General features: G+C 47.3%; 1 protein-coding gene across 2 annotated transcripts; it reads right to left on the reverse strand.

The window, feature by feature from the left end:
- Nucleotides 1-1236: 1236 nt before the first annotated feature.
- Nucleotides 1237-56720, reverse strand: IMPA2 (inositol monophosphatase 2). 2 transcript variants are annotated; one of them, XM_012470063.3, is made up of 8 exons: nucleotides 56464-56720; nucleotides 41329-41462; nucleotides 25720-25824; nucleotides 23494-23539; nucleotides 21489-21597; nucleotides 4943-5051; nucleotides 4097-4248; nucleotides 1237-1775 (listed from the first exon to the last, which is right to left on the reverse strand). In XM_012470063.3, exons 1-8 carry the CDS (start codon nucleotides 56557-56559, stop codon nucleotides 1660-1662), a joined length of 867 nt encoding a protein of 288 aa, XP_012325486.2. In that variant the 5' UTR covers nucleotides 56560-56720; the 3' UTR covers nucleotides 1237-1659. The 2 variants fall into 2 exon arrangements, with proteins under 2 accessions (XP_012325486.2, XP_012325487.2); XM_012470064.3 differs by lacking the exon at nucleotides 56464-56720 and adding an exon at nucleotides 53018-53278.
- Between the last annotated feature and the right edge of the window lie 15069 nt (nucleotides 56721-71789).

Consider the following 71789-nt stretch of genomic DNA (forward strand, 5'->3'; position numbering starts at 1 on the left):
TTATTGAAAAGCCCTACTAAACAAAATCAGTTCAGACAAAGCAGTAAGATGGCAAATCAAGCTCTCTCCAGAGATGAAAGAAAAGCCAGTCTCAAAGATGACTGTTACTAACGCCGTTGCTGGAAAGACAAGGGCATGTGGCCAGACCCAGGAGAGGCTCCACTTCTTCAAAGAGAGAACAATTCCAAACATGGCAGGACACAGCTTTCACCCCACAGTGAACCTCTGGAAATATGTGTTTTTTTTTTTTAGTTAGTTAATCTTTTTCTTTTTGAGACAGAGTCTCCCGTCACCCAGGCTGGAGTGCAGCAGTCTGATCTCAGCTGACTGCAACCTCCACCTCCTGGGTTCAAGTGATTCTCGGGCCTCAGCCTCCCAACCAGCTGGAATTAGAGGCACGTGCCATCATATGCCGCTAATTTTTATATTTTTAGTAGAGCTAGGGTTTCATCATGTCATCCAGCCTGGTCTCAAACTCCTGGCCTCAAGTGATCCACCTGCCTCAGCCTCCCAAAGTGCTGGGATAATAGGCGTGGGCCACCGCAACTGGCCAAGGCTTTTTCAACTCTTAAACTTCAGGAAAGATACCTGGCCAACCAGATAATATCCTCATTAGAATTATTCTTACATATGATTCTGCCTCCTAAAGAGAAAATAAGGCCCAGTTTCTCCTCTTTAAACTGATCACAGATTGGTCAACCATGGTGATTCAATCTCAGCACTTTGGAAGGCTGAGGTGAGAGAATCACTTGAGCCCAGGAGTTTGAGACCAGCCTGGGCAACATGGTGAGACCACATCTCCACCGAGAAATTTTTTTAAATTAGCCTGGCATGGTGGTGAGTGCCTGTGGTTCCAACTCAGGAGGCTGAGGCAGGAGGATCACTTAAGTCCTGAGGTCAAGGCTACAGTGAGCTGTGATCACACCACTACACTCCAGGCTGGGAGACAGAGCAAGACACCAACTCAAACAAAAAACAAAAAAACTGATCACAGAAGCAACAGCTTTCAAAGATTAGTTTACTTTTGTCTGTCCTGTGTCTTGGGTTCTGAGCATCACATCATAATTACTGGAGTTGCCTTCAGGGTGCTCATCAGAGGCAGTAGTTGGCACACAGTAGGCTTTGGGTTTCATTCGCAGAGCTTCCTGAGATCAGAGATCCACAGCAGTGGATGAGGGCCACAGTGTTGTTTGGGAAGCAGACGACACACTTATAGAGGAAACAGATACACAGAGGGCCATTATTTTTGATTTATTGCATTCTGAAGTACCCCGGGGGGAAGGGCCTGAGAACAGTCTGCTTTATCAGCAGTTCTAAAGCCTTATTACCTGAGATTTATATTCTGAGGGGGAAAAATCAAGATTGGATTATCAATACATATTTCCAGGAGATTTGCGTTTTGGCCCTGATAGAAGAACGCATACTAACCTGAAAAAGGCTACATGAGATTAAAGAAAGAAACAGCTAAACACCAAAAATCCTGGTGAGAGAGACATGGATTTAAAAGGCCAGCCACTCACTGTAGCGTGACAGCTCCCTCTGGGGTAGCCAGGAGCAGAGCATGAGCCACAGGCATGGAGCGTGGGCCATTAGGGCCACCTCCCCAGGAGCCCACAGCAGCCTAGGGAGGCCTTCGGAGCAGCTTTGCCTCTGCTGTGGTTACTTCTCATCGTCCCGCCCATAGTTAATCGTCTGTAAGGCCTGAGCTATGAGCATCGCCATCTCCCGGGTGCTGGCAGCAACAACTCTGCAAGCCATGAGGTCGAGGGGTCCACCTGGGGACAGAGAAGGAGAGAGCCAGTCACCTGGGTTACCAGAGAGGGCTGAACAATGTGGTATAACAACTTACCCACGTGCACACAGCACAGGAAACGGCACATGGAACTATGCCCAAGCCCCAACTCAGGTGGTCTAGGAGTGAATCTGACAAAGAATAGAGGGATGGAGCCTCTCCCGCCCCACCCCAGCGTGAAGGCAGTCAAGGGCTGCACAGTACAGAGTGCAGCTCTGAAGCTGCCACTGCCTTAGAGGTGGAGAACATAAAGTCCTAAGAAATGCAAGTGATGGGCTAGACCCGAACAGGGGAGCTACCCTTCTCAAGCTTGACTATGCAGAGGTGTCAGCCAGGGCTTGTGAAACAAAGGCTCTGCCTCAACAGGTCTGGGTGGGGCCAAAGCTGCCTGCCCACAGGTTCCTGGGGGTGCACCGCTGCTGTGGGGCCCACACACTAAGCACCTGGGGCAAGACAATAAAGCCCTGCATCTTCCTGGGGATATGAAACAGGTCTGACTGCATGGATAGAGACCCTCTTTCACATACATGAGCCTTCAGGTGCTCTAGTAGTAAAATCCAGAGTGATGGGACCTTTAAAATGTGGAATGGGGCTGTGGGTGCAGTGGCTCATGCCTGTAATCCCAGCACTGTGGGAGGCTAAGGTGCACGAATCATGAAGTCAGGAGTTCGAGACCGGTCTGGCTAACATGGTGAAACCCCTTCTCTACTAAAAACACAAAAAATTAGCTGGGCAGTGGTGGCATGTTCCTGTAATCCCAGCTACTCAGGAGGCAGAGGCAGAAGAATCGCTTGAACCTGGGAGGCAGAGGTTGCAGCGAGCTGAGATCGCACCACTGCACTCCAGCCTGGGCGACAGAGCGAGACTCTGTCTCAAAAACATACATACATACATACATACATATATACATACATACGTACATACATACATATATGTGGAATGGACCTGCCTAGTCGTCCTGCTGATGGCTGATACCTCTTCATTTTTATACCCTACTGATAGCTCAGTCAAGCCCTTCGAAAGGACAAACAGGAAACAAGTAGAAATCAAATTACAAAAGATCTGCCATCCGTGCCCAATAGATAAAAGTGAGCCACAGTGTTTCTGCTAAAAGCTGGGAGAGAATGGGATCTGATGGATTCACCTGGCTTATCTGCTGGAAACTACGTGGATGTAGCAGGCAGCACAGAGTTAGGGGCTCACTTACGCTCCCAGGAGCTCAGTCACTGGGCCTCAAGTGACCCTGAAGCAGGAGGAACAGTCATCTTCCAGAATCATTCTGCAAAACCCTACTGGACACTCATGCCCTGTGCTGATGCTGACCCAACACCAAGCTATGGGGCCTTGTGGAAGAAGCTAACCTCAGAAATTTGGGGACCGTGATACCTGCTCTGCCCACCTCACTGGATTCTTGTGGGAGCCCTTAGAAAACTGGTACCCAAACTCCATGGCTCAGGCCTGTAACCCCAACACTTTGGGAAGCCGAGACAGGCGGATCACCTGAGGTCAGGAGTTTGAGACCAGCCTGGCCAACATGGTGAAACCCCATCTCTACTAAAAATACAAAATTTAGCCGGGCATGGTGGCATGTGCCTGTAATCCCAGCTACTCGGGAGGCTGAGGCAGGAGAATCACTTGAACCCGGGAGGTGGAGGTTGCAGTGAGCCGAAATTGTGCCACTGCACTCCAGCCTGGGTGACTGACAGAGTGAGACTGTCTCAAAAAAAAAAGAAAACTGTCAGTGGTGTGTAAATGGGAAGTGGCAGTGCTGCTGCCATCTGGTCAAGATATCCTGATTCAACGGTGGAAAAGGATGGCAGGAAAGAGGTCAGCCTGGTGCAGGCCTCTGCTATCATGGCACCCTCGCATGCTCTCAACAACAGAAACTGTGGCCGGGCATCGTGGCTCATGCCTGTAATCCCAGCACTTTGGGAGGTCGAAGCAGGTGGATCATGAGGTCAGGAGTTTGAGACCAGCCTGGCCAACATGGTGAACCCTCGTCTTTACCAAAAATACAAAAATTAGCCAGGTGTGGTGGTGCACACCTGTAATCCCAGCTACTTAGGAGGCTGAGGCAGGAGAACTGCTTGAACTGGGGAGGCGGACAGTTTCAGTGAGCCGAGATCACACCACTGTACTCTAGCCTGTGCGACAGCAAGACTCTGTCTCAAAAAAAAAACCCGAAAAACCAAAAACTCTGGGGAAGGTGGGAAATTTAGTAAGTTGGGACCTCAGGAAGTGCCCCACCCATAGTGTCTCTCTGTCTAGTTTCTGCTGCTGCATCCCTAGGACAGGATAGCTCACCCGAAGTGTCTATCACGATGCCACCTGCTTCTCTGATGATGACTGTGGCAGCCGCCAGGTCCCAGCAGTGCAGGCCAAACTGGTAATAGGCATCCGCAGCCCCTGAGGCCAGGTGGCAGAGGGCCAATGTGGAGCTTCCGATCACTCGGACCCTGGGGAGAGGGAGGAGAGGACAGATGCAGGCGGGAGTAGAGCTTTTGCTGTGGTTTGCAAGCTGACTTCAGCCATGTACCCCGGCTGAGCATGTTTCCCTAGTGAAAAATGAGGCATAGCTCTGCCACCAAAGCTCTGGAGGCAGAATGTAGGGCCTGGAGCCGCCGACCAACAGGACTCTGCCAGACACAAATGTTCTGTGCCGTGATAGCTCCCAGCCAACCTGGCTACTGAGCACCTGAGATGCAGCAACCAGAGAACTGAATCCTTCCTCTACTGAACATGACATTAAGTGTCAGTGGCCTCACACGGCTAGAGGTCACAGCACAGCCCTACTGGGAAGGTGAGCGACAAAGAGGATTCACTGGGCTTTGATAAACCTGTCTGATGCCAGGTCCACTTGGGAAGGACTTTAAGTACTCACACCATTCACTGGTTGAGCTGCATGAGGTCAGTTCCATGGATTCTGATCAAGAGGGACACAGGTGCCCACCCATCTCCAGAGCCCTGGCTATTTAGGAGCATCTACTGCAGGCAGGTGCCTCACGGGGCTTGCCTGAGCCTGGTGTTCATGTGCCCCTCCCACTTCTTCCACACCAGGCTTCCTCCTCAAATCCCACAGGAGTTTTAGCAAGCCCACATTCCGTTCTTCCTCCTCTGGCTGCAGGGTGTTCCCTGAACTGAACATCATACCCATGTGCCTTGGCGTGCAGTAGCCGCTCCATGTTACTCAGGAACAGCTTCAGGGTTGCAGGGTCACGCTTGGGGCCAATTTCTGTCAGAACCAAGGCCTTTGAGAGATCTGTAAAAAAAAAAAAATTTCCTATCACCAGAAAAATCAAGTCTTGGTTCTAACTAAGGAGTACAGACTTCAAATGTGAGCCTTTCTTTCTCATAGTAAGTAAGGATCATGTTTCGAGTGGTTCATGCTGAATGCTTTTCTGATAGCTATGTTGAAAAGGAAGGATGGGCCCGGTGCAGTAGATCATGCCTGTAATCCTAGCACTTTGGGAGGCTAAAGAAGGAGGATCACCTGAGGCCATGAGTTCCAGACCAGCCTGAGCAAGATGGTGAGACTCCATCTCTACCAAAAAAATTAAAAATAGCTAGGCATGGTGGCACACACCTGTAGTTGCAGCTAATGAGGAGGCTGAGGTGGGAGGATTGCTTGAGCCCAGTAGTTCCAGGCTGCTGTGAGTCATGATTGCACCACTGCATTCCAACCTGGCAGGGACAGAGCATGGCCCTGTTTCTTAAAAAAAAAAAAAAAAAAAAAAAAGGAACAAAAAAATCACCATCATTCAATCAAAAAGAAGAACAAAATGACTCCAAACTGGGAATACTCAATGTTCAGAGGGGAAAAATATCTCATCAACCATCTAGCTGCTGCGATCACTAAGATGGAAATATCATTTTCTTGGAGAAACAACTTTTAAATAATGCTGCTTTGGAAAGGGAGGCTGCAGGAATGAGCTCTCAGGATGCAGGGGGGCTGACGCCTGGAATTCATGGCCCGCCATTTATGTAACAGTGGGCGAGGCTGCCAGGGCCGGCAAGCCTGACTCAGGGCGGGACGTGACTGGGATTCTGCTCCTGTCCCTGACTCACTGCTGGGGATCCGAGCAGTTTGTGCTGGCTGTGCCACACACCCAAACACAGCTAAACCCCGGTCATGTCCCATCAGGCCTCAATGCTCAGGCAGGACATAGACAAACCAGGTGTGCTCAAGGACAAAAAAAAAAGTCACTCTTCAAGTCAGGAGTAAACAGCTTCTATCACATTACTACACTAATGGGCCCAGTTCTGTGTCACCACTTCCAAATCCTCCTCTCACCCAGGAAGTCTCTCAGCCAGAATCCAAGTCCAAGTGCCCCTTTTCTTCTGTGGGAGCTCTCATTTTACACCTTAAAAATACTTCTGCGAAACACCTGGCTCCACACCAAACCAACCTGCCCTCAGGAGGTCCAGATCAATCATTGCTAGCCACGCCCAGCACTGAAGCTGAGTTATGACGCACTCCTGGCCTGGGAATGGGCAACAGGCCCTCCACTGATACCACCTGAGCCCTACAGCTGCCACCCACAGCTCGGACAAGGGGCGGCTGCTCCAGGTGCTCCCTAATCCATGCAGGATCTGCAGACAGGCTCCAGCTAACCCCTCCATCCCTTATCCTCCAAACCCCACCCTCACCTGGCCACAGAGATGGTGTTTTTTCTAGAGGGTAAAAAAAGGCTTCTATTGAAGAAAAAGATATTAGCAGGCCAAGGCTGAGTGGGCACTCAATAAACAGTTACTGAATGAATGAGTGTGTTCCTTCAAATGCCAGCACTCAAGAAGGTAGGATTAGAGTCTTTGTTTTGGTTTGGTTCATTAAATTACTAAGATTTTAGTTTATGGGAGAAATGTTTGAGCCAGTAGAATTTTGTTGGCTAATCTAAAAATCTAAATAGTATATACAATACTGATTTTGGGCAAACTAATACTGAAATACAAATATTTTAGTTAAAAAATGCTCTTTTGGGCCGGCCAAACAAAAGGTGGCTCACACCTGTAATCCCAGCACTTTGGGAGGCTGAGGCGGGCGGATCACCTGAAGTCAAGAGTTCAAGACCAGACTGACCAACGTAGAGAAACCCCATCTCTACTAAAAATACAAAATTAGCCAGGCGTGGTGGCGCACACCTGTAATCCTAGCTACTCGAGAGGCTGTGGCAGGAGAATCACTTGAACCTGGGAGACAGAGGATGCAGTGAGCCAAGATCACACCACTGCACTCCAGCCTGGATGACAGAGGGAGACTTTGTCTCAAAACAACAACAATAATGAGACACTTCTACACATCTGTTAGAATGGACAAACTACACTAACTATAACAAGCGCTGCCAAGGATGCGGACCAACAGGAACTCTCATCCATGGCTGGTGGAATGCAAAACTTTAGTGGATAACTTGGCAGTTTCTTACAAATCTAAACATACTCTTACGTACCGCCCAGCAATCGTGCTCCTTGTTCACCCAAGGAGTGGAAAACTTACATTTTCACATAAAAACTTTCACACCAGTGTTGAGAGCAGGTTTATTCATAGCTGCCAACACTTAGAAGCAACCAGGAGTCCTTTAGTAGGTGAATAAACAAACTGTGGTACATCCAGGCAACAGAATATTGTCCAGCACTTAAAGGAAATGAGCTACCAAGGCATGAGAAGATACGGAGGAACTTTAAATGCATATTGCTGGGTGAAAGAGCCCAATCTGAAAAGCTACACACCATATGATTCCAACTCCATGACATTCTGAAAAAGTCAAAACTATGGAAACAGTAAAAAGATGAGTGGCTACCAGGGGCTGGGGGGAGGGATGAATAGGTGGAGCATGGAGGCTTTTTAGGGCAGCAAAACTATTCCATATGATACCGTAATGGTGGATTCATTACAACACCAACAGTGAAGCCTAATGCAAACTATGAACTTTGGGTGATAATAACGTGTCTGATTTTAACAAATGCACCATTCTGCAGGGGATATTGATGGATGGGGAGGCTGTACATGTGTGGGGACAGGAGGTGTATGGGAACTCTCTCTCTGCACCTTCTGCTCAATTTTGCTGAAAACCTAAAAAACAGAGAAAGAGGGAGGAAGGGCAGGGAGAGAGGGAAGAAGGAGGAAGAGGGCAAAGAGGGGGAGAAGAGGAAGGGAGGAAAATGAAAGGGAAGGAGAAAAGAAAAAAATGGGATGGCTTGCATGTTACTTTAGACAGGAAATCAAGGAAGAATGAACTGTCCCAGAGGAGGCCACAGGGGACAAGAAAGTGCAGTGGCAATGATATCCTGTCTAATCCTGCCCTATTTATAATTTACTCATCTAACTTCAAATCTTACACATGTGCATACATGTACGCAAACACAGTGCTTTCTTTCTTTCTTTTTTTTTTTAAGACAGAGTATCACTCCATCACCCAGTCTGGAGTGCAATGGCGCCATCTCAGCTCGCTGCAACCTCTGCCTCCCAGGTTCAAGCAATTCTCCTCTCTCAGCCTCCCAAGTAGCTAGGATTACAGGCACCCACCACCATGCCTGGCTGACTTTTGTATTTTTAGTAGACACAGGATTTCACCATACTGGTCAGGCTGGCCTCAAACACCTGACCTCAGATGATCAACCCACCTTGCACAGTGATTCTTAAAAACAGTTTTATAGGTTATTCTGTTGCTTGCTCTTTCAATATAAAAACATCTCATATACATCTTTTGCCATCAGTCCCTTACTCTTAACAGCTGCACTCTATTCCATCCAGTGCAACAGCTGCAATTTATGTCAAGATTTCCCTGAAGATGAACATTTTCCATTTTTATTGTAAACAATGCAGTCATAAATATATTTTCTATAGAGTTATAAACAGTCATATTGATTTTTTTTCAAGAGAGATTAACACAGTGGGATTTCTCAGTCAAAGGGTGTGTATATTTTAGGTTTTGATATAATTTTCCAAATTGCTCTTTGGGGAAGCTGAATCAATTGCATATACGCCCCCGTCAACCCCACTGGGCTCTGAGGGATCCTGTGCTACTTCCAAATCCCTAACAGGCAGGCTCACTCTGGAGATACACTCTACAAGTGATTTTCTCTGAGCAGTAAAATCAAGACAGTGAAATCCTAACACACAGGGCATTTCCTGGCACCAGTGTTAATGACCCTGGGAAGAGATGAAGGAAGACACTGAAGATTTCCCCCCTGGAACTAGGAGCTGAGCAGTCAATTTCCACTGGGAGATAAGCACCTCACCCGTCTCCCCACACCTGAGGGCAGAGATGAGCACAGAGTGGGCGAGCAGAAGAAAGTCCCCTGGTGCCAGCCTAGACAGGCAGGCACTCCCCATGCCAGGGCTGGTGCAGGAAGGGCAGGGATCTTCCAACCAAGTGCCCTGGGGTATTTCACAAAGGGAAGTTAATTCGTGTGTAGGAAACAGAAATTTTTCACTTGTTCACACGGTGACCAGGCCCTCAGTCTTCCCGACAGGCCTGTGTGAGCACTTCCCAACCTCCGTGCCACCGCCCCTGTGCAATGGATGAGGAACCCAAGCTTGGAGAAGTGACATGAGCTGCTCAGGCCACGGAGCTCTTACATGGTGGGGCCAGACTTGTCTGTTGATTTTGTTAAGGCAGGAGTTTATTCCATACTTTTCCAGTTTGTGAAAAGCTTGCTCTGAATTCAGCACCTTCCTCTTCTGGCCTCCCTGAATTAATTCCTTCTCATTGTTGCCAACATAACGTTTTCCCAAATGAAATCAAGAACAGAGTATAAGCTGGGTGTAGTGGCTCATGCCTCTAATCCCAGCACTTTAGGAGGCCAAAGGAGGCGTTTCATTTAAGGCCAGGAGTACAAGACCAGCCTGGACAACATAGGGAAACCCCGTCACTACTAAAAATACACACATACACACACACAATTAGCCAGGCGTGGTGGCACACATTTGTAATCCAAGCTACTGGAGAGGCTAAAGCACAAGAATTGCTTGAACCCGGAAGGCGGAGGTTGCAGTGAGCCAAGATCATGCCACTGCACTCCAGCCTGGGCAACTGAGCCTGAACGTCACACACACACACAAAAAACAGTATAAAAAGAACAGAATGTAAAGGAGGTCTGAATGTTGCCCTCTAAAGGCAAAATGCTTTCTGCCATTTTATTTTGCCCCAGATAAGGGGGAAAAAACTTACGACAACCCCTACTTAATTCTGTCTTATATTATGATGATTTCTGACTAGTTACCCACAATTACTATGATTTTTGTATTGTATTACCCTTTGTCCTATATTTACTATATTTTAGGTATTAAACACTAATATATATCTTTTTAATTTCAAATATTCTGTGATTTCATGTGTGGCAGGGAACAGGGAGTTACTGCTTAATAGAGTTCTTTGTAGCAACAAACATTTGGGAAATATATAGTGCTGAGGATTATATAACATTGTGACTATAACTAATGTTATTGAATTAGGTATGCTTAAGAATAATTAGAATGGAAAATTGTATTTACATACATTTTACTACAATAAAACTATCCAGTAGATTTTGAAATAGGGCATCTCTGTATATTCTTTCAATAAATGGACTTTAGAATGAAAATGAATAGTTGGTGACTTCCGACCATTTGGAAACCACTGCTCTGGTTGGGCAATGCTAAGTTAAAATACCAGGGTGTCAGAGAATATGCTGTCTTAAAAGAAACTTTACAACTGAAATGATGAGGGAAGTCATTTGTGTACACTGCAATATGTACTCATGAGCTGGGCATGGTGGCTCATGCCTGTAATCCCAGCAATCTGGGAGGCTGAGGTACGCCAATCACTTTGAGGTCAGGACTTCAAGACCAGCCTGGTCAACGTGGCAAAATCCTATCTCCACCAAAAATACAAAAATTCACCAGGCCTGGTGGTGTGTGCCTGTAGTTCCAGCTACTCAGGAGGCTAAGTCTGGAGAATCACTTGAGCCCAGGAAGTAGAGGTTGCAGTGAGCCGAGATCAGCCACTGCACTCCAGTGTGGGTGACAGTGAGACTCCAACTCAAAAAAAAAAAAAAAACAGAAAGAAAAAATAAAGAAATATGTACTCGGAGTAAGAGGCAGCTGTGCTTTAACTAGAAAACATGCCTGTGGGCACAAGCTGGTTTTGTTGGATATATAACTTCTGTGACTACACTTTCATCAGTGTGCTGTTTTGGAGTTTTTTTTTGAGACAGAGTCTGGCTCTGTTTTATTTTCCTAGGAGTAGCTGTTAATGGACCATTCATCTGAAAGAATCAGGACATGTCTATAGATATATGCATTGGTAGCCTGAGCACACTAGCTCACACCTATAATCCCAGCACTTTGGGAGGCTGAGGCAGGAGGTTTATTTGAGACCAGAAGTTTGAGACCAGCCTGGGCCACATAGCAAGACCCCTATCTGCACAAAAAATTTAAAAATTAGCTGGGTGTGGTGGTGCATGCCTGTAGTTCCAGCTACTCCAAGGGCTAAGGTGGGAGGATTGCTTAAGCCCAGGAGTTCAAGGTAACAGGAGCTATGATTGCGTCACTGCACTCCAGCCTGGGCAACAGAGCCAGACTCTGTCTCAAAAAAACCCTCCTGGCCTCCCATAGTGCTGGGATTACAGGTGTGAGCCACTGTGTTCAGCCTACTAGTGCATGTATCTATAGACATGCCCTGATTCTTACAGACATACAGACCATAAAGAGCTACTCCTCGGAAAATAAAATTTAGCTTCATTTAACTTAAAAACATATGTACTAGACAGAACAATACTGCCAGGGGCTCAGGAGAAGGGCGTGGGAGAAGCTGCTTCCTGGCTGCAGTGTTCACTGTGGATGATGGAGATGTTCTGGAGCACGATGGAGGCACAGCACTGGGAAGGTGCTGAATGCCACTGACTTGTTTGCTTTACAATGGCTAATTTTAGGTTGATTTTGATCTCAATAAGTTATTTTATTTAAACCCAAGTAATTTTAATGGAAAAAGTACTTTTTAGAAGCCTGAAAAAGACAGAATTGGAAATCTATGTAATGGCCCATAGTTTTTAAACCTCTCCAAATTCCCTGATAAAACAGAGCAACTCGGAGAACAAAAAATGCAACCATAGACGTTGTCTACCAAAAAAAAAACGTATCTGCGAGGTCTATCCACACTCCCAATACAAGCGGACAGGGCAACCCTGCAGCAGCTACAGGTGCACAGGGCACCAGAACCTGTGTGGGAAGAAGGGGGAAGCACAGGAAGACAGGAGAGCCTCACAAGCCACCCCAGCAGCCCCTCAGGGGCACTGCCTTGGGGACTGTGCTTGCAGGAGTCCTGGGTCCCTGGTGCGGGTGGGGAAGCTGAGAGGGAGGAGCCGCTGCCTTGTGGTCGCTCCCAATTGACTCCTCAGGGCTTGTCCTCTCAGGACAGGACCCAGCACTGAATAGAAACTCGTGGAGTGAATTCCAAGGCCACCAGACAGGAAGAACAGGGCAGAAGAAGGTAAGGTCCAGATAACCGCAAAGAAGAGAAAAAGAGCCAAAAATCTAAAGACAAGGCCAATTTTTTTAGTACTTCACAAAAACACTGAAGAGGGAGCTCTAGAACCATGAAAACTACAAACGCTGTCTAGAGCCAACCCACCCCTGCTCTCCAAGCCCCCAAAGCCCAGGAATCCAATGTCAAGTAACAACTAAAAAGAATTATGGTTGAATCCTACACACAATTATCCTAAGAAAAAAAGAGTAAGGAGCAGAGTAACATGTCTGAGTCAATAAAAGAATTTTGCCAAAAAAGATCTGACCACGAAATAGGAGTAATAAAGAGTATCAGGAAATAACAGTGTAATCCAAATTAGAGGTCATGGAACTTAGGAAAAACTACATAATGGAAAAATTTCAGAAGACAAACTAAAAGGTACGGTGAATAAACACACAGATTATGCTTTGCAAGAAATTGAGCGTGAAAGGAGGAAACTTTTAAATAAGAAAATTGGTGCTAAAGATAAAAAGGAAAAGGCCAGGTGAGGTGGCTCACGCCTGTAATCTCAGCACTTTGGGAGGCTGAGGTGGGCAGATCATTTGAGGTCAGGATTTCGAGATCAGCCTGACCAACATGGTGAAACCCCATCTCTACTAAAAATACAAAAAAATTAGCTGGGTGTGGTGGCCCACACCTGTAATCCCAGCTACTTGGGAGGCTGAGGCAGGAGAATTGCTTGAACCTGGGAAGTGGAGGTTACAGTGGGCCCAGATTGCACCACTGCATTGCAGCCTGGGCGACAGAGTGAGACTCCATCTCAAAAAAATAAAATTAAAAATAAATAAAAACGATACAAGAGGAAATGATACTGAAGGCCCAATATATATTCAAGTCCCAAAAGACAAAAAGCAAAGAAACACAATTTGGAAATAAAAAAATATTAAAAACTGTAATAAAACAATACTCTTCTAGGCTGGGCGAAGTGGCTTACGCCTGTAATCCCAGCACTCTGGGAGACTGAGGCGGGTGGATCACCTGAAGTCAGAAGATTGAGACCATCCTGGCCAAGATGGTGAAACCCCATCTCTACTAAAAATACAAAAATTAGGGTCAGGTGCAGTGGCTCACACCTGTAATCTCAGCACTTTGGGAGCCCAAGGAGGGCGGATCACCTGAGGTCGAGAGTTGAAGACCAACCTGACCAACATAAAGAAACTCCATCTCTACTAAAAATACAAAATTAGCCAGGCGTGATTACACATGCCTGTAGTTCCAGCTACTTAGGAGGCTGAGGCAAGAGAATCGCTTGAACCCGGGAGGTGGAGGTTGCAGTGAGCCAAGATCGTTCCATTGCACTCCAGCCTGGACAACAAAAGCGAAACTCTGTCTCAAAAATAGATAAATAAATTAGCCAGGTGTGGTGGCAGGTGCCTGTAATTCCAGCGACTGAGGAGGCTGACGTAGGAGAATTGCTTGAACCTGGGAGGTAGAGGTTGCAGTGAGCTGAGACTGTACCATTGCACTCCAGCCTGGGCGACAAGAGCAAGACCCCGTCTCAAAAAAGAAAAGAAAACTCTTCTAAAATTTAAAAAAAGGCCTGTTGTGGTGGCTCACACCTGTAATCCCAGCACTTTGGGTGGTCAAGGTGGGTGGATCACCTGAGGTCAGGAGTTCAAGACCAGCCTGGAAAACATGGTGAAATCCTGTCTCCACTAAAAGTACAAAAATTAGCCGGGCATGTTGGTGCATGCCTGCAATCCCAGCTACTTGGGAGGCTGAGGCAGGAAACTGTTTGAACCTGGGAGGTGGAGGTTGCAGTAAACCAAGATCATACCCCTGCACTCCAGCCTGGGCAACAGAGTGAGACTCTGTCTCAAAAAAAAAAGATTTTGGGAAAACCTATCTACCACTGTAAGCCTGACAACTTTCCGACACTTCAAGAGCTCTCCTGAGGAGTGGTGATATTAATATGACATTTTTAGTATTTTATTAAAAACTACATCAACATTTAGAAGAGCTGAAAGTCTCAGTGAAATCATTTCCCAAATGACCAATGCATAATGTTATAACATCAACAATGGACAAAAAGATCCATTCAAAGTACAAGACAGCCCAGTGGATTTCAGTGTAACAGTACCAACAAATCCACTGCTACGTCATTAGATTTCACACTGCAACTAACCTTCAAGACATCACTACTTGTTGAGTATTGGTTTGATATCAAATAATAATGCCCTCAATTATCTGAAAAGAGATTTAAAATATTTCTCCTTTTTCCAACTATGTATCTGTGTGATGTTAGATAGTTTTTAAGATATCAAAAACAGGCTGGGTGTGGTAGCTCACGCCTGTAATCCCAGCACTTTCAGAGGCTGAGGTGGGAGGATGGCTTGAAGCCAGAAATTCGAGACCAGCCTGGGAAATCTTTTTTTTTTTTCTGGAGATGGAGTTTCGCTCTTGTTACCCAGGCTGGAGTGCAATGGTGCGATCTCAGCTCACCACAACCTCCGCCTCCTGGGTTCAGGCAATTCCCCTGCCTCAGCCTCCTGAGTAGCTAGGATTACAGGCACGCGCCACTATGCCCAGCTAATTTTTCGTATTTTTAGTAGAGACGGGGTTTCACCATGTTGGCCAGGATGGTCTCGATCATGAGATCCACCCGCCTCGGCCTCCCAAAGTGCTGGGATTACAGGCGTGAGCCACCGCGCCCGATGGGAAATCTTTTAAATTTTAATCTTTTGTAGAGACCCTGTCTCTACAAAGTTATTTTTTAAATTAGCCAGGCGTGGTGGTGAGCACCTGTAGTGCTAGCTATTTGGGAGCCTGAGGTGGGAGGATCATTTGGGCCCTGGAGTTGGAGGCTGCAGTGGATCACACCACTGTACTCCACTGTGGTCAACAGAGCAAGACTGTCTCTTTAAAAAAATTAAAAAATGAAGACTTCAAAACAACTTATTACAACAGAGTTGAATACTGAAGCAGATATGAGAATCTAGTTGTCTTACATCAAGCCAGACATAAAGAAATTTGGAAAAAATGTAAAACTATCCCATTGGCATCACTAAAGTTATTTTTATTTTGGAAAATATGATTATTTCCCATAAACATATATTATTCATGTTAGAATCTAATGATTTTTCATCTTAAAATGAATAAATAAATATTTTAAAGGCCTTTTGGCAGGGCGTGGTGGCGCTCGCCTGTAGTCCCAGCTACTCGGGAGGCTAAGGCAGGAGAATCGCTTGAACCTGGGAGGTGGAAGTTGCAGTGAGCCAAAATCACGACACTACACTCCAGCCTGGACGACAGTGAGACTCTGTCTCAAAAAAAAAAAAAAAAAAGAAAGAGAAATAAATAAATATTTTAAAGGCCTTCAGTAATTTTTTCAGGAGTATGAATGGGTTGGTCCTAAGATCAAAAAGCTTTAAAAATGCTATACTAGAAAATGTACTTCATGCCACCAGAATGACTGGAGAAGTATCAGCACGCAAGACAGTGGTGGTGGTAAATGTGTACCTACCTGTGGAACCAAGACTGAATGACGGCTTTGAAGTGCTGCACGCAATGGTTGGGTGCTTTCCCAGTGAGTATGCAGTGCAACCATCCAGAGGTAGACAGATGATGGGGAGAGGACACCATCCATAGAACAAGCTTGTCAACTGTTACTGAGAGTAAAGGTTATCTTTTTAAGAGACGGGGTTGAGGCCGGGCAAGGTGGCTTATGCCTGTAATCCCAGCACTTTTGGAGGCCAAGGCGGGTGGATCACCTGAGGTCAGGAGTTCGAGACCAGCCTGGCCAATATGGTGAAACCACATCACTACTAAAAATACAAAAATTAGCCAGGCACAGAGGCAAGTGCCTGTAATCCCAGCTACTTAGGAGGCTGAGGCAGGAGAGTCAATTCAACCCAGGAGGTGGAGGTTGCAGTTAGCAAGATCATGCCACTGTACTCCAGCCTGGGTGACAGAGCGAGACTCTGTCTCAAAAAAATAATAATAATAAAACAAAAGAAAAAAAAAGAGATGGGGTCTCACTCTTGTCGCCCTGGCTGTTGTTCAGTGATGCAGTCACGGCTCACCATAGCCTCAACCTCTCAGGCTCAGGTGATCCTCCCACCTCAGCCTCCCAAGTAGCTGGGACTACAGGCCCATGCCACCATGCCTGGCTAAATTTTATATTTTTAGTAGAGAGATGGGATTTTGCCATGTTGGCCAGGCTGCTCTCAAACTCTTGGGCTCAAGCAATCTGCCTGCCTTGGCCTCCCAAAGTGCTAGGATTACACCCAGCCAACCATCTCAACTTCTTGAGTAGCTGGGACTACAGGTGTGTGTCACCATATCCAGTTAATTTTTAAATTATCTGTAGAGATACAATCCTGCTATGTTGCTCAAGCTGGTGTTTTAACGCCTGGACTGAAGCCATCCTCCTCCCTCAGCCTCCCAAAGCACTGAGATTATCGGTACAAGCCACCGTGCATGGCCGGGATATCATTTTGTAAACATATACTGGAGTATAGTAAGAAGTGAGGGAAGAGGAGTTACAAGATAAATTAAGTGACCCATAAAGGAGGGAATTAGGTATATTCTCTAAAAATTTTGATACAAAAGAAATTATTAGAACAAAAATACAGACTTTTCTAAATATTAAAATTATACTCAAAGAACAAAAGCAAGTAAGATAACTGCTTATTTAAAAACACACCTAAAGTAAACAATGGCCAGTTAAACCTTTTTTTTTGGAGACAGAGTCTTGTTCCATTGCCAGGATGGAGTGCAGTGGCACGATCTCAGCTCACTGCAACCTCCGCCTCTCGGGTTCAAGCAATTCTCCTGCCTCAGCCTCCCGAGTAGCTGGGACTACAGGCACATGCCATCATGCCCAGCTAATTTTTGTATTTTTAATAGAGACACGGTTTCACCATGTTGGCCAGGATGGTCTTGATCTCTTGACCTCGTGATCCACCCGCCTTGGCCTCCCAAAGTGCTGGGATCACAGGTGTGAGCCACCGCGCCCTGAAACCATTACATTTTTAAATGGTTATCTACAGGAGGAGGAAGAGGCTGAGGGGACAGAAACAGAGGCTAAACACCTTGGAATAGATTTTGTTTTATAGATTTGACTTTGAAACACTGTACTTTTTTAAAACATAATTGTCAAACAAGATCAAAATTTCAAAAACTAACCCCTTTAAATTATAAACAAAGTGCAACAAATGTATCTAAATGATTATCCTCGTTGGTGGCATAACTAGAGGGAGCAGAGAGGACCCACTTAATTGAACTTTGCAGTGACCTGACAAGACATCCCACTGGGAGGTGCACTAAGGACAAAATGATAAAGGAAAGCAAAGTGAAGAAAAAAAAAATTAAAAAAAAAAACAAAACTAACAATTGCTGATGGAGGGCTAGTATTGTTATTCTGAAACGGATCTGCGTGTATTGTGGGAATAAAGCAAACAAGTTAACTGCGATTATTACTAATTGGTTCATCCCTGGTGTCACTGTGAGTCAGGGTTTTTGGCATGGGGGAAAGGAAACATAAGAGTTAAGCAGAAAAGCTTGTGGTCATGCATCTGAGTTAAAAACATCCACATAACTCATGAGTTCTATATTAAAAACATGGCCAGGTTCAGTGGCTCATGCCTGTAACCCCAGCAGTTTGGGAGGCTGAGGCAAAAGGACCACTTGAGGTCAGGAGTTTGTGACCAGCCTGGCCAACATCGTGAAGCCCTGTCTCTACTAAAAAATTCAAAAAAAAAGTAGCCAGGCATGGTGAAGTGTGCCTGTAGTCCCAGCTACTCAGGAGTCTGAGGCAGGAGAACTGCTTTAACCTGGGAGGTGGAAGTTGCAATGAGCCAAGACTGCACCACTACACTCTAGCCTGGGTAACAGAGAGAGACCCTGTCTCAAAAAACAAAAACAAACAAAAAAGCCAGGTGCGGTGGCTCACGCCTGTAATCCCAGCACTTTGGGAGGCTAAGGCAGGCAGATCACAAGGTCAGGAGATTGAGACTATCCTGGCCAACATGGTGAAACCCTGTCTCTACTAAAATAGAAAAAATTAGCCAGTCGTGGTGGTGCACGCTGTAGTCCCAGCTACTCAGGAGGCTGAGGCAGCGGAATTGCTTGAATCCTGGGAGGTGGAGGTTGCAGTGAGCTGAGATCATGCCACTGCAATGATCTCACCTGAGATCAGGCCTCCAGCCTGGCAACAGAGCAAGACTCCGTCTCAAATAAAAAAAAAAAAAAACTTCCTAGCACTGTCCAGTGAAAAGGCAACAAAGACTGACCCAGGAGCAGAAGTCCCCCAGAATGCAGACTGTGACCTTAGGAGGCCACTTTCCATAAAAATGAGACAATTGGAAATTTGAACACTGATGGGAATATTTGATGATTTTAGGGATGAATTTGGTGTAGAATGATATTGATGTTGTGGTGGTTTGTACAAGAGCAGTCTGTGTTTTTGGAGACACGCTGAAGTACTGGCTAGGAAGTCACCCGATGCCTGCAATTGGCTTCAGGGAGCTGGGGATGGCGGGAGCTGGTGGACAAGCACAAAGCAAGCGTGCCGCCGTGTGAGCGGTCATGGGCCTTCACTGTGCTTTTTCTGTCTACTTTCTGTATGTATGAAATTTCGCATGGTAGAATTTGAAGAAGCAGCTAATAAAATTCTTGCCTTCTTCTAATCCTTTACCTCTATCCAGTGTTGTTTTTTAACTTGAGTTGAAGACATTCCAGGAAGGCATAATAGGAATAAGAAAGGGAAGCCAAAGGAAGCAGAGAGAGATTAGTGGTGGTTGTTTTAATGACTGTGTCCTCCAGAAACAAGTCCTAATTTTAACAATGGGGCATGACTTGATTGGTCTAGTGCGAAGATTCAAGCTTCTTCTTTGATAATGGCTCTCATTTTAGGATACTGTGCCCTAGGCACTGTGCTAGGTGCTTTATATGCATAACTTATTTAATCCTCTCGTTTATTCTTATCATCATCATCATCCCCATTTTAAATATGAGGACTGAGGTTTGTCGAGGTTAAGGCACTTGCTTGAGTTCCAGTCGCCTTAGAAAGTGGCAGAATCCACTAGGCATGGTGGCTCACGCCTGTAATCCCAGCACTTTGGGAGGCTGAGGTAGGTGAATCACTTGAAGTCAAGAGCTCGACACTAGCCTGGCCAACATGGTGAAACCCCATCTCTACTAAAAATACAAAATTAGCTGGGTATGGTGGTGCATGCCTGTAATCCCAGTTACTCAGGAGGCTGAGGCAGGAGAATCACTTGAACCTAGAAGGTGGAGTTTGCAGTGAACCAAGATTGTGCCAATGCACTCCAGCCTGGGAGACAGGGCGAGATTCCATCTCGAAAAAAAAAAAAGTAGCAGAATCAGGATCTGAAATCGGGTCTGTGTGGTGCCAACAAGAGATGGTGCTGCTGAAGAGCATGCACTATTACCTCCAGAAGTCCAGCTACCCACAGGAAAGAAACTGACTGTGGTGGAAAACAACACACTGTACTTTATTCATCAGAATTTTTCTAAAGTCACAAATGAGATTTAGAAAATGAGTGCTTCATGTTCCCTTCATTCTATGGAATTACCAGGCCTACTGTGAGCCCGATAAAGGGGCACCAGACAAAGCCCTTTCCCTTGTGGAGTTGGTGCTTGAGCTAGCAGCCTATAAGCCGGGAGGACACAGTTGCAGGCTGACTGAGCTACAAGGGCGGCTGGCCAGGACGCCGAGTGTGTGTGAATAGAGTTCAGTGTTATAATCCAGAGAAATATAGAGCAAAGTTCACCCAAGCATGCTTAATAGCATGCTTCCTCACCACCAGTTACACAATGAGGCTGGAGTAAGCACCTCCTGGCATGCACGGCTGTAATTAAAGCTACTTTTTACACGGCCAAACAAAACACTTTGGAAAGGGAAGGTGGGGCGGGGCCAGAGGCCATTCCGAGACCTCTCTGGGTTCAGAAGCTCCTACTCGTGAGTCCAGGTGCTGGCTGCCCCTCAGAGGCCCCCATAACTTCTCCCTTCCCCTGCTCTGGGCTCTCCCAGCCACTGCGCAGCCACCTCCTCTCCTCTGCATAGTCCCACCCAACGTGTCCCTCACACAGTGGCGGGCCCTCTCCTGACACCTCATCCATCCTGGCCCACGCACGGGCTCACAGCAGCAGAGATGAGCCGCGGCCCCAGCTCCTCTGACAGCCTTGGAGGCCATCTGGGAACCCAGGCGTCAGCCAGGGAGGAAAGGAGTAGGAATAAATAGAAACAACGAAGAAAGGTTGCCAGGAAAGGAATTTCTAAAATAGAGGCTGGAAGTGGGTCAAGAGAGGAGGCACACAGGAGGCTGATGGGGGAGCAGAAGGAAGAGTGTGACCAGCAGGGAATGAGATGTGGGGCGCTACATGATGTCCATGCCAGAAACATGCAAGGCAGTAACAGGCAGCAATGCACTTCCGCCTGTTCCAACCCAAACACATGGGTATTAAGGAGCTTTCCAGTCTCCCATGCAGCTGCTGCTAGGCTGAACCTCCTCTCTTGTTTGTCTGCTGTCCTTCTGTTCCCTACAGTACCTGTCTCACAATGCGGTAAAATAGCACCAGCTTCATCCATGTTGGAGAAAGGCCAAAAAGAATCGGTGAAGACCTAAACTGGCCCATTCAGGACAGGCGGTTCCAGGCAATATGCAGGAAACGGGAGCCCTCTCTCAGAGCCACTGGATGACCCTGAGATTCTGGGCTAAGGAAAGCAGGGCAGGCCGTAGCTGCAGAGGGGCTAAGGTACCTCTACACCACTCGATTCCCAGGATGGCTCTTCTCACAGAAGCTGAAGCCAGTCACTGTTGTGCACACTCAGGGAATACGGACTGCACCTAGGCGGCAGCGCCTAGCAATGTCGGGACCACTGAGGTGTACCTGGGTGCTCTGAGGGGGACAGTGCACTCTGACTGCGCCTGCCCTTGGGCTGCTTGCCCAGTCGCACTACGACCAAATCCTGACTGAGACTGGAGTGCTCTTAGCCTGAAAGATGAGGGATGTGAGTGCAAAGCAGAATGAGGCCATGTAAAGCTCCTGGCCACATGAACAAAAACACTGAGATACAGAACTGGCTGCTCATCAGGGACACGAGGTCCCTAAAGAGAGATGGCACCATCAGCAGGGGACCTCCACCACTGTCCCACATCTTGGTGGCTTTGGCATTCTCCTTTCACACTTCTTCAGAAATGAACTGAGACGAGCCTCGTGAAGCCCACCTGTCTCCCCGGAGACCCGGAGCCGCTGGCCGTTGCAGAAGGCGCCCCGGCCCCGCCGGCCTGTGTACAGCCGCTCCTCTGTGCAGTGGTAAATCACTCCGAATTCAAGCTGTGGGTGGCAGAGGCAGGACAGAAAACAAAGGCGGTTCACTCATTTGATGTGGGAAAAAACATCGTAATTCAAAGATGAAGACTATGCTAGGTGTTAGGGTAGCACATGACAATGTGACAGAAATTACTTTTCCAAAAGGAACTGAGATAAAGCAGCGTCTACATTTAATATGAGACCTGGGCATAAAAGTAAGCCTGTTTGCTAAATAAGTACATTTTAAACTTTATTCAGACTAGTAAAACTTTAAAAATTAACATCATAATCAAGCGTTAGTAACCAGAAGTTATTGAAAAAGGTTAACTTTTTAGAAAGGCCCCTTTTGTTGCTGAAAAAAAAGGTTACTTGTGACTCTAATCAAGCCCCATAAGAAATCCTCAAAATTGCTGATGTGTGAAGAATGGAGAATGCATCTGCAAAGCCAGTGCTATTCCAGAAGCCCAAGGTCAGCCCCAGAGAAGGAGAGGCGGCGCCGCAGGTTCAGGACTGGCCCGTGAGCAGGCAGTGCACTGAACGGCGGCCCACTGGCCCGTATCAGGGGACAAAGTGTCAGACCACTGCCTCCCAGGACAAAGCAAGGAAAGGAAGAGGTCAACGTAGAAAAGGACAGGAGCCCACAGCCGCATGCCTCTGTGACCTTTCCTCTACTGACTTGTCATCACTCAGGGTTAACAAGGGCAAGCATGCTTGCTTAACAAGTTAGTCAAGTGTTCACCTCTCTGGAAAATGAAAAATAACACCCCAGCCAAATGCCTTAGGAAAGGCTTGGCTGGCCCTGGGGTGAGCACCACCACACTGAAGTGGATGCCCCAAGCTAGAAAAAGGGTTTATTTCTGGGGGTTGGGGTGGGTCATTCAGTCAACACTTATTCAGAGCCTGCAGCTGTCTGGCAGTATTTCCTCATCCTTCCCCTTCCAGTACCCTGGCTTTAAAGGGATCCTCACGACCAGGTCAGTCCTACAACTGGGCTAGTTTCTGAGGCCTGTGAAGGGCTCCCAGACCACAGAGGAATGTCCCAGTCCCCACTCCCATGGGGAGGAGCCCACCAGTAGAAGCCAGGACCTCCTGTGTTCAGTCTATACTGGGCAACACAGTATTATCTGACAGAAAAAAAAGTCAATCACTGCATCCTTGCAAATTTCACTATTACAGTTCTTACTTATCTTCAGCTTAAGTACTTTGAGATACTTTAGTACTTAAGTACTTCTCTCAGCTCCCCTGCCAGGGAGTCTGTGCTGAGACTGAGGGGAAACTGTACAAATGCTGCTCTGAAGGAGGGCTGCTTTTCAGAAACATGGAGCACTATTTAAATAAAACTGTTTTAATTACAAAGAAATTAAGGCTCTTCTCAGTGCTGCTGCTTGAATTGCTTAATACTGTTGAAACCTCAGCCCCATGCCTTCCATGCAGGTCGCACAACACTGTGTAGTTCAGAAGGCCTATGGGAACCCTGAAAAAGCTGCGTTCTCATGCTAATAACTGGAGGAAGATAAGAAAGAATGATTAGAATATTGGGATTGAGGACGTTCTCCAAAAATAAGTGCTCCTTTTAGTTTGGGAGCAGATCACACGCTCTAGGGGTCAGCTGGAGATGCACTTGGACAGTTCACTCAGGACTTCCGCTTCCACAGCAATGTCACAAAAAGACCCCGGGGGAACACGAGGCCAGCCCTCCACGGGGGACGAGGGTCAGCCACGGAGCCCCACCCTGCACACCCCAAAGCCAGTCTGCCCTTGTTTATTTTCTCAGATTTGAAACCCACAGGCTTGGATTTGCCAGTCATGATTAAGGCACAGGAAAAACTGCAAACCCAGCGCACAGAGGCTGAAGCCAGAAAGGAAGGATGGCCAGAGGGAGTCCAGGGAGGGGCCCTGGGGACCAGGCCGCACCCGCACCTCTTGTCGAACAGCAAATCCAATGCTGACCGCCACTGTCGGGAATCTGCAAAGGAAGATAGAAAGGTTTACTCTCTGGAGGAAGAGCAGCAGCTCTCGGGAGCCTGTGTGCTGTGCGGCTCCTCCCAGGCTCAGAAGGACCTTCTTACACTCTGGGTGGTTGTTTAAAAACTGCTTCCCACAATTTCACTAACTGCTTCCAAGACAAACAGACTAAACTGACCATGTTGTAAGACAGTTAACCTTGAAAGAAAACAGCACTATGAAAGTCACATAAGACTGACTTAACTCAACAACCCTCTGATGCCCAATTAGGAATGATCTCAATCATCTGTTTTCTGATTCTCCGGACCTAAAGGGACGGCAGAGCCCTCCCCAAAAGCCAGACCCCAGTCCCAGGTGGGGTGCCAGGCAGGTGGTCCCAGAAGGCACTGCAGCCTCCCCACAGGAGCCAGCTCTGAGCCACAGCCCACCTCGTGGCACTGCTAGCATTTCTGGACCTGCCTGAGCACCCAGCAGTCAGCCGTAGGGACAGCCATGGCTGCAGACAGTATTCATGAACAGTTTGCCTGTGGTTCTGTGATTTTGCTGTTGCTGCTCAGTATCTTCAAAATAATCCTTCCTTTATAGGGAGATCACTGGAACTTAAAAACAAGCAGGAAAGGCTGGGTACTGCAAACTGACAGGAAAAATGCAAAGCCAAATGTAAACAAACGAAACTCTAACTGCTGGGGTGTGCAGGACACTGGGATGAGCCACTGGCTTCCAGGGCAAATGCACCATGTGCCAGGTCTCGAACTTGTTCTGGTGCCCAGGAGAGCTTTCTCCCACTGCTATGGCCCAGTGCTGGTAGGCACAGGGGTGAACAGGCACCATCTGAGTGGCAGCTGCTGGTGGCTTTCAGATGTCTTCAGATCATGATGATTGCCACAGCTGCAGCGTGGGGTTCAGGAATGGTCAGGATCAGCTCTGGAGGCTGCTCTGAAATTGTCGCTCTTCTCTCAGTCGCCTCCCCAATCCCAAGATTCCCCCCAGGGTCGCAGACAGGGAAGCATTGGAAACTATGTCTCTGGAGCCACTGAAGACCCTCAGATGGATGTGTGGCCTTCACCATGTGATGGAGCTTCACCTGCCATGTCCCCGTTATGAGCATCCTGGAACCACGAGCGTGCAATAGTGATGAGGCTCCACTCAGTGACATACACCAGGGAGGGGAGCCCTGGGAAGGGTCATGCTTTAGTTGAAATGAGATTGGTGACACAGTTGCTGACACCAGATGGCATGACTCCACTGCCTCAAAAGGGTCACCTTGTGTAAGCACGACTGAATTCTTGAGGCAATTCTCACTTAGAAAAAGGCCGTGCTTAGCATGGCATAACTTCACATTTTACATATAAACATGCCATCAGAGACAGATCATAAAGGAGCCCACTTCCGGGCTCTGCTCATCCTTCCCACTCAGCGTGTGTAGCCCAGTGTGCTGGCGTGCACTGTGAATGCGGGAGCCGGAGGCCACCCGCCCATGGAATGGGAATCTCTCCAGGGTTCTCCAGAGCTGGAGAAATGCCCTCTTGTGAAAGTCACATCATGCTCTGTGCCCCAGGCCCTCAGCCACCTGCGTGTGACCCTGGACAGGCACCACAGCACCACCACCTGCTCCTGTCAGAGAACACCTCTCGTCACGTCCCTGTCACCTCCCCATCCCTGTCACTTTGCCATCCCCAAAATTCCATTCCTTTCATCTCCCCCCATAGGCCTTTCTGACCTCCCTAAACCTCCCGGTTTTTGTAACCACAAGGTTCATTCTCATACAGGAAGATGGCTCTCAAATCTCACTTGTCATGGGCCACTCTCTACACCTCGGGCTCCGGCCACTGTGGGGCAGCACAGGCTTTGTATCCAACCTCGCCTGTTTCTCCAGCGGGGGTGGGGTGGGGGTTGGGATGAGTGGGACTCCTTGAAGGGGTCCTTTTTAAATGCAACCCAACATTTTTAACATAACAAATCGACTTTTAAACAAGTGCAGATTTCCTTACAAACTCCAAGAGGCTCTCACAAATGGAAAACCTTATTTCAAGATCTGATCATCTTTCCAATGAGACTATGAGCCTACTATAGGTTTGTTTATATATTCCTGACTTTAAAAATGCTGCTTTTGAAAAGACAAAACCTCACAGAAGAGGACATGTTAAGCTCTCCAATGGAGCCGATCCCTGCGTAGCTCACCTGTGCACAAAATTGCAGGTGCCATCAATGGGGTCGATGATCCAGGTCGGGCTGTGAGTGAGCACACATTTGGCCCCAGAAGCTGCGGCCTCTTCTGCAATGAACCTGTGGTGGAGGAACCCAGCCTGAGAAAATGCACCATGGACGCAGAACAACGTGCCTCAAATTGCTTCCAGTCCCATTAAAGAAAAAGGAGGCACAGCAAACATGTCACTGTGGTTTCTCTGGGTCAAACAGAGGCACAGTCTTTAAACAACCATCTGCCTTTTGACCTGCCTGCCAGCTGACCTACTCCGCAGCATTTAGAAAACAGACACCTCAGTGCCAGCGTTCAGGAAGAGTACCATGGAATTAAAGCAGGCCAGGCAGAGAAATGCAAGCGTGAAATACACTGGAAAACAGATCTTATGAAGCAAAACTAAACTAGGTTTTAACTTCAGTCTGGAGGGGAGGAGGCTGATAAGAAATGACTGAGCAGGGCAGCCCAGGACTCTGACTTTGATTCTCCCACTGTCAGTGCTGATAACTGGGCACCGATCGGTTAAATGTCACTTGCAACTGAGATCTCCCTTGTCTGTACTCAGCCTGGCTCACCTGAACTGCAGACACAGGTGACAAACAGCCTCCCCACCAGCTGGTTCATTTTCCCAAAGGTGCCCTTCCTTCCCTGGTCTCTGACTTCTCTTTTTGGGTTGGTTTTTTAAGAGACAGGGTCTTGCTCTGTTACCCAGGCTGGAATGCAGTGGTACTGTCATAGTTCATGCAGCATCAAACTCCTGGGTTCAAGCAATCCTCCTGCCTTATTCTCCTAAGTAGCTGGGTCTACAGATGCATACCACCACACCCAGCTAATTATTTTTTGTAGAGATGGGGTCTTGCTACATTGGCCAGTCACAAACCCAGCTTCCCTCTGGCAGCAAGCAAGGGTGGGGCTGCAGGAAGGAGAGAGGCTGGGATACTCCCCACCAGCCCCTGCCCCATGTGCCCTGTGCAGGCCCCACTCCTCCATGTGGCCTCCCTGACACACTCCTGCTAGAGGGACATGTGCTGTCTACTCCTGCACTCTGCAGCAGGCCCTGGCCTGGCCCCTCCTTTGTAATGAGTCCCATGCAAAAAAGGCTCCTACAGTCCTCACTTCAGTGTCCATCTGTCCTGCTAGGAATCTGACTGAGACAATGCCCTCTCAAGATTCAACTGCACAGAAGGGAACTCCAGGTTTTCTCTACTTACCTCTACCTCAGTGAATGGTACCTCCCAGCACCCCCTGCTCAGGCTAAAAACACTCTCGCCCCACGAACTGCACCCTTCCTCCTGCACTCTACCCATACACATGCCCACGCACACAGGGAAGATGCCTGCGGTCAGGTGTGTTCGCAGCCCACCTTCTGCGGGCTGCTCCCTGGGGAGCTGGCTGCTGCTTACACCTTCCAAAAAGCATCCTCAGGGTTAAAGAAAACACTAGACCTAAAGCATTTAGGGCAGCACTTGCACACTCTTGCACTGTCCCAAGTTCACTAAGGGTGGGGCCTTGGGCAGGTACTCAGTAAACATCTGTTCTGTGCATGACTAGGTGGCCTTGCTGAGAGGTTTTCTATCTGGTTCCTATGACGGGTTCACATATGCACTAGAAAAACAGGAGACCTGCAGAGAATAAGAAAGAAAAATGAGTGAAAACCAAGCCAGACACAGTGGCTCATGCCTGTAATCCCAGCACTTTGTGAGGCCGAGACGGGTGGGTCAGGAGTTCAAAATCAGCCTGGCCAACATGATGAAACCCTGTCTCTACTAAAACTACAAAAACTAGCTGAGCATGGTGGCGCGTACCTATAATCCCAGCTGCTCGGGAAGCTAAGGCAGGAGAATCGCTTGAACACAGGAGGGGAGGGTTGCAGTAAGCCAAGATCGCGCCCCTGCACTCCAGCCTGGGTGACAAAAGTGAGACTCCATCTCAAAAAAAAAAAAAAAAAAAATGCCCCATGTCCTGGTGTTTGGTGCATTATCCACCATGGTCATCAGCTTCCTGGAAGCCACTCTCCCTGCATGAACCATGTGGCCTAAGATTTGGCATCAGTGAACTTTTGGGTAAGACTAACAAGATGTTAGTGTGAATGGAAAGCCTGAAATGGAAACCTCTGTGGTTGCTCAGCCCCTTACAGTAGCCAGTCACCCCATATGGCTGCTTACATTTGTTTAGTTCCTCAGTCTCACTAGTCACCTTTCAAGTGCTCAGCAGTCATGTGGGCGAGCGGCTACCGCTGCAGACACAGCAGACGTGGGCCACCCCTGCAGCAACCGACAGAGCCGCTGGCAGCGCTGTCCTCCCACCACGGTGTGAAGAGACAACAGCAGGTATCTCATGGCGTTCAATGCCTCTTCTTTTTTTATTTGAGACGGAGTCTCACCCTATCGCCCAGGCTGGAGTGCAATGGTGTGATCTCATCTCACTGCAACCTCCACCTCCCGGGTTCAAGCGATTCTCCTGCCTCAGCCTCCCAAGTAGCTGGGATTACAGACATGCACCACCACACCTCGCTAATTTTTTGTATCTTTAGTAGAGACAGGGTTTCACCATGTTGGCCAGGCTGGTCTCAAACTCCTGACCTTGTGATCCACCCACCTCAGCCTCCCAAAGCACTGGGATTACAGGCGTGAGCCAACACGCCTGGCCTGATGTCACTTTCCTATGCACAGGAGCTGCTGTACAAACTGTAACCACCCTGATCCCCATCCACTCTGGAACCATCCTTCCATTTCCTGGTGATAAAGTTCATACTTGGGATGCACAGAGTCAGCCAGCCCCTCAATTTTGCTGGTAAATTATCTGGAAATATACCCCTTGAATATGACAAGTGCACACATGCATCATCACAGGCTGTTCCAATCCTCCCTGGCCCCCTGGAGAACCCACGAATGAGTAGGGGCTTCTGAGCCATGAAGACCAGGCCAGAGGCACTGAGCAAGACACCCAAGGAATGCTCAGTTGTTCTGGAGAGCCCAGGCAGGCTTGGTCTGCCCCTGGAGCTCCCAGCCTGGGTAGACAAGGTAGATGAGATTGCAGTGAACCCAGGCTTCTGGTTCTTCATCTACACTGCACGCTTTCCTCCTTTAGGGAACTGCCTCCCCACCATCAGTTGTCCACATGCTTCTGGGTCAGGCAGTCCACAGGCCCACCAGCCAGAGCCCCTACTCAGGAACTGGTGCTCCCCAAACAGGTCTAGGAAAACAAATGGTAGGTAGAAGCCACAATGGCAGGTGGAGTAGGGGGTGGAGAGCCTGTCTCCTGACCACAGCAGCATGTCGGTGACACATAGATGATGATTCCACTTAGGGCATGACCGTGAGTGCTGTCAGCACTGCCAGTTTTCCTAGAAACTTCAGGCATTAAATCTGTTTTTCATGTCTTCTTCTGTAGCTACATGACTTTCCTCTTCTGCAATGGCTTGCAATGACATTTTTAAAGAAAACAGTCCACACCCTGAAAACACACATACAGGGAGCAAGTGTGAAAGCTTAAACTGGGCACAAGGTTGACAAAGAAGTGAACAGATACGACTTAGGTCCAGGAGGGAGTAGAAATGACTCAGGCACAAAGGTAAATTTCCAGGAAACTGCAGAGGAATGTGCAATTCTTCTTTTTAAACCTGACTTGAAGTAGGAAACCAGAGGTGGAAAGGAAACCACCAGTGAGCCCTGAAGGAGGAGGCAGTGGAGGTCTGCAGGCACTGACACCCCACAACCATGACAGCTCAGGCTGCAGTGCCCAGATCACCCATGTGGCATGCCCATGGGCCTCCCAGGACGCTCGGGACCAGGAGCTCTCTCTGTTCATTTGCCAGACATGTGGGACACCCTCTAGGGAGGTCACCAACCAGCTTGTTTTCCCAGCAGCAACTATTAATATAAGGCTCTTGTTAACAAAGCTTCTGCTCTGTGTAACCTTTATTATTTATTTATTTGCCTTTAGGTTTCATTTAGTGTCACACAGCAAGTATTTATAGAAATCTTTTCTTTTTTTTTTTCTTGGAGACACGGTCTCACTCTGTCAGCCAGGCTGGTGTGCAGTGGCACGATCACGGCTCACTGCAACCACAAAGCCCTGGGCTCAAAGAATCCTCCTGCCTCAGCCTCCTGAGTAGCTGGGCCCACAGGCATGCACCACCACACCTGACTAACTCTGCCTCACATTTTTTATGAGAATAACTCTTAAGTACCCACACGGAGCATTGGATGTTTTTCAGCAGCTAGCTATTCACACCTTAGAGCTGTCCTCCTCTTCACCTACCTTATGTACAACTCTGTCCATGAGCCTGCCTGCCTACCTGCAAGGTGGCACAAGCATCCCCCTTCCCACCTGCCTCATGCCTGTGGGCAGCAGGGGGCAGGGCCTCTGTACTGCCTGGCTATAGCTGTGTGAAGGCCAGCAGAGGTGTGGACTGCGCCCGGTCTTTGGAGGCACCAAAAATATTTCCCTGGTACATGGAAAGAGATGTACGATTTGTATTCACTTAAACCTGATTGTCCTCATGTAGGAAGCTAATACCTGTGGGATGAAAGAGAACGTTCTACAGCTCTCTGCAGAGGGAGTGGGGAGAGTCTGCTCTGCAAACATGACCCTGGTCAGATGTGTGAAATCATAAAGACCTTCCTAAAAGCCACTGAAACATCTACATAAAATCCACAATGTAGGCCAGGCACGGTGGCTCACACCTGGAATCCCAGCACTCTGGGAGGCAGAGGCAGGTAGAGGAGTTCAAGACCAGCCTGGCCAACATGGCGAAACCCCATCTCTACTAAAAATACAAAAATTAGCCGGGCACGGTGGCATGCACCTGTAATCCCAGCTACTGTAATCCCAACTACTTGGGAGGCTAAGGCAGGAGAATCTCTTGAACCTGGAAGGCAGAGATTGCAGTAAGCTGAGATCACACCACTGCACTCCAGCCCGGGTAACGAGCAAAACTCCGTCTCAAAAAAACAAAAAAAACAAAAAAAACCCTCCTTACAATTTTGACGGCCAAGTTCCTCTAAGCCTCTTTTTTTTTTCACTAGGCTACTTAGTCTGTTTACTGTGACAAGAAGTCAGGATCATCGCAGCAGTCCATAAAGGAGCTGATTTACATTACTCTGTCCCCGTCTTCACAAGCCACTGCCCAGTGGGAAAGCAGATGGATGTCAATGTGCAGCTGGTGGTGGCTGGGAACATGTTTTTCCCATGTCAAGGACTCTGATGTTTTGCTTGACTCACACATTCAACAGACACTGCTCTGTGCTGGGCACTGCAGGGCAGCAGGTTACATGGGGGCCCCGGAGCAGGGCTGGGAAGACAGCTGGAAACACTGGACCCTGAAGCTGCCGGCCTAATCCCTGGGGCTGGGCCAACCCAGACACGTTCCAACAGGCTGCTCAGCAGAAAGGACAAGGATGGGATTTCTATTACTAGTTCAGTGATGCTACTGAATACTTTCCAAGTAGCCATACTTGTATCTCACTCAAAATCATGATCTGAAAACAGATTTAGGCATCCCACAAAGCCAGGCCATAGCAGGAGACAGCTAATGTGGCCAAGGCAAACAGCATGCTCCAAAGACCCAGCGTATGAAAACCCAGCCTTACCATGCTGGTTTACCTTTTTTTTTTTTTTTTTTTTTGAGATGGAGTCTCATTGCAACACTCAGGATGGAGTGCAATGGCGCAATCTCGGCTCACTGCAACCTCCACTTCCCAGGTTCAAACAATTCTCCTGCCTCAGCCTTTCAAGTAGCTGGGACTACAGGCATGCATCACCACGCCCAGCTAATTTTTTTGTTGTTGCTGTATTTCTAGTAGAGATAGGGTTTCACCGTATTGGCCAAGAGGGTCTCAAACTCCTGACCTCAAGAGATCCACCTGCCTTGGCCTCCCAAAGTGCTGAGATTACAGGCGTGAGCCACTGCACCCAGCCCTGTGTTGCTTTGTGTCATGTTATGACTTAGATGCTGGGACCTCAGAGATGACCATGGTCAGGTCCCTCATTCACAGGTAAGGAGTTCAAGGCCCTAAGTGGAGAGATTTGCCAAAGCTGCTAGGGCCAGTGACAGAAGCAAGTTTATTTATTTATTTATTTATTTAGAGACAGAGTTTTGCTCTTGTTACCCAAGCTGGAGTGCACTGGTGCAATCTTGGCTCACTGCAACCTCTGCTTCCTGGGTTCAAGTGATTCTCCTGCCTCAGCCTCCTGAGCACCTGGAATTACAGGCACACGCCACCACACCCAGCTGATTTTTTGTATTTATAGTAGAGAAAGGGTTTCATCATGCTGTCCATGCTGGTCTCGAGCTCCTGACCTCAAGTGATCCACCCACCTTGGCCTCCCAAAGTGCAGGGATTACAGGCATGAGTCACCATGCCCAGCCTATTTGTTTTTTTGTTTTGAGACAAGGTCTCACTCTGTTGCCCAGGCTGGAGTGCAGTGGGGTTTTTCATAGTGGCTGTATCAATTTACACTCTAACCAACAGTTTGCAAGGGTTCCTTTTAACCTACATCTTCCCCAACATTTATATATATATATATATTTTTGAGACAAAGTCTTGCTCTGCTACCCAGGCAAGAGTCCAGTGGTACCATCATGTACCTGCCCAGCAGCTCTGAACAGAAAGGAGCTCACAGCTCAGCACTTAAATTCCTATAAGGGACAGGTTGCTCACTGCAGCCTCAACCTCCAGGGCTCAAGCGAGCCTCCCACCTCAGCCTCCCAAGTAACTTGGACCATAAACGTGCACCAGCATGCCTACTTAACTTTTTAGTAGAGATGGGATTCACCATGTTGCCCAGGCTGGTCTCAAACTCCTGGGCTCAACCAATCCTCTGACCTTGGCCTCCCAAAGTGCTAGCATTACAGGCATGAGCCACTGCACCCCACCAGCAGCAAGTTTAAACCTTATCATTCTTCGATTCAGTCTATACCTGTCTTCTAAGTTAAGGATCAAGCCTTTGGATTTCATGGATGAGTGAAATAAAATAATAAAACTGGGGAGCCTGTATCAGGTTTTCTTAAAAGTGTAATTAAGTCTATCTTTAATATCATTTCATGAAAAACTAAAATCAAAGAAAGAGAAAAGCTCAGACTAAGAGTCTTTCCTAAGGGGGGATGAGAGGCAACTTCGTATTAAACATATTGCTTAAGGGATATATTTAAATACTTTGAAAGCAGAAAAATCACAATGTCGTGTTTTATTTTATAATATGTATACAATTTTCTTTCACCACAAATTTACCAATTTTTCTATGTCTAAAATACAATTAAATCCCCAAGATTTACTTTCTTTTTAGACTTAGTCATTGGCAAAAAACACACTTCACATAAATATGTTGAAAACGACTTCATGGAGGATCCAAGATGGCCAAATAGGAACAGCTGTGGATTGCAGTTCCCAGCGAAAATGCAGAGGGTGAGTGATCACCGCATTTCCAAACGGATTTTTGCTGCCCACAGACCTGGAGATTCCTGGGTGGAAAAATACCATGAGTCTCCAGCACTGCTGTTTCAGCCAGCGCAGTGGGTCTCCACACAAAAACTCACAGAAATCCAGGCACCATTTCAACTGGCGACTGGAATGCCTGGGAGACAGTCACCCGTTCAGCTGAAGAAAAGGGGGCTGAAACAGAGAGCCAGGTGATCTGGCTCGGCTAGTCCCACCCCCACATAGACCAGCAATCTGAAACACTCTGGATTGAGAGTTTCACAGCAAGCACAGCTGGACCTGGGACTGCCCAGCTCTGTGGGGGGAAGGGTGTCCGCCACGACTAAGGCAGTCCACCACTACCGAGGCAGTCTGCCATTACCGAGGCAGTCCGCCATTACAGAGACACTCCGCCATTACAGAGACACTCCGCCATTACTGAGGCAGACCACCATTACTGAGGCAGTTCTAACTAGACCCCTATAAACAAAACTGCAAGAAGTTCACACAGAAGCTGGGCAGAGCCCATGGCAGCCAGCAAGGCCTCTGCTGCCAGACTGTGACTAGGCTACCCTCTCACTGGGCAGGGCATCTTTGAAAAAAGGCAGCAGAATGACAGGAACTTATAAATAAAGCCCCACCTTCCCGGAACAGAGCACCTGGGAAAAAAGGGAGTTATGAGTTCTGCTGCAGTAGACTTAAATGTACCTGCCCAGCAGCTCTGAACAGAACAACGGAGCTCACAGCTCAGCACTTGAGCTCCTATAAGGGACAGACTGTCTCCTCAAGCAGCTCCCCGACCCCCATATAACCAAAGAGACACCTCATAAAGGAGAGCTCAGGCTGACATCTGGTGGGTATCCTTCTCGGGCAAAGATAACAGAAGAAGAAACTGGCAGAAACCCTTACTATTCTGCAGCCACCGCAGGTGATCCCCAGGCAGGCAGGGTCTGGAGTGGACCTCCAGCAGTCGTACAGCAGAGGGGCCTGACTGTTAGAAGGAAAACTAAGAAACACAAAGACATAACTTCATCAGCAACAACAGGACATCCACTCAGAGACCCCATTCGAGAGTCACCAACTACAAATACCACAGGTAGATAAATCCACAAAGATGGGAAGAAACCAGCACAAAAAGGATAAAAATACCCAAAAATAGAACGCCTCTCCTCCTCCAAGGAATCACAACTCCTCACCAGCAAGGGAACAAGGCTGGATGGAGAAGGAGTCTGATGAATTGACAGAAACAGGCTTCAGAAGGTGGGTAATTACAAACTTCTGTGAGCTAAAAGATCACATTCTAACCCAATGCAAAGAAACTAAGAGCCTTAAAAAAGGTTTGATGAAATGCAAACGAGAATAAACAGCTTAGAGAGGAATATAAATAAATTGATGGAGCTGAAAAACACAACACAAGAACTTGACGAAGAATACACAAGTTTCAATAGCCAAATAGACCAAGCAGAAGAAAGGATACCAGAGATTGAAGATCAACTCAGTGAAATAAAATGAGAAGGCAAGATTAGAGAAAAAAGAGTAAAAAGAAATGAACAAAGCCTCCAAGAAATATGGGATTATGTGAAAAGACCTAACCTACGTTTGATAGGTGTACCTGAATGTGACGGAGAGAATGAATCCAAGCTGGAAAACACTCTTCAGGATATTACCCAGGAGAACTTCCCCAACCTAGCAAGGCAGGCCAATATTCAAGTCCAGCAAATACAGAGAACACCACAAAGATATTCCTCAAGAAGAGCAACACTAAGACACATAATCGTCAGATTCACCAGGGTTGAAATGAACAAAAAATGCTAAGGGCAGCCAGAGAGAAAGGTCGGGTCACCACAAAGGGAAGCCCATCAGACTCACAGCAGATCTCTCAGCAGAAACCCTACAAGCCAGAAGAGAGTGGGGGCCAATATTCAACATCCTTAAAGAAAATAACTTTAAACCCAGAATTTCATATATAGCCAAACTAAGCTTCACAAACGAAGGAGAAATAAAATCCTTTATGAACAAGCAATTGCTCAGAGATTTCATCACCACCAGGCCTGCTTTACAAGAGCTCCTGAGAGAAGCACTAAACATAGAAAGGAACAACCAGTACCAGCCACTCCAAAAACATACCAAATGGTAAAAAGCATCAACACAATGAAGAAACTGCATCAACTAATGGACAAAACAACCAGCTAGCATCAAAATGGCAGGATCAAATTCACACATAACAGTATTAACCTTAAATGTAAATGGGATAAATGCTTCAATCAAAAGACACAGACTAGCATATTGGATAAAAAGTCAAAACCCATCGGTGTGCTGTATCCAGGAAACCCATCTCACATGCAAGGATACACATAGGCTCAAAATAAAGGGATGGAGGAAGATCTACCAAGCAAATGGAGAGCAAAAAAAAAGCAGGAGTTGCAATCCTAGTCTCTGATAAAATAGACTTTAAACCAACAAAGATCAAAAAGAGACAAAGAAGGGCATTACATAATGGTAAAAGGATAAATGCAACAAGAAGAGGTAACAATCCTAAATATATATGCGTCCAATATGGGAGCACCAAGATACATAAAGCAAGTTCTTAATGACCTAAAAAGAGGCTTCGACTCACACACAATAATAGTGGGAGACTTTAACACTCCACTGTCAATATTACACAGATCAACAAGACAGAAAATTAACAAGGATATCCAGGACTTGAACTCAAACCTGGACCAAGCAAACCTAATAGGCATTTACAGAATCCTCCACCCCAAATCCACAGAATATACATTCTTCTCAGCACCACATCACATCTACTCTAAAATTGACCACATGATTGGAAGTAAATCACTCCTCAGCAAATGCAAAAAAATGGAAATCATAACAGTCTCTCAGACCACGGTGCAATCAAATTAGAACTCAGAATTCAGAAACTAACTCAGAATCTCACAACTTCATGGAAACCGAACAACTGGCTCTTGAATGTTGACTGGATAAACAATGAAATGAAGGCAGGAATAAAGATGTTGTTCGAAACCAACGAGAACAAAGACACAATGTACCAGAATCTCTGGGACACATATAAAGCACTATTTAGATGAAAATTTATAGCAATAAATGCCCACATGAGAAGGAAGGAAAGATCTAAAATCAACACCCTATCATCAAAATTGAAAGAGCTAGAGGTGCAAGATCAAAAAAACTCAAAACCTAGCAGAAGACACGAAATAACTAAGATCAGAGCAGAACTGAAGGAGACAGAGACACAAAAAACCCTTCAAAAAAATTAATAAATCCAGGAGCTGGTTTTTTGAAAAGATCAACAAAATAAACAGACCACTAGCCAGATTAATAAAAAAGAAAAGAGAAAATAATCAAATAGATGCAATAAAAAATGATAAAGGGGATATCACCACAGATTCCACAGAAATACAAACCACCATCAGAGATTACTACAAACAACTCTATGCACATAAACCAGTAAACCTGGAAAAAATGGATAAATTCCTGGACACTTACACCCTCCCAAGCCTAAACTAGGAAGAAGTCAAAACCCTGAACAGACCAATAACATGGGCTGAAGTTGAGGTAGCAATTAACAGCTTACCAACCAAAAAAAGCCCAGGTCCAGATGGGTTCACAGCTGAATTCTAACAGATATACAAAGAGGAGCTGGTACCACACCTTCTGAAACTATTCCAAACAATCCAAACAGAGAGAATCCCCCCCAAGTCATTTTATGAGACCAACATCATCCTGATACCAAACCCAGCAGAGACTCAACAAAAAAAGTATTCCTATACACCAATAACAGACTTAAAGAGAGCCAAATCAAGAATGAGCTGCCATTCACAATTGCTACAAAGGGAATAAAATACCTTGGAATACAACTAACAAAGGATGTAAAGGACTTCTTCAAGGAGAACTACAAACTGCACAACGAAATAAGAGAGGACAAAAACAGATGGAAAAACATCCCATGCTCATGGTTAGGAAGAATCAATATTGTGAAAATGGCCATAATGCCCAAAGTAATTTATAGATTCAATGCTATCCCCATCAAGCTACCAATAACCTTCTTCACAGAAGTAGAAAAACCCACCTTAAACTTTATATGGAACCAAAAGAGAGCTGGCATAGCCAAGTCAATTCTAAGCAAAAAGAACAAAGCGGGAGGCATCATGCTACCTGACTTCAAACTATACTACAAGGCTACAATAATCAAAACAGCATGGTACTGCTACCAAAACAGAGATATAGACCAATGGAACAGGACAGAGGCCTCAGAGGCAACGCCACACATCTACAACCATCTGGTCTTTGACAAACCTGACAAAAACAAGCAATGGGGAAAGGATTCCCTGTTTAATAAACGGTGTTGGGAAAACTGGCTAGCCATGTGCAGAAAGGAGTAACTGGACCCCTTCCTGACACCTTACACTAAAATTAACTCCAGATGGCTTAAAGACTTAAACATAAGACCTAACACCATAAAAACCTCAGAAGAAAACCTAGGCAAAATCATTCAGGACATAGGCACAGGAAAGGACTTCATGACTAAAACACCAAAAGCATTGGCAACAAAAGCCAAAATAAACAAATGAGATCTAATTAAACTCCAGAGCTTCTGTACGGCAAAAGAAACAATCATGAGAATGAACTGGCAACCAACAGAATGGGAAAAAATTTTTGCAATCTACCCATCTGACAAAGGACTTATATCCAAAATCCAAAGAACTAAAACAGATTTACAAGAAAAAAACAAACAAACCCATTCAAAAGTGGGCAAAGGATATGAACAGACACTTCGTAAAAGAAGACATATATGAGGCCAACAAACATATGATAACACTGGTCATTAGAGAAATGCAAATTAAAACTACATTGAGATACCACCTCATGCCAGTTAGAATAGCAATCATTAAAAAATCTGGAGACAACAGATGCTGGAGAGGATGTGGAGAAATAGGAACACTCTTACACTGTTGGTGGGAGTGTAAATTAGTTCAACCATTGTGGAAGACAGTGTGGCGATTCCTCAAGGACCTAGAAATAGAAATTCCATTTGACCCAGCAATCCCATTACTGGGTATATATCCAAAGGATTATAAATTGTTCTATTATAAGGACACATGCACACATATGTTCACTGCAGCACTGTTTACAATAGCAAAGACTTGGGATCAACCCAAATGCCCATCGATGATAGACTGGACAGGGAAAATGTGGCACATATACACCATGGAATAATACGCAGCCATAAAAAACGATGAGTTCGTGTCCTTTCTAGGGACATGGATGAAACTAGAGACCATCATTCTCAGTAAACTGACACAGGAACAGAAAATCAACCACCACATGTTCTCACTCATAGGCGGGTGTTTAACAGTGGGAACACATGGACACAGGGAGGGGAGCATCACACTGAGGTCTGTTGGGGGGTGACTAGGGGAGGGACCGTGCGGGGCAGGGAGTTGGGGAGGATAACATGGGGAGAAATGCCAGATATAGGTGATGGGTATGGAGGCAGGAAACCACATTGCCATGTATATACCTATGCAACAATCCTGCACGTTCTTTACACATACCCCAGAACCTAAAATGCAATAACATACATAATTTTTTAAAAGAAAATTAAGAAAAAAAAAGAAAAACAACTTCATTTGATCTCAATTTTTGAGGCAAACTGAGCAAAGACAGCCGCTTTCATCGTGTCCACGCATTTACCCTCAGAGCCAGGGAGGATGGGGTGACACACAGGCTGTGGCTGACAGTGGTTCAGCCAGTGTTCACTGGCTTGTGGGCTAGAGTTTGGGAACCCCGGCTCTCAATCACTGACTCCTGGTCAGGTGTGTGAGTCTGACCTACCGGGGGCCTTTTCAGAGATGGAGACTGGTGTCAGCCCTTGGGCAGGCTCCCAGGTGAGCCTGCCTTGCCCTACCTATAATCCCCTGCTTTAGGTCATGGTTTTCCAAAGAAGCTCTAGAGCCTAATGGTCCCTGGCAACCCTAAGGCTTCAAGGGTGGAGGGAGGTACCTGTGCTCACTCCATAGTACATTAACTTTTATCCTGTGACCACAACGAGTACCTAAATTTACCTCTTACAAATGGAACCAACTACATACATTTACACAACAGTGGGTTGCACGCAATCTCAGAGTGCAGTTTGTCCAAGTGACCTGCTGAAACACATCACAGCCCCAGTAACTTCACTGTGCCTGGTCTTGCATTTCCTCCAAGCCTTTACCAGACCCCACACAGATGAGCCAGCTCTCCCCTGCCACATCCACATGGCTCATCACTATAGAAACCTCTAGCCCTATACAGTTAATAAAGGACCTGGAAACAGCTGGCTGGTTACTGTAGCATGTTTCCTCTCAAAAAATCCACATGATAAATTCTTTTGATACTGCCCTTTAATTAAAATTATGTTTTAAAAGGCTTTTTTAAAATCACAAACATTTTACATCCTATAACCATTGTAACCGATGCCAGGGATCCCAACCTCAAGCAGAGTAAGGAAATAGGAAGTAAGAGAAGCTTAAACTCAAATGTTGTCAACGAACCAAACATGAGCCACTGGCAGACAGAAATTCAGAGGCAGAGCTGGTAACCTAACTTGAGATAGCCTAACTAATTAGAAGAAAAAGACAGGAAAAAAGGAGGTATGTGTTTTAACACTGGCTTGTTCTTTCATATAATCATTCACAGCAACAACAACAACAACAACAAAAAATATACTGACAGTCAGGTGCAGTGGCTCCTGTAATCCCAGCTACTCAAGAGGCTGAACCAAGGGGATCACTTGAACCCAGGAGTTCAAGGCTATGATCACGCCACTGCACTCCAACCTGGGCAACTGAGTAAGACCTTCTCTCTTAAAAAATACATAAAAAATAAATGTAAATAAAAGTATTTTAAGCCCACCATGTGCTGAATGGATACTGAGGGAGATTAACGTCGATATTTCTGCCACCTAAGTCCATATAAACCTGGATCCCAACAGTTATAATACTCTACGGCCAGAAATTCAATAACTAGCATTCAGTTTTAGGAATCCAACATTTTTTTTCTTTTTTTTTTTGAGACGGAGTCTCGCTCTGTAGCCCAGGCTGGAGTAGAGTGGCTCAATCTCGGCTCACTGCAACCTCCACCTCCTGGGTCCTGGTTCAAGCGATTCTCTGGCCTCAGCCTCCTGAGTAGCTGGGATTGCAGGCATGCGCCACCATGCCTGGCTAATTTTTGTATTTTTAGTAGAGACAGAGTTTCACCATGTTGGTCAGGCTGGTCTTGAACTCCTGACCTTGTGATACACCTGCCTCAGCCTCCCAAAGTGCTGGGATTACAGGCGTAAGCCACCACACCCGGCCAGAATCCAACATCCTTAAGAGATTCTACATAACGAAGAAAAAAGATGCCTTGCATCCAAGGTACTGGTCTTCAAAATCTGTACTGCAGAACTCCAGAGGTGAGAGAGGGGCCTCAGAGCTCCCGCCAGGGTTAAAGAAGACGTCTCTATCTGGGGTTCACGACTCCCTTGGAACTCTATCCAAATTGCTATGTATTTTAATTTTTCTGAACAAAAGATTAATAGCATCAAATACTTAAAAGGTGACCCCAAAAACGTTAAGAAATGCTCATACAGGCCTCCTGTGGGGACAGCTCTGGGACCCAGCTGTGGCAGCCACTGCCGCTATGCCCTCTGGCCTGGGCAAGGGGGTGTGCATGGCTAAGCACTGGTGGTGGGCCAGGGGCCCCATGCAGCTGCCAGTGCCACTTGGCATCCCAGCCTCCTGGGAAAGTTCCCCAGGCAGCTGAGCAGGCACAGGCCACCAGGGAACATCACCACTCCAGGCTTCTTACAGTGGGTCACATTTCTAGTGGGTCCTTCCAGAAATAACAAATGGTTTAGTACAGGGGTACAAGGAGCTTTTCCTGAGCATACGATATTCTTAAGAGGATGTATCAACATGATGGTTGTTAAGATGATGGTAAAAAGAATGAAAACAGGGCTTGGTTTGCTTACTAATAACTGACGGATCGCAGGTCAGCCTGTGCAGCTTAGGGCTTCACGTCTGGCCACATCAACAAATGGCAGAGCCCCCTGACCCCTGCAGACCCTGCCTCCTCTATTAGTGTGGCGAGGATTACTGGGAGTGTTTCCCAGAGAAATACACCTACCTGTGTGAAGGAAACCTTTCTCGCAACTCAGAAATAATTAAATCTTCCACAAGGTGATCTGTTTCTGTCACAAGATCTGCAGCTGATGTTTTTGTTGAGACACGTTTTTCCTCAGTAAGGGCTTTCTTGATGATCTGAAATAAAAGTACAGAAGCTGGGTCAAACATCCAAGCATCCTCCTCCCAGGCAAAAGAATTCTCCACTCCTTTGAGTCCGCTCTGTTTTCAGCCTGCCATGGGGAGGGGGCAGCAGGTGTGGTTCTGTGGGTCACTGACTTCTTACATCACTGACCTCAGAGCTAGTATCACAGCCTAGGCTCTCTGGGTTTCTAGCGAGCCTTAATGTCTCAACCATTGTTCTTTTACAAGACAGACTCACTGCTTGAAATTATTTTGTCCCACCTGTGAAACAATTTTTATTTAAGTAAAAGAAAAACACAGGGGTTTTGAAAAGAGTATGAAACTTCCTCCATAAGAACTGCCCAAAACAAGATCATGTTACACACCTGTGCCCCATATAATCCCATGAATTCAAATTTAGGAGATTTCTGTATAAAGTAAAAGCTTATTTTCCCTAATTCACTTTATCCCATGAAATGGGATATGCCCTCAAATCTAGATTGCAAATGTTCCCACTGAGAACCCGGGAGAGCTAAACTGTGTTTCAGGAACCACGGCCAGCTCTCACTGCTGCTCTGGGTTGGAGCAGCCTCAGCTGTCACAGAGTTCACACAGGATCCACAGGGCTGAGCTCAGACACAGACTCCGCAGCTGTGCAAGCTGCCAACACACTGGTCTAAACCTATCACAGCTAAGCATAGGGGCAAGGACTGGGATGGCTCCAAGAACCCCAGGAAAACCCAAACGGGAAGGGACAAAGAGTGGCTAATCGGTCACTGGACACCTCCAGAGGGACCAGTTCTGGTCCAGCCTGGGCCTTTTTTCTCCTTTTTGTTTTGTTTTGTTTTAGAGACCGGGTCTTTGTCACCCAGGCCAAAGTGTGGTGTCATGATCACAGCTGACAGCAACTCAAACCCCAGGGCTCAAGTAATCCTCCCACCTCAGCCTCCCCAGTAGCTAGGACAACAGGCACTGGTACTGTACCTGGCTAATTTTTTATTTTTTGAAGAGACAGGGTCTTGCTATGTTAGCCAGGCAGGTCTCAAACTCTTAGGCTCAACTGATCCTCCCAACTCTGCCTCCCAAAGTGCTGAAATGACAGAGTGAGCCACCGGGCCCAGCTCTTGCCCATTTCTGTCCATCAACAACCTGGTGTCTACCTCATCATGATGACAAAATCAGGGCACCTAAAAACGAATTCAGAGCCTTCCTCCAAAACCAGTTACACCCCAAAATCCTGTATTTCTCTCAAAAGGACCATCAATTGGCCAGGTACCTAGACATGATGTCCATCATCCTACAAGCTTCTGGTAAGCACGCACTGAGGACCCAGTCATGCCAGGCCCTGTGCTGCCAGACGAAGCACATGGGGAATTCTACAGAACAAGCAGGAGCCCCCGAAACTCAGCCTCCCATGTGCTCCTCTCCATGCGGGACCCACCTGCTCTTCTCATTGCTTGCATCCCAGAGCTGGCCCATTCCATATTGAGCTGAGGCAGTTTTTGTTTTAAGCTTGGTTGCAAAAATAACAGATACATATAATAGAAAATTCAGGGGCCGGCCGCGGCGGCTCATGCCTGTAATCCCAGCACTTTGGGAGGCTGAGACGGGTGGATCACAAGGTCAAGAGATCGAGACCATCCTGGTCAACATGGTGAAACCCCATCTCTACTAAAAATACAAAAAATTAGCTGGGCATGGTGGCACATGCCTGTAATCCCAGCTACTCAGGAGGCTGAGGCAGGAGAATTGCCTGAACCCAGGAGGCAGAGGTTGCGGTGAGCCGAGATCGTGCCATTGCACTACAGCCTGGGTAACAAGAGCGAAACTCCGTCTCAAAAAAAAAAAAAAAGAAAGAAAATTCAGAGTGTGATAGGTCATACCAAAAACAGGCATACAGCGACCACATAGCCACGCCCACTGGGTAGCCATAACTCTAGGACTTCATATTCCTACAACAGCCCCCAGCTCCCACCACCCAGGCCCTGCCTCTGGCCAGGGTTTGCCAGTTCCTACTCACCGCAGCCAGGTCAATTTTATCAAATCACCAATTTGCACACAGCACTCTCTCAACAAATCAAGCTCCACAGGCCTTCTTTGTGACTCACACTCCTCACATGTGGCTCCCATGGCACCTGTCCATGCTCCAGAACCCTCAACTCTGAGCTGGCCAGACAGGCCTTTGGCACAAAGCTTGTCTCATGTGTGGCCACGGTGATTCCGGGCATGTGTGTGTCTCTGTTGTGTATCTATGAGTGTGTGTTCCTTCGGTGTGGGGGAGTCAGGGGGTGTGTGTCTCTGTGTGTATCTGAGTGTGTGTGTGTGTTACTGTGGTATGAGAAGGTGCACATCACAGTAATATACACACACTATGTCTATCTCTTTGTGTGTGTGGTGTCAGTGTGGTGTGGGAAGATGCAGGGGGTGTGTGTGTCTATGTGTGTCTCTTTGGGTGCGTATGGATTTCTGGGTATGTGTGTGTTGCTGTGGTGTGAAGAGATGCAGGGTGTGTGTCTTTTTGTCTATCTCTGTGTGTGTGTGTTGGTGTGGTGTGGGAAAATGCAGAGAGTGTGTGTGTCTCTGTGTGTATCTCTGGGTGTGTGTGTGTGTGTGTGTTGCTGTGGTATGAGAGGATGCAGGGTATGTGTGTCTCTATGTCTATCTCTGTATGTGTGTGTATCAGTGTGGTGTAGGAAGATACAGGGTGTGTGTGTCTGTGTATCTCTGGGTGTGTGTGGATTTCTGGGTATATGTGTATTGGTGTGGTGTGGGGTTGTGGGGAGTGTGTGCATAGAGGCAGAGTGAGAAAGACACCCTAACCAGGGGACACAGCCCCAGAGAGTATATGGCAGCAGAGCCTCTGGGATCTCATGGAAGGGCAGACTGTGGCTGCACAGGTCTGACTGGGGTCTGAAAGCTGCCTTTCTGGTAAGCTCTAGGGTGATCCTGATGCATGTTACTCACTTGAGTAACATGAGGCTAGAGCAGGTTCTCAAACCCCCACATGAAGAGGGCCACTAGGAGACCAAGATGTTCCATCTCAGCAGGCAGGGGTGAGCAGGTAGGGTGAGGGGCTCCAAATTTTGAACCAGCACCCCCAGTGACTCCAGGAACTCCACCCAGGACCACCAGTTGAGGTGACAGTGGCTTTACTTCATGCTTGTGGCATCCCCACATGGGGAACAGCCGTAAAGCTACCTGCAAGTGTGGATAGCATTCCAATCATTCACCCTTGCGGCCTCCATGCAGCAGCTGGATGGGGAATTTTCAGACCCCAATCACATCAGATCACTTTACTGCAGAAAATGATCCAATGGCTTCCTGCTGCTCACAGAACAAATCCCAAGTCCCAGGGCCCTTGGAAAACTCCAAATCCCAAATCCCAGGGCCAGCTCTTCACAGCTCACTTCTGACAGGTCAGCCCCAAGTTGCTCTCCCGCTTCACTCTGGGGTTTTATCACTGATCCTAACCAAATCTGTTTCTGCCCCAGGGACTTCCTGTTTTCTGGTTCTTCTACAACTTATCGTATCCCATCTGAAACCGTCCTTCCTGTCTGTTTTGTTGCTGACTGTCTCTCCCAGGCAGCTCCTGAGAGCAGAGCTCTTTCTGCTTCCCCGCTGTACCTCTAGCATGAGGAATGCTCCCTGGCATTCAACAGGTACACAGAGTTCTTTGAAAGAATGAATAAAACATACACTAGGCTTCTTGAATAGACTATGCAACATTTTCCCAAACTGGAACACGTGTCTATGTGAGAGCTGACCACCCAGGTCCTTCTGTCTGGCTGTTTTTCTGGTTGCCCTGCTAAAAAGATCCAGTGCCTCCATCCACGAGTCCCACCTCCTGGAGCCTGACCACATCTGCTTCATGCACTCTCCTGGCACAGCCAGACACGCTTCCTAAAATACTCACAGTGACCACGCATCTCCCCAGCAGAGCACTTGGTGGCGCCCTGTCACTATATGGATAAAGTCAAAACCCCCGAAAGGGAGCATACAATAGCTTCCAGATTTGTCCTTGCAGCAGAGACCATTTGACCCCAAAAGTCCAGTATCCCCTTCTTCCTTTTAGGAACAGAACCCCCAAGTTGGAGCAAGCACAGAGCCACCTCGCAATCTGCACGCCATGCCTCCCATGCAGATACGTGCAGCCTCGGCACCAAGTCCTGCCCCAGAGGATGAGACTGGAAGCAAGACCTGCAACTTCTGAGTCACATCCTCAAAAGGACACTGCCTTGCACTTCCTCGTGTCCCGTTCCCCCTTGCCACAGGCTACAAAGGAGGTGTGCTGCCTATGCAGGAAGAGAAAACCTTGGAGCAACGAGGGAGAAGGAAGCTGGGTCCCTGGGTGACTTCGTGGAGCAGACCACCCCACTCCCATACCTCTAACTAACTAGACTTCACCTGCTCCTGTTACTGGCCTCTGTGAAGAAACCAAACCATCAGCCCAGCAGCTGTGGACCTTCCCTGATCCCTCCTTTCTCAGCTCCCCTCCCCTCCGAGCTTTGAAAACGCCATGGCCCTGCCACACGTTATCACTCATCCTGGAGTTTCCTGATGGAACCGGCACTGCCGGCCTCAGCCAGCCCACTGTCCTCCTCCCTTATGACTCAGTTCAAACACCACCTTCCACGAAGAGTCTCCAGCTTCTGCAGGCAGAGAGGGGCACTTGCCCGACTGTGACTACAGCACTTATGCAAACCACCAACTGGCACCCACAGCACTTATCATTCCATGCATCTGCTCAACCAGCCTGGGTAAGGAACACTGCCCTCTCTCTCCGTCCACCTCCAACAAGTCATGGTGCAGCCGGCATGGGGGCTGCCACACAGGGGTCTCCAGAAACACCTGCTGAGTGAACGCATAGAGTCCTTGGCTGCTGCACACTGAGCTCACAGTTAACTAAACACTAGAAGACTTTTTAATAGGTACTCTGTGTCACCTTATCTAAGCTCGCCGGTGTTTATGCACTCAGTTTTCCACATTCAAAACATACACAGCTGTGTGTGTGGAAGACATGGGTGCTGAGGGCCCTGGGGACAGCCTGGAGAATGTCTGCTGCAATTCTGATGTGCCCCCCAGGAAAATGGGCCCAGTCATTAAATACAGAGTGGGAAGAGGTATAGGATCAGAGGCAGGACACTGTGTTGTGCTATGCTGTTATTTTTCTCTTGAGACAGGGTCTCTCTGTTGCCCCAGCTGGAGTGCAATGGCGCAATCTTGGTTCACTGTAGCCTTGACCTCCTGAACTCAAGCAATAATCCTGCCTCAGCCTCCCCAGTAGCTGCATCTACAAGCATGTGCCACCATGCCCGGCTCATTTTTATTTTTATTTTGGAGAGGTCAGGTCTCACTATATTGACAAGACTGGTCTCAAACTCTTGACCTAAAGTGATCCTTCAGCCTCGGCCTCCCAAAGTGCTGGGATTAAGATGTGAGCCACTACACCTTGCCTTCATGATCTTTTAAAGTATTAACCATTTTCTGATTTTATTAATATTTATTACCGCAGTTTCTCTGATGACTTTCTTTGTGGGTGTGTTACAAGGCCAGCCACAGGGCTCCAACATGCCTGTGCCTCCTAGCAACAGGGCAGGTGACCCTGTGGCCAGCCTCTCCCACTAGATCTGGCCTCACCATTGGGCTGCTGTCTTGTGTCAGGTGTGCAAGGCAATTCCCACCCAGCCAGGGCCACACACCTCATGCCAGGTTCAAGCCCCCAGGGATGTCCTCCCTCCCACACCTCCATGTCTTTGGACATGATGTCCCTTGTGCCTGCAGTGACATCCCTGGATACCTCCTGCCTGTCTGTGACCTCAGCCTCCACCTACTCCAGCACAGCTCCTCCAGGAAGCCACTCGTGTGGCCGTCCGCCCACTGGTCTGGCTGAGGCCCCTCTTCTGGGTCAGCTACTACATAACCCCCTGTACTTGGCCACTGCCCTGTCCCCTACACTGGATCGTGCACTCCTCCAGGTTGGGAACTCTGCATTTCATCCCAGTAGCTCCAGGAACTACCCTCACCCCAGGCAGGGGGCTGTTACCAGCGACATGCACTCATATGCTCCGGAGGAGGCTTTACCAGGTGTACTTGGGGGCCTTGCACGCACGGGGGCTGCCCAAGGTAGCTTCCTTCAGTCACCAACAGACAATGACACTAAGCTAACCTAAATAAACTCAGAAGGCCCGTCCTGTAGCTCTTCATGAAGAAGATGCGTATGAAAAATTCCCTTCGAGGATGTAATCCTTGTTTTCAGCAGTTTCATAGCATCAGTGAGAATAGAGGGGGATAAAGTACACTCTAGAATCAGACAGTTCTGAATTCAAGTTCTACGTGGGTTCTCAGGGCCTTAGTTTCCTCTTCTGTAATAACAGTATATCTAAGACATTGGGGTGTTTTAAGAATCACAGGAGGTATTGTATGAAAAGGTCTTGGTACACAAACTGATTGATTTACACATAGAACAGTATCAGCTGTGAGAACATGTATCTGAGAAAATTTAATGACTTAGGACAAAAAATAAGAACCTAACATACAGACAATGTGCAAGTTGCAAACGGGATGCTAAAATACTAGGTTAAGAAAAGTTTAATTCACAAATTGTCCTATGCTAAGAGAAAAGCTGATGAAAAGTGCTGTATTTCTAAAATCAGTGAGACTCAAGCAGCCCTGCCCTTTAGCTAGGATCACATCCACAGAGCAGGGGAGCACGTGGGGTTGCTGGTTAAGTTTCCACTGAACCCCTTTACCATGGCTATTTTCCCTCAGTCTTAGAGATTTTAAACACTCATTCCACCAGCAATAAGTTAGGTATCCTGGTTTTTAATTAATGTTTTTCAGCTACTCGCTAACTAAGCATGTACTTCACAGACCCCCTGGCTTGGGTCTCTCCTTCCAGTAAAATTCTGTTAATATATAACGTATAAAATATGGGTCTGAAGTCACTGAAGCCTGAATTTCAAATCTAAAAGAAAAGGTCACCATCAACTCCAGTTTCAGAGACATCCCAGGCTGACATATTCATGGAGATATCCAAATGTCTTCCCTGTCTCATCCCATCTTGGTCTTGTGTTCCTGTCCCATCCGACCTTCATGCCTGTCACTGCAGGGCAGGTGGCATGTGCTCTAGAACCCAGACCCCGCACATCACCCAAGGAGCAGCATACTGGAGCCTTGACAGAGTGCAGTTTCAATAGGTGACGTGTCTTTCCCTCTGTCAGGTCAGGAAAGTAGCCACTGGAGGTGTGCGCCTGACAACACGCCTCATGTGTATGCTTCCAGATTTACTGCAACACCACTGGATGTGGTGTGATGGTTACTTTAACATGTCAACTTGACTGAGCTATGGGGAGCACAGATATTTGCTAAAGCATTGTTCTGGGCCAGGCGCAATGGCTCACACCTGTAATCCTAGCACTGTGGAGGCCAAGGCAGGCAGATCACCTGAGATCAGGAGTTCAAGACCAGCCTGGCCAACATGGCAAAACCCTGTCTCTACTAAAAATACAAAAATGAGCTGGGTGTGCTGGCGCACGCCTGTAATCCCAACTACTAAGGAGGCTGACGCAGGAGAATCGCTTGAGCCTAGGAGGCAGAGGATGCAGTGAACAAAGATTTCACCACTGCACTCCAGCCTGGGAGACAGAGCAAGACTCCATCTTAAAAAAAAAAAAAAGTTCTAGGTGTTTCTGCAAGGGTGTCAGCATCTGCTTTTTTGGGGAAAAAAAAAAAAAAAGCCCTCCTGGGTTCAAGCAATTCTCCTGCTTCAAACTCCCAAGTAGTTGGGAATACAAGCATGCACCACCATGCCCAGCTAACTTTTTTTGTATTTTTAGTAGAAATGGGGTTTCAGCATGTTAGCCAGGCTGGTCTAGAACCACTGACCTTAAATGATCCGCCCACCTCAGCCTCCCAAAGCGTTGGGATTACAGGCATGAGCCACGGTGCCTGGCCAGGTGTCAGCATCCTAATCAGGAAAGTAGATCACCCTACTTCGTGTGGGCGGGCCTCGTCCAATCAGCTGAGAGCCCTAACAGAATGAAAAAGCTGACCCACCGGCAAGTAAGAAGGGACTCTTGGCAGGTGGCCGTGGGACTGCTAAGCTCTTCCTGACCTATGGCCTTCGAACCGGAACATCAGCTCTCTCCCTGGGTCTCCTGCTGCCAACCCACTCTGCAGACTGGACCCACCTGCCTCCTGCCAGGCCTGTTTCTCTGAAGAACCCTGATAAAGGTGACAATCAGTAAACCCTAACAGTTCATCAGACACCCAAGTAATAACATGCTTATCACATGGTGTCACGTGGCACAAGTGGTCAGCATTTCACAGCTGTTCACACATCACAAATCTCTGCGTGACCTCAACCCCAGGAGGAAGAGGAGGAACCTGTCCAAGCAGAGGTAGCTCTCAGGCCAGCCCACCTCGGGCTCTCCAATCCTCAGCACCTCCTTCAGCCTCGTGACTGTATTTCTCCTCACCTTCATCTCTAGTTGCCCTCTACCCTGACAAGCCACTGGCACCTCCCATACCCACGCCAGCAGCCACCCGTCACCCACATCCCAGCTGCATTCTCTGTGTGGCAGGGCCCGTGGCCATGGCCCCTGCCTCCTCTCATGGCTTTCCTCCTATATCCCCACCATTCTGCGGCTCATCTCCACCATTCCTTGAAAGTGGGTGTTTGCAAGCCCTCGGGACTGTCCCAGCAGCTGAGCTCCCTGGAGATGGCCTCCACTTCTTCACACCCTCCCCAACTCCATGGCCTGAGCTCACGCTTACGGAGCGCTTCCTCTCCCCCGTGCTGTTCTGAGCAGTTCACCTGTACATATACTCCACACCGTAACTGAGGACAGCAAAAATTATTCTCCTCATGTTAAAGATGAGTAAATGGAGGCGCAAAGAAATGGAGAAAGTTGCCCAAGACCCTGCAGCTATAAGGCACAGGAAAGGGAAGCCCAGCACCACAGTCCAAGTCCTCCAACGCTGAACAGAGCTGACCCCACGGCTGTAGCCATCGCAACTGATCACTTCCTAATCCCTCTCCAGCTCACATTTCTCTCAACAGCAATGACAGCCCTCCAGCTGCATGAGCCAGAAACCCAGTAGTCCTTTATTCCTGTCTCCCTCAATGTACGACTCATCATCAAGTCCACCCCAACTCACAGCCCCCAAGTGCCACACCCCATCAGTTCGAGCAGGACACCCACCTGCAACTCTGCCGTCCACACAGGGCCCCCAAGTACTGACCTCCTCTCTCCCACCTCAAGCTTCAGCCAAGGGGCATTTCTTGCAGGTCCTAGGCGCTGTGCTCTCTTTTCCCCTTCTGCTTTTCATCTTCTCTACTTCTCCTCTACATCCCTCTCCCCTCCCCAAGACCATAACCGAACTTTCCTAGCTGACTCCTGCTTTTCTTTCTAAAGACACCCTCAGCTGTGACTTCCTCCAGGAAGTTGTCCACATCCTAGGCGCTGGGATGGCCTCCCAGTCCACCTGCACACTGCAGTGACCAGCGACTGGCCAGGTCTGCACCTCCTCCATCACTCATATAAGAGGTGAGCCCAAGGGCAGGGCACCACTGTGCAGACGGCCTCCTCCAGTGCTCACGACAGGCTGGGACAGTGGACACAGGATCCTGAAACTGGCTCAGCCTAGGGACCAAGGCCTTCCCCCACCTCCCACAGAAGAAAGAAGACGCAAACCAGGCTCCAGTCTCCACTGGGCCCAGGAGGGTCCAGGAGACAGGGAGGGGCCTGGACTCCTGAACTCCCGTCTCCTTCTCCAAGTCTCAGCTCCCACTGCCTTTAAACTCCTGCCTTCCTCCACCCCTAAAGCTCGGGGAGTTTGGGGCCTGTATCTTACTAGCAACCTCTCCATCCTCTGGCTGAGTGATTTTACCCACCCTTCTCCCCCAAACTCCAAAGACAGTGATCTCCCCTGGGCAGCGCTTCATTTGGGCAAGCAAGTGACTATCTCAGGGCCACAGAGTCCAGGACTCACTCTTCCCATGGGGATGAGGTCTTTACCAGTCTCTCCTTAAGGGGGCACAGGTCGGACCTCCCTGGTGCCCCAGAGTGCTGAGGGCTAGGATGAGGCTGCCCAGTGGCAGGGACAGTGCCTTCTGCCCTCCTGCTTCTTCTCAGACAGCTTTTTTTAGCAAAGTAGGTAGGAAATGACAGGGACCTCTCAGACAGGGTCAAAGCAGTGAGCCTTGGACACTTGGAGACCATGTGCGGCCCCCGCCCCACCAAAAGGACAGCTGCTACTCTGTGCCTGCCAGCTGCTGTCTCACAGGAATTCTGTCTCTGCTGTTGTCTGAAATGTTGGCAAGTTTTCGAATTTCTCATGTAGGCTGACCCCACCCTGTGGAGCTAAGCAGACACTGGAGGCGTGGACCAGGCAAGGCAGGGGCTCAAGGCCGTCACCACTGCCTCTTCTCCTCCTCCTGCCTCCTCTTCCTCCAGCAGCAGGTGCGCTCAGCCCAGGCAGGAAGAGTGGGGAAGCCTTTTCTGGAGAAATGAACCACTTCAGAAATGACCTCCACAAACTGGCATTTGCGAGGATCCCAAGGAGGAAAACGGGAGCCTGACCTGGGCTCGTCTGATGGCAAAGCCCATCAGCGGTCAAACCTGCTCTCCTCCTGTGCGGGGCACTGCCCTAAATACCATCTCCAGGACCGTGACCTCCACAGTGCATCTCTGCCATCAGTTCCAAATGCAACATCTCCATTTAGTGAAACCCTGTCTTTACAAAAATTAAAAAATTAGCAGGGCATGGTGGTGTGCGCCTGCAATCCTAGCTACTAGGGAGACTGAGGCACGAGAATTGCTTAAACCTGGAAAGCACAGGTTGCAGTGAGCCAAGATCATGCCACTGTACTCCAGCCTAGGTGACAGAGCGAGACTCCATCTCAAAAATAAATAAATAGGCCAGGCAGGGTGGCTCTCACCTGTAATCCCAGCACTTTGGGAGGCCAAGTCGGGCGGATCACCTGAGGTTGGGAGTTCGCGACCAGCCTGACCAACATAGAGAAACCCTGTCTGCACTAAAAATACAAAATTAGCAGGGCATGGTGGCGCATGCCTGAAATCCCAGCTACTTGGCAGGCTGAGGCAGGAGAATTGCTTGAACCCGGGAGGTAGAGGTTGCAGTGAGCCGAGATCACGCCATTGCACTCCAGCCTGGGCAACAACAGTAAAACTCCATCTCAAATAAATAAATAAATAAATAAATAAATTTAAAAAATAAAACAGGCCAGGCACGGTGGCTCACGCCTATAATCCCAGCACTTTGGGAGGTTGAGGCAGGTAGATCACGAGGTCAAGAGATCGAGACCATCCTGGTCAACATGGTGAAACCCTGTCTCTACTAAAAATACAAAAATTAGCTGGTCATGGTGCACGCCTGTAGTCCCAGCTACTCAGGAGGCTGAGGCAGGAGAATTGCTTGAACCCAGGAGGCACAGGTTGCGGTGAGCCGAGATCACGCCATTGCACTCCAGCCTGGGTAATAAGAATGAAACTCCATCTCAAAAAAATAAATAAATAAAACAGTTGAATGAATAGTGATATACTCACATAATAAAATACCATGCAGTGGAAGTTCCCATAGTGCCACTCCAGACTGGCAGCGTCTATGTGAGCAGGAACATGTGAGATGGACACAGGCGCCGGCACTGAAAATGTGTGGATCACAGAAAGAAACCAGATTTCAACTGCATAGAGCCAGAAGCAAGTCTGTGAAAAACAGACTGGCTTATAACTAATGTATAAAAAAATTCATAGAAGGTTCTCATTTGGTGGCATCCTAAAAATGCATATAGCCAATTGTTACCAATAACAAGTTTGAAGCCTAAATTAACTTTTCTAAATTATCAGTAATAAATTTCAATCAGCCAAACTAGAGGAAAGGCTGAATTTATCTTTCTATTCTCCCCATATAAAATATTACAAAACCATTGTCATTCTACAAACGGTATGAAGCCAAAAAAAAGAGCAAAAAGTATTACAGAAATATGAGAAGCAGTGAAAGAATTGTTATTTTTGTGTATTTTGTGATATGTGCAGTATTTCTTAGCATCTTAAAAATTTGTAGATGTGACAATTCTTATTCTAAATAATCTTATATCTACATTTTTTGTTTTCTTTCTTTTTTTTTTGAGACAGAGTTTCGCTCTTATCGCCCAGGCTAGAATGCCGTGGCACAATCTAGGCTCACTGCATCCTCCGCATCCTGGGTTCAAGCGATTCCCCAGCCTCAGCCTCCTGAGTAGCTGGGATTACAGAAATGCACCATGCTCAACTGATATTTGTATTTTTAGTAGAGACAGGGTTTCACCATGTTGGCCAGGCTGGTCTCAATCTCCTGACCTCAGGTGATCCACCCACCTCGGCCTCCCAAAGTGCTGGGATTACAGGCTTGAGCCACCACGCTGGACCAACTTTGTATTTTTTTAAAGAGGACCCCTGAAATTGTCTTAAGTTTCTGGCCCAACGAAACTCCGTGGCACAGAGCCACGGAGTGGGCAGGCGAGGGAATTAGGAGCCTATCCCCTGGGACAGGGAAGCCTCCTAGGATTGGGGCAGAGGAGAGATGGAAGCAGCTTCTCCAGGGCCACCTTGAGTGGAACCAGTGTCTAAGAGAGAAGGGACAGTGCGCCTTTAACTCTTGGGAGGTCCCTCCTTCCACTCCCTCACCTTTCAGCATCTAGAACCCAGACTCCATCTCAGGGGCAACTAAGAGCAGCTAACAATAGAGCAGCAGAATGCTGGGTGCTGGTGAAGGGTGGGCATCTGGGACCACAGCAACTTTGCCAACACGCTTTTCACTAAGGAGGACTCCAAAAAGATCACCACTCACAACCTTTATACCCGAACCAAGCCATTTGGCTAAAGGATGTGTTTTCTCCAGTCAGCACCCAATCGTATTAGAAGACAATCTGTCCCTCTTTACACAGGTTCCGATGACCTTGTGTGGCTTCTGTTTGTCCCTGCTGCAAACCATTCCAGCCATTCCCTCGGCACTGCCCGGCAGGCAGGAAGCATCAGCATAATGTCCGAGGGGGAGCCCCAGCGGCCCGGGCTTCCTGACCGGACTCCTAATGGAAGCATCTTTATTTCAACCCTGTCCAGCGTTTAAAAAAAGCTTTTTTGTTATTGGCAAGTTGCAAAGACATAAAATATCTCTTAAATAAGTTAAAAGTCATAGGAGCCTTAGAACTGTCCCTGCTCTATTGCAAGCTCCTTATGCACATTTGTTAAATAATAACACAAAATTTAAAAATCTTCTGTTTCTTCAAGGATCTAAATTTGAAAAGTACGGAAACCCCTAACTTAACTCACCAGGGTTTACACAGCAGCTTCTGAATCCTAAGCTGGCTTCTCAATGCCTCAAGAAAGAAAAGTTTTTTGGTAGAACCTAAAAGTTCCTCAATATCTGGCTGATGCTTGCTCTGGAAGGAAAGCTAGGAGGCAGGAAAGGAGGGAAGGAGAGCCCGTGTTTTATGCACACAGCAGACCTGCTTTCCAGGAAGAACGCTTGCACTGAAGCTACAAGCTTCATCTGCCTTGCAGGAAGGTTTAGGGTCCTCCTTTTCCTACAGGAAAGGGTCAGGTCAAAGGATGGAGTTTCACAACACTCTTTTACATTCATTCATTCTTTACAGGCTGAGTCTTGGGTCCTTAAAACCAGAGGGAAGGAAGGCCCTTCAACAAAAAAAGTGTCCACTTAGTAAAAAAAGGATTAGAAGATTTGCACCAAGGTAAAGCACTATCCATACTTTGTGACAACTCATTTCAAATTTAAGATTGCTAACAGTCTGATTTTAATATCTAGGGAAAACCGGTACAGCATGTTCAAACTACCAGACCTCAAAAAAAAAAAAAAAAAAAAGAAAGAAAGAAAGAAAAAGAAAAAATGCTATTTAAAAATAAAAGGCCAGTCTGCCCACAACAACACACCTCATGTCCCCACATTCACGGAAACAGTCACATCTTTTTTTTTTGAGATGGAGTTTTGTTGCCCCAGGCTGGAATGCAATGGCGCGATTTCGATTTCGGCTCACTGCAACCTCCGACTCCCAGGTTCAAGCGATTCTCCTGCCTTAGCCTCCCAAGTAGCTGGGACTACGGGCGTGCGCCACCACGCCCGGCTATTTTTGTATTTTTAGTAGAGATGGGTTTTTACTATCCTGGCCAGGCTGGTCTCTAACTCCTGACCTCAAGCAATCCACCCGCCTCGGCCTTTCAAAGTGCTGGGATTACAGGCGTGAGCCATCGCGCCCGGCCCACAACCACTACTTAAGAGGCAAACATGGAGTAAGCCATCTTACAGCGCTGGGAAAACCAACACTCGCTTGCCTCCCAGTACTGACGATGTGTCAGGCACTGCTGAAGGCGCTGAGGAAAGTGGAAGGAACAATCACAAAAATGAAAAAGAGAAGGGAGGAGCTGCACTCCATTTTAAACCTGCTCCCTAGTTTTCGGTGGCTCTGTGGCTCGGTTTACATCCTTCCGGGCAGTGTACTAAGTTCCTCCTGAACTCAGAATCCGTGCCCACCGCGAAGTGTAGCCACTTTCAGGCTGTGGGTCAGAGTAAGTTTGGCCTGAGGATGCTGGAGCCAGGACAAACTGCAGCCCAGCCAGATCCCTACGCGGCTGGGGCTTAGCCCCAGGCTTGCTCCCGAGAGCTGAATCCATTCATAGGTCCCTAAAAATCAGCCCGGAACGCTAGCCCTGGAGAGATTTCTACTTTCTGACCACTTGCTCAAACGCAAAGGTCATGTTAGCCGCTCAACCCCAAAGCAGAGGGGCTCGCCCCCCGGGATCCAGGGCTCGGGAAGGGCGGGGAAGGTGTGTCCAGGACACCAGCACAAAGGCTCCTTCACCCCGCAGCGCCCTGCTCCCTCAGGTGTGGACCCCTGGGGCCCGCCGGCTGCGCGCCAGGACCCCGCCGCTCCAGGCGGCTCCTGCGGCCCACGCGCTTCCGCTCCGCCCGGAGTTCCGAGCTGAGCCGCGGCGCTCACCTGTCCCGCCCGCAGCGCCAGCTGCACTGCCGCCTGGAAGCACTCCTCCCAGGGGCCGGCCGCGGGCACCGCCTGGTCCTCACCGCTGGGCTTCATCGCTGCCTCGCAGGGCCCTGCCACCTCCAGCCCCCCTCGGCGGGACCCCGGCTCCCACCAGATCCCGCCGTCCCGCCGCCAGGCTCCACACTCCCTCTGCCTGCTCCCGCAGTTCTGCGCCTAGTCCGCCGCCTGTCCCACAGCAGCGCGGGCGGGAAGGGGATCCAGCGGGCCGCGAGAGCCGCGCGTTCAGCTCCTCGCTCTCCGCCCTCCGCCCCGCCCCGCCCCGTGCCAAGCCCGGCCCCGCGCCCGCGCCCCTCGCCCCGCCCCTCGCATGGCCAGGCCCCGCCCCCTCCCTTCTCTTCCCCGCCCCTTACCGTTCCAGGCCCCGCCCTGCACCCCCACGCTGCTCCTGGCCCCGCCCCGCGCCAAGCCCGGCCCAGTCCTGCACCGCCCCTCCAGCTCCCAGCTGCGTTCCACGCCTGGCCCCGCCCCTCCGGGCTTGCTCTGAACACCAATCAGTGCCGAGCCTCGCCCCTCCCCGCGCTTCATCTCTGGCCCCGCCCCTTTCTACCCTCTTCACCCTCCCCGTTCGGGGCGGACCCAACCCCTCCCCGTCGTGTCCCGCTTCGCAGCGCGCGTAGCAGGCTCCGAGTCCAACTACTCTGAGCCTCGAGCCCCGCCTCTCTCAAGTAGACCCCGACCGGGGCCCAAACCCCGCCCCGTCACCGCGCGCTGAGACAGGCCCCGTCCCGGTCCCCACCCCCGGCTCATGCTGAGCTCCGCCGTGCGCTGGGTGCTGCGCGCAGAGGGCGGCCTGGGCCCGCGCGGAGCTGGGAGGGAGGGGCTGGGGCGGCGGTGTTGGGGCCCCGGGGCAGCTGCTGTCTGGGTGGACCGGTGCGGGGCCGGCCCAGCCCCGGATGTGCAGGGGCACGTTCCGCCGATCCTCGCGCACTTGGCGCCGGGCGTCCCTTCCTGGTCTGTGACCAGCTTCGGGCTCAGGAGCTAGGGGTGGCCGACAGACGCGGAGGCCGCCGGGCTGCAGGCGTCGTTCTCGGCCTCGCGGGACCTCAGACAGTTAAGCGCACAAGGCCGCAGTGTTCCCGCAGGCGGCCGCCCGGCGCGGGAACTTTGGACACAAACAAGCTCTCCGTCCGCCAACCCCAAACACTGCGAGGACAGCGGCTGGGCTTTATAAACTGTTTACACCCAAAACTCGAATTTGGAACCGGAACTGTGATTGCGATGAACCTCTGTAGTGAGAATGACCTTTCCAACCTTGGATTTCTTTGCTGGCCCATGTAAACATAAATAGGAGACGTTTCCCGAAAGAGTGGCTGCGTGGTTTCCAAGGTTAATTTCATAAGCCGCCCTGCCTGCCCTTTTTATAAAAGATGCAGACCCATGTAAAATTATTCTGGAGTGCCACTTGGGAGTCTGGGAGAACAATGGGAGTTTATACAAGAATCTTGATGGGACATTTTTTTACACACTTAACCTAATAATGAAATTAAACGTTTTAAGTTTTTGTGAGTGCGTTTTTTTTTTTTTTTTTTTGAAACGGAGTCTCGCTCTGTCGTCAGGCTAGAGGGCAGTGACCAGATCTCGGCTCACTGCAACCTCCGCCTCCCGGATTCAAGAGATTTTCCTGCCTCAGCCGCCCAAGTAGCTGGGACTACAGGCGCGCGCCACCACGCCAAGCTAATTTTTGTATTTTTAGTAGAGATGAGGTTTCACTATGTTGGCCAGGATGGTCTTGATCTCTTGACCTCGTGATCGGCCCCCCTCAGCCTCCCAAAGTGCTGGGATTACAGGCGTGAGCCACCGCGCCCAGCCTGTCTGTGAGTACTTTATGTTGAAACACGTTGTGAAGACACTTCTTTTAAGTGTACAGTGTAAGAAACAAAAAATACAAAGAGAAGGAATTACAAGCAGGAAATACAAACACATAGATATGAATACAACTTTAGGGTCTCTGGCCTCACCCAGTGTCCTAATCCTACGGCTCAGAAAACGAGACCAATTGCCCTGCCTCCCACCATGCCAGTTTGGGGCAGCTAAGGACGCGCTAACCTCCATCTTTTTTGTGTTCTGAGTTTTTATGATGTTCAAGACAGCAGGACTTCAGAATGCACTTAAGACTGTGCTGTGAATGCCTATTTAAAAGAAATGAATTCTTTGTCGATTTTTCATGACAGGTTTTTATTAGTCATCACTTCCAATACCAAGAAAAGTTAAGAAGTAAAATGTCTCTTCCACCTCTTCCCAGTTAGGCTTTCTGAACATCTCTGGTAGTGTGACCCCCATCTAGAAGCTAAGTTATGTCTGTAGGTAAACTTTTATTATGGATCTCAGCTCTAAACATCTAGAAAAAGAGTTAACTTTCTTTTTCTGAACTGACATATCTTAAGGCAGAATAGTGTGGCTTTTAACAGCGTGAGGCTTTGAACCAGCCAGATTTTCCTAAATTAAAATATTGGCCTCGGGCCGGGCGTGATGGCTCAAGCCTGTAATCCAAGCACTTTGGAGGCCAGGGCGGGCGGATCACTTGAGGTCGGGAGTTCAAGACCAGCCTGACCAACATGGTGAAACCCCGTCTTAAAAAAAAAAAATTGGCCTCACTTCCTTATTGTGTGGATTTGAGCAAGTTACAAATAACCATTTTTGCCTGTTTCTTCAACTGTAAAGTGGTCTTTGTAAGCATTGTATGGGTTAATGTACTTGTGCTTGTAACTTACATGTTTGCTATTATTATTAAAGACTGGTCATTTAGGCACCAGTGTAGGTTGCCTCAAGCAATCAACGTACTGCTTTGGCACCTAATAGATGCTTAATAAATATCTTCATTGTTGAGTATTGAAATTAGCTTTTTTTAGCCGGGCACTGTGGCTCACGCCTGTAATCCCAGCACTTTGGGAGGCCGAGGCGGGTGGATCACAAGGTCAGGAGATCGAGACCATCCTGGTCAACATGGTGAAACCGCGTCTCTACTAAAAATACAAAAAATTAGCTGGGCATGGTGATGCATGCCTGTCATCTCAGCTACTCAGGAGGCTGAGTCAGGAGAATTGCCTGAACCCAGTGTGAGGTTTGTTCTTGCCAAGCTTAAAGAGAAGAAACTGAGGCCAACACAAGAAGATCCAATGTGAAGGAATTTATTCAGGCTCCCGGGCGAGGTTCTGCAACCCGACAGGACGGGCCAGAGAAGTCACACAGACTCCTCTCAGACGTGGGGTTTTATAGGGAGTGAAAGAGCTCGATTGGTTGTGGGAGAGCAGGACTACTATTGGGTAAGGTTACAAGCCTTTGTTTGCATACAGGACTTGGCTGCTATTGGTTAGAATTACTCGGCTGCTATTGGCTAGAAAGACTCGGCTGCTATTGGCTAGAAAGACTTGGCTGCTTATTGGCTAGAATCACAAGACCCTGCTTGCATACTGGGTTCTTTAAGGGAAAGCCAGGCTGTGCGAGAAAGGGAAAAGGGTACAACCCGAGCATATCCGAGCTTTTGGAAAAAAGGCAGGGGAGTGTGCGTCCGAGCTCCCGGCGAGGCAATCAGCCTTACACCCAGGAGGCGGAGGTTGTGGTGAGCCGAGATTGCGCCATTGCGCTCCAGCCTGGGTAACAAGAGCGAAACTCTGTCTCAAAAAGAAAAAAAAGGAATTAGCTTTTTTTTTTTTTTTTGAGACAGGGTTTCACTTTGTTGCCCCAGGGCTAAAGTGCAGTGGCATGATCATGGCTCACTGCAGTTTTGACCTCCTGGACTCAAGTTATCCTCCCACCTCAGCCTCCCTAGTAGCTGGGTCTACAGGTATGGGCCACCATGCCCAGCTAATTTTATTTTTGTTTTTATTTATTTATTTATTTTGAGACGGAATCTCACTCTGTCACCAGGCTGGACTGCAGTGGTTCGATCTCAGCTCACTGCAACGTCCACCTCCCAGGTTCAAGCAATTCCCCTGTCCCAGCCTCCCAAGTAGCTGGGACTACAGGCGCACAGTCCAACTGCTTTTTGTATTTTTAGTAGAGATGGGGTTTCACCATGTTGGCCAGGATAGTCTTGATCTCTTGACCTCGTGATCCACCCGCCTCGACCTCCCAAAGTGCTGGGATTACAGGCATGAGTCACTGCGCCTAGCCATTTTAGTATTATTATTATTATTATTTTAATATTTAGGATTGTTTATTGAGCACTGCTGGCAAACAATTGGAAACAATTTCAGCATCCACCATTAGAGGAACAGCTAAATAAACATTGAATCTCAATGACAGGGGTTGAAAGGATTTGTTAGAGCTGTGGAACAACATGGCTTTATCTCTTAACACATACTGTGAAGTAGAAAAGCAAGTTGTCAAATGGCACAAAAAGTGTGGTTCACAAACTAAAAGTGCAAATTTCTCTCCCTCTCTGTGTATGTGTATGTATGTGTATTCTGAAAAGATAAAACTACCCAAAAATAATAACAGTGGCTACTTTAGAAAAAGGCCATTGTTGGGCAGATGTTGGGAAATGGAATTTTTTTTTTTTTTTTTTTTGAGGTGGAGTTTTACTCTTGTTGCCCAGGCTGGAGTGTAATGGTGCAATCTCAGCTCACCTCAACCTCCACCTCCCAGGTTCAAGTGATTCTCCTGCCTCAGCCTCCCGAGTAGCTGGGATTACAGGCATGCACCAATACACCTGGCTAATTTTGTATTTTTAGTAGAGACAGGGTTTCTCCATGTTGGTCAGGCTGGTCTTGAACTCCTGACCTCAGCTAATCAGCCCACCTCGGCCTCCCAAAGTGCTGGGATTATAGGCATGAGCCACTGTGCCCAGCCAATTTTAACTTTATACGTAATACTTAGAAAATTTAGAAAACCAGCCTGGCCAACATGGTGCAATTCTGTTTCTACTAAAAATACAAAACTGACCAGGGCATGGTGGCATATGCCTGTAATCCCAGCTACTCGGGGAGGCTCGGGTGGGAGAATCACTTGAACCTGGAGGTTCAAGAGGTTGCAGTGAGCCGAGATCGCACTGTTGCACTCCAGCCTGGAAGACAGAGCAAGACTCTGTCTCAAAAAATTTAAAAAAAAAAGAAAAGAAAATTTAGAGGAGAGAGTAGTCATACATTATTTTTGCATTAAACGTTGATTGTGAACATCAAGTAAAAATTGTTCTGATTTTATTGTAAGGGGCCCAAATCCTGATCAAAGAATCACTGATGGAAATATAAAATACTCTTCCCCAGCTGGCCTCCACGCCAGTCTGCACACTGTCTCCTTCAGAGGCCCTGGAAGCTACACGAACTTTCCTTAAGCCCCTAGAATATTGTGCTCTGCCTTGAAAAACTATTTCCTAACTACTCTTCCCCACCCCCATCCTGAGGCACAGCCTCGGTGGGCACCCTGGTCACCAGGAGGCCACATGCACAGTGCCTGGGTAGGGGCCCAAGAAGCCAGAGCAGTGGCAGTGAGAAGGTGAAAGGGCACTCAGGACAGTCAGGATAGACTTTATGTCCTTATTAATCCAGGAGTCCCCTCCCCTCATGTCCTTTATGAAAGAAAGCAGAGTCTAAATAAACAAAATGTCAGGCTGTGTTCTTTTCTTCCAACCACTTCTCTAGCTTCCTCAGGTTACCTTGAAATCCGATCTTATTCTCCAGGGCCAAGACATGCTGACTTGGACATTTGAGGAGCTTTTTGTTTTAGCTCATCTAAATCCCTGGAAGTTGGTCCAGAATAATGTCTGACCATTCTTAAACTGAAGTGTGGAAAAATTGATGTTAGAAGCTGAATTGTACCCCCCACCCCTGCTTCCAAATTTATGTGCTGAATTTCAAATCTCAGAATGTGCCTATATTTGGAGATAGAGCCTTTAAAGAGGTAATTAAGTTAAATAGGGGCCGTTACAGTTAGCTCTAATCTGACTGGTGTTCTTATGAAAAGAGGGAATTTGGACCTAGAAAAAGACACCAGGAGTGCATGTGCACAGTGGGAAGGCCACATGAGGACACAGTGAGAAGGTGGCCATCGCAAGCCAAGGAGAAAGGCCTCAGAAGACACCAACCCTACTGACACTTTGTTTTTTTTTTTTAATTTTAGATTCAAAGGGTACATGTACAGGTTTGTTACATGGGTATATTGTGTGATACTGGTGTTTGGGCTTCTAATGATCCTGTAGCCCAAGCAGCAAACATAGTACCTAATAGGTAGTTTTTCAACACTTGACCCCCTCCCACCCTCCTTCCTTCTGGAATCCCCAGTGTCTGTTGTTCCTATCTTTGTGTCCATGAGTACCCAATATTTAGCTCCCACTTATAAGTGAGAGCATGCAGCATTTGTTTTTCTGTTCCTGCGTTAATTCACTTAGGATAATGGCCTCCAGCTGCATCCATGAGGGCATGATCTCCTTCTTTTTATGGCTGTGTAGTGTTCCATGGTGTATATGTACCACATTTTCTTTTCTTTTTTTGAGACAAGGTCTCCTGCGTCGCCCAGGCTAGAGTGCTGCAGCAAGATGATGGCTCACTGCAGCCTTGACCTCCCACCTCCCAGATTCAACTGGTCCTCCTGCCTCAGCCTTCCAAGTGGCTGTGACTACGTGCCATCACACCTGGCTAATTTTTTTCAGTTTTTGTAGAGGCGGGGTCTTGCTATGTTACCCAGGCTGGTTTTGAACTCCTGGGCTCAAATAATCCTCCTCCCTTGGCCTCTCAAAGTGCTGAGAGGCCTGAGCCACCATGCCTGTGAGCTATCACGCCTGGCCTTCCACACTGTCTTTATCCAGCTTGCTTGATGTTGGACTGTCCACCTTGATGTTGGACTTCCATACTCCAGAATTATGAGAAAGTACATTTCTGTTTTTAAGCTGCCTAGTCTGTGGCGCTTTGTTACACAGATGCAGCAAACTGATACTGTTGGAGCCAAGGAGGTTTGTCTTGGTCATCAGCACACTAGGGGTTATGAGGCACTCTTCTCAGCCTAGAGACCTTGAAGAAGGCAGCAAGGAGTGCAAAGCACTCTAGGAACAGGAAATCAGTGACAACCCTCCTGCTCCCCAACCCAGACAAACTGCTCAGGGTCAGTCACTTATGCAATAACTGAAGTCAGCCAGCACCTCAACTCTTCACTAAATTAAGTCAGATAGATGATTACAACAAATGCTGTGCATTTAAATATCACCCAACACTGTGCACAGCTCCACAACCATGAACAATTCTGGAGGTCTTTGCTAAGCTACGGATATTTAAAAAAAAAAAATCTCCAGGGTTATTTCTGTTTATTTATTTCCACTATATAACTAGAGATGCTTTTTTTTCCTACTCTGGAAAGTCCTCCCAAGTCATTATTTCCCACTGAGGAAGGGGTTAATGTGCTGGTCATTCCTCTTCCTGCAGAGTGTAACACAGTACCAGATAGTCCCTGAGAATTCACATGGTGTACTGGCTTTCAAAACTTTGCAAACTTTTTTGGGATTTGTAATTGCTCTGCACTTTAGTCACTCCTTATGGGGATTCTATGCCTGTAGATCCCACATTCACAGATCCTAGAGATTATGAAATTGTACTTCAACAATTGGTGCTACCTTCCATCTGTTAAAAACTCTATCTTGCAAGGCCTTGGTCCTAAAAGAGAATTTCCAGTGTTTCTAATCCCATGCATCTGAAATTCTTCTGCCACTTGAGTTGAAATTAATGATGTTAGCCTATCAGATGCTATTTTGTAATCCACACTCAGTTGTACAACGTGCAACTGTCTTCATTTACCCACAAATAAACTTTGTTTTTTCAGCTCCCTTCCTGCTTAATAGCAGAAAACTCAACCTACTGACTTCCAGGCAACTCAGACGTGTTCGTGATTTTTCAGACATTTCAAGTTTAAAATTCAGTCAATTCAGGCCTGCAAGGTAGTTTACGCCTGTAATGCCGGCACTTTGGGAGGCTGAGGCAGGTGGATCACTTGAGGCCGGGAATTCAAGCCCAGTATGGCTAACACAGTGAAACCTCATCTCTACTAAAAATACAAAAATTAGGCCAGGCGCAGTGGCTCATGCCTGTAATCTCAGCACTTTGAGAGGCAGAGGTAGGTGGAACACTTGAGGTCAGTAGTTCGAGACCAGCCTGACCAACATGGTGAAACCCCCTCTACTAAAAATACAAAATTAGCCGGGCACAGTAGCACATGCCTGTAATCCCAGCTTCTTGGGAGGCTGAGGCAGGAGAATTTCTTGAATCCGGGAGGCAGAGGTTGCACTGAGCCGAGATCCAGCCATTGCACTCCAGCGTGGACAAGAGTGAAACTCCGTCTAAAAACAAGAAAAAAGGAAAAGAAAGAAAGGAAAAATTAACCGGGCATACCTGTAATCCCAGCTACTCTGGAGGCTGAGACATGTGAATCACTTGAAACAGGGATGCGGAGTTTGCAGTGAGCAGAGATCGCGCCGCTGCACACCAGAAGAGATCGAGTCACTGCACTCTGCACTCCAGCCTGGGCGACAGGGCGTGACTGTCTCAAAAATAAAATAAAATAAAATTCAGTCAATTCCTCTTTTTCCTCGCAGGTCCCTGCACCTTGACCCCTGTTGTGTCCTGCCCCTGCAGATGCTGAGACTGGACGTTCGTCTGTTTTGGCCCAGTTCTGCTGGCCTCTCCTGAGTGGCCCCTGACACCCTGGTCCGTGATCGTGTTAGTCTCTTCTGTCCGGGAGGCCTCCTGGGCTCGCAGCACTCCTTGAGGCGCCGCGACTGTAGGAGGCGTCGGGGGAGCTCCTCATCGCTGGGCCTGGACATTCTCTCCAAGCCTGCTGCGCCCCTCCCCCACGCAGGTGTTCTGCTGAAGGAAGCCAGGAGCTTGCCTGTTTCCAGGACTCACGGGAATGGGGCGTGGGCCCTAAACGTTTCCAGGAACAGTCACCTTCTGGCACAACCCTCACCCTAACCTAGGCCTTGGAAGGAGGGGAGTGCGCCTGGGACTGGATGTTCACCCGGCCAGGGATCTAATTCTTCCGCTTGCTTTGCAGCATTCTGGTCTCGCCCCTCCAGCCCCTCTGCGCTTCCTTCTACAGGGCGAGAAGGGACACAGCCTCTGCTTCAGCGTATCTATTTTTTTCTCTACAAAAAAAAAAAAAAAAAAAGAAGACCAGAACAGTTTTAAGTTCGCTGCAAAATTAAGGGGAAAGTACATATACTACATATACCCTGTACCCTAACCGTATTATGTATTTTTCAATTGCATTATTTCGTTTGTCAGAATTAACCTAACAGGCAATGCTTTGTTCCCAGTTCTCACAATAAATGCCAACCCCACTCCCACTTTCATGGTAATGTACACCTCAAATCACACTGTATGCATGGGGAAGGTTCCTAGGATTAAACATGAATGGAGGTGGAAATATACCGACAAATTTCCCTGCCTGCCTGTTTTGTTTTGTAGTTTTATTTCGGTTGTTTTTTGGTTTTTGGAGACAGGGTCTCCATATGTTTCCCAGACTCTTCTTGAACTCCTAGGCTTAAAGGATCCTCCTACCTCAGCCTCATTATTTGGGACTGCAGGCACACACCACAGCCCCCAGCTCTGCCCGCTTGTATTTTAAACCAAGATTGTTTGTCCGGGCGCGGTGGCTCATACCTGTAATCCCAGCACTTGGGGAGGCCGGGGCAGGCTGATCACTAGTGGTCAAGAGTTTGGGACCAGCCTGGCCCACATAGTGAAACCCCATCTGATTAAAAAAATCAAAAAGTGGCCAGACATGGTGGCTCAAACCTGTAATCCCAGCACTTTGGGAAGCTGAAGTGGAAGGATTACCTGAGATCGGGAGTTCAAGACTAGCCTGACCAACATGGAGAAATCCCGTCTCTACTAAAAACACAAAATTAGCTGGGCATGGTGGTGCATGCCTGTAATCCCAGCTACTTGGGAGGCTGAGACAGGAGAAGCACTTAAACCTGATAGGTGGAGTTTGTGGTGAGCCAAGATCGCACTATTACACTCCAGCCTGGGCAACAAGAGTGAAACTCTGTCTCAAAAAATCAAAATCAAAATGAAGGCCAGGCACGGTAGCTCACGCCTGTAATCCTAGCACTTTTGGAGGCGGAGGCAGGAGAGTCACTTGAGGTCAGGAGTTCAAGAACAGCCTGGCCAACATGGTGAAACCCCATTGTAAGGGTTATTGCCGAGTTTAAAATGAGGAAACTGAGACCAGCACAAGAAGATCCAATGCAAATTTATTCACCTCCCGGGAGAGGTTCTGCGGTCCGACAGGAGGGGCCGGAGAAGTCGCCCAGACTCCTCTCAGACCTGGGGTTTTATAGGTAGTGGAGGCGTTTGATTGGTTGTGGGAGAGCAGGGTGTGGGCAAGGCAAGCTTGCTATTGGCAGGTAGGCAGGGTTTGAATACTATTGGGTAGATTTACAAGACTCGACTGCTATTGGGTAGATTTACAAGACTTTGTTTGCATTTTGGCGGGGTTCTTTAAGGGAGGGCTAGGCTGTGCAAGGGGGGTGGGCGTGTCCGAGCTCCTGGCGAGGCGACTGGCCTTACACTCGTCTCTACTAAAAATAAAATAATTAGTCGGGCATGATGGTGGGCGCCTGTAGTCCCAGCTACTTAGGAGGTTGGGGCAGGAGAATAGCTTGAACCTGGGAGGTGGAAGCTGCAGTGAGCCGAGATCACATCACTGCACTCCAGCCTGGGTGACAGAGTGAGACTCTGTCTCAAAAAAAGAAAAAAAAATTACAAAAGGTAGCTGGACATGATAGCATGCGCCTGTAATCCCAGCAACTCAGGAATCTGAGGCAGGAGAATCGCTTGAACCAAGATGACCGAGGTTGCAGTGAGCGGAGAGATTGCCACTGCACTCCAACCTGGTTGACTCTGTCTCAAAAAAAAAGATATTGTTTTCAGGCAAATATTTATTTCTTTTTTTTTTTTTTTTTAAATGAAAAGCTTGGCTGGGTGTGGTGGCTCACATCTATAATCCCAGCACTTTGGGAGGCCAAGGTGGGTGGATCACAAGGTCAGGAAATCGAGAAAATCCTGGCTAACACAGTGAAACCCAGTCTCTACTAAAAAAAAGAAAAAACACACACAAAAAATTAGCCAGGCATGGTGGCATGTGCCTGTAGTCCCAACTACTCGGGAGGCTGAGGCAGGAGAATCATTTGAACCAGCAGGTGGAGGTTGCAGTGAGCCCAGATAGTGCCACTGCACTCCAGCCCATCTCAAGGGAAAAAAAAAACAAGTTTATATTCTATTTGCAAAGGTTTGTTGTTGTTTTTGTTGCTTTCTTATATTATTGCATGCGGTTTTGGTATGTTTTTCTACAGATAAAAAAGGAAAAAATTGCCCCTGGAAAAATATGTATGCTGATGCATATAACAATGCTACAAATTTACTAGATAACATTTGAGAGGATAACACAATGAGACTGTGCTGCATTTGATCCAATTATCAAAAAACTTGACATTATGAAGTGGATGGAACAAAGACCAACATGACTCAAGGAGATTTATCTTTAAACTTTGTCTTCATTACACAAACACCCTTTTTTGGAAGTGTTAATGGACTTTCCAGGTCATTTTGGCAACTGCAGAAAGGGAGCAGTTAATGCGCTCAGCCCTCCCAGGCCTCCTTCACCATGACAGGTCACCATTTTCCCATTATCCTTCTTTGTTTAAAACACTTCTTCTTGGCTGGGCATTATGGCTCACACCTGTAATCACAGCACAGGCTGAGGCAAGAGGATCACTTGAGCCCAGGAGTTCAAGACTGGCCTGGGCAATATAATGAGACCCCATCTCTATCAATTTTTTTTTTTTAATTAGTGTGCACCTGTAATCTCAGCTACTAGGGAGGCTGAGGTGGGAGGATCACTTGCATCTGGCAGTTTGAGGTTGCAGTGAGCCAAGATCATCCCATTCCTGGACTCCTGCCTGCCTGGGTGACAAAGGGACAAAGGGAGACCTTGTCTAATTTTTTTTTTTGAAGACAAAGTCTGGCTCTGTCACCAGGCTGGAGTGCAATGGTGTGATCTCAGCTCACTACAACCTCTGCCTCCCGGATTCAAGTAATTCTCCTGCCTCAGCCTCCTGAGTAGATGGGACTGCAGGCACATGCCATCATGTTCAGCTAATTTTTGTATTTTCAGTAGACATGGGGTTTCACTATGTTAGCCAGGATGGTCTCTCCACCTCGTGATCTGCCCACCTCGGCCTCCCAAAGTGCTAGAATTACAGGTGTGAGCCATCTTGCCCGGCCAACCTTGTTTAATTAAAAAAAAAGAAAAGAAAAAGAAAAAGAAAAAAAGAATTTCCATTTCTAAGGCAGTCGCCACAATTAAACACTTTTTTTTTTTTTTACCGTTTTCTATGTTTAGAATGATATTTCCTAAGTTATCTCAGGGCTTTTTTCTTTTTTAATTTGAAGTTTTTCATTTAAATTTTTAATTTATCTTGAGTTTTGCGTATGGTTTAATGAAAGCGTCCAGTTTCTTTTCTTTTTTTTTTTTTTAGAAAAAAGAAAGAGAGAAAGAAAAAAAAGAATAAAGAAGAGGAAGAAAAAGGAAGAGAAAGAGGGAGAGAGAACGGGAGCATTGCTTTATTGCCCAGGCTAGAATGCAGTCTAAAAATGGGAGTTGAAAACCTCTTTTATGCCAATAATTGTGCTTAACAATGGAGACAGGAAGGAATAAGGGAAGAAAATAACAAACAAGCAGCCAACCAATATTTCATTTAAACCTATGAAATGCTATGCAATTACTGAAGAGTGATTTACTTCCAATTACGTAGTCACTTTTGGAATAGGTGTGATATGGTACTGATAAGAACGTATGTTTTGTGTATTTGAAGTGGAGAGTTCTATAAATGTTTATTAAGTTTACTTGTTCCGGGTCTGAGTTCAAGTCCTGGATATCCTTGTTAATTTTCTATCTCGTTGATCAGTCTAATATTAACAATGTAATGTTACAGTCTCCCACTATTACCGTGTGGGAGGCTGTCTCTTTATAAGTCATTAAGAACTTGTCTTACGTATCTGGGTGCTCCTGTATTGGGTACGTGTATATATAGGATCGTTAGCTCTTCTTGTTGCATTGATCCTTTTACCATTATGTAATGTCCTTCTTTGACTCTTTTGATCTTTGTTGCTGTAAAGTCTATTTTATCAGAGGTGAGAATTGCAACTCCTGCTTTTTATTTATTTATTTATGTTTGCTTTCTGTTTGGTTGGTAAATCTTCCTCTGTCCCTTTGTTTTGAGTCTTTGTGTATCGTTGCATGTGAGATGGGTCTGGATGCAGCATACCGATGGGTTTTGGCTTTTTATCCAGTTAATAATATATATGAGTTTAATACTGCCATTTGATGCTAGCTGGATATATTTTTGGAAAGGCTGATACTGGTTGCTCCTTTATATGTATAGTGCTTCTTTCAGAAGCTTCTGCAAAGCAGGCCTGGTGATGGTGAAATCTCTAAGTACTTGCTTGTTTGCAAAAGATTTTATTTTTCCTTCGCTTTTGAAGCTCAGTTTGGCTGGATATGAAATTCTGGGTTGAAAGTTCTTTTCTTTAAGGATGTTGAATATTGGCCCCCACTCTTTTCTGGCTTGTAGGGTTTCTGCTGAGAGATCTACTGTAGGTCTGATAGGCTTCCCTTTGTGGGTAACCTGACCTTTCTCTCTGACTGCTGTTAGTATTTTCTCCTTCATTTCAACCCTAATGAATCTGATGATTATGTGCCTTGGGGTTGGTCTTCTTGAGGAATATCTTTGTGGTGTTCTCTGTATTACCTGGAGTTGAATATTGTCCTGTCTTACTAGGTCGGGAAAGTTTTCCTGAATAATCTCCTGAAGAGTATTTTCCAACTTGGATTCATTCTCTTCGTCACATACAGGTACACCTATCAAACGTAGATGAGGTCTTTTCACATAGTCCCATATTTCTTGGAGACTTTGATCATTCTTTTTTATCCTTTTTTCTCTAATTTTGACTTCTCGTTTTATTTCGTTAAGTTGGTCTTCGAACTCTGATATCCTTTCTTCTGCTTGATCAATTCGACTGTTAAAACTTGTGCATACTTCGCAAAGTTCTCTTGTTGTGTTTTTCAGCTCCATTAATTCACCTATATGCCTCTCCAAATTGTCTATTCTTGTTAGCATTTCATCAAACCTTTTTTCAAAGTTCTTAGTTTCTTTGCATTAATAGAACAAGTTCTTTTAATTCACAGAAGTTTCTTATCATCCACCTTCTGAAGCCTACTTCTGTTAATGGATAAACACATTCTTTTTTACCTCGAAGGATAAATATGAGACTTAAATGAGATATGTACATTCTACTTGTCTGTGTTTCAAAAAGAAAATATTATAGTCAGCACCAACATTCAAGTCTCTTCTACCAGGAAAGGGACCCAATTTAAGAGGGAAAAATAAAACAAAGATAAACTTCAGATTTCCACATGGATACATCCTCATGTATATCATTTGTTCATGTATTCACTTAATCATGTACTAATTCAACTAATTCACTCATTCATGTACTAATTCAATCCAAAGCACTGGGATTATAGGCATGAGCCACCATGCCTGGCCCAGAAATGGAAATTCTTAATGAGATTCTGTATTTACCAGCTTTCTTCTATCAGTTATATATTCCTGAAAGATTCCCTCTCTCTCCCTCTCTCCTGTCAGCTTTACACACACACACACACACACAAAGTATTTTCTTCTACTTATTCGTTGCACATTGGCCTTTGGTAGTTAGGGAAACGAGAAGGGAAAGTGAGATGTAGGATTCTATATTATCATCACTCATTTCATTGGTAGCCCTGCACACTAAGGCAGATACAACTTAGGGTCTCAAATTAAATTAGAAGTGTGACTGAATAGAAAACAAATATTACGTAGGATATAAGATATGACATCACTTCTGGGTGGGTCTAGCAACAGATTGTCATTAGAATGGTCTTGGAAATTAGTTTGCAGAATTTGGGGGAAAAAACAGATGAGAGATGCAGAATTTAATCAGGTAACATTGCCAGATCAATCATTGTCCTATTAGAGAGAGCAGTAAGAAGGTGAAAGTAGCTCATACCTATAATCCCAGCACTTTGGGAGGCTGAGGTGGGCTGATTGCCTGAGGTCAGGAGTCTGAGACCAGTCTGGTCAACATGGTGAAACCCCATCTCTATTAAAAATACAAAAAAAAATTAGCCTGGTATGGAATCCCAGCTACTCTCAAGGCTGAGGCAGGGGAATTGCTTGAACCGGGGAGCTGGAGGTTGCAGTAAACCAAGATCATGCCACTACACTCCAGCCTGGG

This window comes from Aotus nancymaae, unplaced genomic scaffold (genome assembly GCF_030222135.1).
Source record: "Aotus nancymaae isolate 86718 unplaced genomic scaffold, 86718_ANA_hifiasm-v0.15.2.pri h1tg000020l, whole genome shotgun sequence".
In the NCBI taxonomy this organism is placed as follows: domain Eukaryota; kingdom Metazoa; phylum Chordata; class Mammalia; order Primates; family Aotidae; genus Aotus; species Aotus nancymaae.

What these genes read in the sequence shown, in the direction of transcription:
- IMPA2 (XM_012470063.3), bottom strand. Translation starts at nt 56,559, where the DNA reads ATGAAGCCCAGCGGTGAGGACCAGGCGGTGCCCGCGGCCGGCCCCTGG. An exon ending in GAAAGGTTTCCTTCACACAG is followed by an intron (nt 25,825 to 41,328) that starts GTAGGTGTATTT and finishes CCTCCACCACAG; the next exon opens with GTTCATTGCAGAAGAGGCCG. An exon ending in CATCGTGATAGACACTTCGG is followed by an intron (nt 1,776 to 4,096) that starts GTGAGCTATCCT and finishes CTCTGTCCCCAG; the next exon opens with GTGGACCCCTCGACCTCATG.